General features: G+C 33.6%; 3 protein-coding genes and 1 long non-coding RNA gene across 6 annotated transcripts in view; all 4 read left to right on the top strand.

The window, feature by feature from the left end:
- Positions 1-11,500: 11,500 nt before the first annotated feature.
- On the top strand, positions 11,501-31,226 carry LOC120116730 (PRA1 family protein A1-like). Of its 3 annotated transcripts, none has more exons than XM_039137138.1 (10): positions 11,501-11,512; positions 26,993-27,002; positions 28,615-28,777; positions 28,981-29,021; positions 29,094-29,172; positions 29,334-29,420; positions 29,507-29,595; positions 29,700-29,771; positions 29,849-29,970; positions 31,043-31,226. In XM_039137138.1, exons 3-9 carry the CDS (start codon positions 28,620-28,622, stop codon positions 29,950-29,952), a joined length of 630 nt encoding a protein of 209 aa, XP_038993069.1. In that variant the 5' UTR covers positions 11,501-11,512; positions 26,993-27,002; positions 28,615-28,619; the 3' UTR covers positions 29,953-29,970; positions 31,043-31,226. The 3 variants fall into 3 exon arrangements, with proteins under 3 accessions (XP_038993069.1, XP_038993068.1, XP_038993067.1); XM_039137137.1 differs by having other exon boundaries at positions 30,724-31,113; XM_039137136.1 differs by lacking the exon at positions 31,043-31,226 and adding an exon at positions 30,263-30,403.
- Positions 31,227-48,969: 17,743 nt separating this feature from the next.
- On the top strand, positions 48,970-49,509 carry LOC120116843 (transcription factor EMB1444-like). The gene is made up of 3 exons (XM_039137248.1): positions 48,970-49,116; positions 49,249-49,407; positions 49,485-49,509. The coding sequence occupies exons 1-3, from the start codon at positions 49,019-49,021 to the stop codon at positions 49,507-49,509; spliced, it is 282 nt and encodes a 93-aa protein (XP_038993179.1). The 5' UTR covers positions 48,970-49,018.
- A 15,326-nt stretch (positions 49,510-64,835) lies between these two features.
- On the top strand, positions 64,836-65,320 carry LOC120116731. Its single transcript, XR_005515584.1, has 3 exons — positions 64,836-64,879; positions 65,033-65,096; positions 65,246-65,320. It is a non-coding gene; the product is annotated as an uncharacterized LOC120116731 (long non-coding RNA).
- Positions 65,321-65,326: 6 nt separating this feature from the next.
- Positions 65,327-65,694, top strand: part of LOC120116842 (transcription factor bHLH157-like) — a 1,711-nt gene continuing 1,343 nt past the window's right edge. Inside the window, exon 1 of the mRNA XM_039137247.1 lies at positions 65,327-65,694. This exon is cut by the window's right edge and continues 517 nt beyond it. Within this exon, the coding sequence (XP_038993178.1) occupies positions 65,327-65,694 (368 nt within the window).

Here is a 65,694-nt window from a genome sequence, read left to right as displayed (position 1 = left end):
CCTTATAGGCTTTTATATAGGGTAACATTGGTTACAGGATTCCAAAAGTTGAGATGACCAGTTTTACTGTCAACTAAACCGTTCCATGATTCGAAAAGAGTGGGATATTGGAGCACAGAAGAGACAGTTGTTGTAGCAGTCATTGCAAGAAAATGCACCAACAAAAATCTTCTAGTTCATCCTGATGATGTTTATTTCTTCCAGTAAGGTTGTTACGCTGGATGCCACCGACAACAAGGTCGAATTGACAAATCTACTCATCAATTGCTCCAACCGATCATCATTCAGTTCTTGCACATTTGTTTTCAAAAGTATACTAAGACAGTAGAAGGTAACCTCTGCATCACTGATTCTAGAGAAAGAGACAGGACATTGTTATCACTGGGAGCTTGTCTCTAGCAGCTCCTCATGATAGTTTTAGGGAAACCTAGAAACATTTCACCTCATCAGGTTCAAGTGGAACAACTTTTTCCTTCCAACCCATACCAGATTCCATTTTCAGCACTCATCAAGAACATACTTCTGGACACTCGAAGGTGACTCGTCATAAGCTTCAAGAGCCTTACAGATCCTTTTCTATCAATTTGACACTTCCTGTACATGTTTGTAAACAGTTCAACTTTATCCCATGAAGGCCATCATTTCTTTATCAATGGAAAAGCATCATGTATGGCACACGGAGGAAGCAGAATAAGAGAAAATTTGTTCTCAATTGGCAGATTATGAACATAGCCCATTTCAGTGTAGCAGTATGAAAATACTTTGAATCTACAAGTTTTGGTTTTACAACATCAGTACTGTGACATTCAGTCCAAACATTAACTGGAGCAAGTGCCATGTTCTCGTAGTAGAAATAAAGAGACCCAATAGCATCTCTGGAAGTGTTCTTTGAGTTATCTGATCTGATTTGGTATGAACCCCAAAACCAATCATTGGATTTAAAAGATGAATTTGCTCATAGTAGAAATAAGGGACCCAATAGCATCTTCTGGAAGTGTTCTTTGAGTTATTGAGCTGATTCGGTAGGAACCCCAGAACCGATCATTGGAATTGAAAGATGAACTGCATGATCTTCATTAAGAAGCTTCTTTTCAAGCTTCATCTGCTTCATCCTTTCCACAAATCATAGCCCAAGTTTCGCCTTTGCTTGTAATTGGGTCATTGTATAATGAATTCTACCTTCTACTGAAGAAGTACGTCAGCAGCCTTAGCCATTTGATCAGCACATATAAAATCTATCAACTCTGCAATTGATGAATCTGGACCACATCTCTCCATGGCTATTGAAGCCTCAGCCTCTGAGAATCCCATTTTTGTCAAGTATAACAGTTTATTCTCCTCATCAGAATCAGAATTCAGGATTTCCTCGATATCAGAAGAATATCAATATTGTGAAATCATCCTGAAAGATCGCTTCATAATCAGATGAGTTATTATCAGAATCAACATGTTGCATGAATGTGGATTTTTCAAGAGCCTGTACCACTGTATATGTAGTCTTGCTATTGCATCAGATTACTGTTTGCATAAATGGTTTCTCCCACAGAAAAGTATATTTCAGAGATGGCCTTCACTGAAAGATGATAAGCCACTGTCAGCCTGGAACGGATTACCAAGCTATTTTTACTGCTCTGTCCGACTAAATCCCTCCAGATACAGAAAATAGTCACCTCATTCAGAAGACACATATCTCAGACGTTTCTATTAGAATGATTGAGTACTTCTTAAGTTTATGACAACATAAAGAGAATTTCTCCAGTTACTTGACAACATTGCTGTTCAGTAACACCAGAATGAGAGTATTCAAGATAAACAGATTTGGGGCATGAATAAAGCCACAAATACAACAGTGTATTGTCAAAATTATACCTCGGGATCATGATATTCAAGTCAAGACATTGAGAGTCAACCAGAAGCAGAATATTGAGGCATCTCGAAGCCCATTTCAGACAGAAATGTTTCATGTGGGACATCTTGAGGCCCATTTCAACCAGAAATAGAATATTGGGGCATTTTGAAGGCTCCAACAATATGAATATTTGGGCATTCTTGGAGGCTCATCTCAACAAGAAGTAATGTTGAGCACACTTTTAACATCTGTATCAGCAATTGTTGGGGCATTTTAAAGGTTCCTTCAGACAGATCCATGTGGGGCATTTTGAAGGCTCAGATTAACAAGAAGCAAATGTTGGGGCATGCTGAAACCCTTTTCAATCAGAATCAGAAATGTTGAAATATTTGAATATTATCAGCAAATGCTGGGGCATGCTGAAAACCAATTTCAATCAGAATCAGAAATGTGATGCATTTTGAACACTTGTATTAGCCAATGTTGGGGTATGCTGAAGGCCCACAACATCCTGTGTCAAGATCATTGACTTGAATAAATATTTCCAATGAGACAGAAAGGTGTAAAAATGAAAATGGTGAAACAGTGACAGTCGAGCTGCTATACATAATTGCTTCGTTCATCAGGCAGTTACATTATGATCATGTTGTTGAACAAATGTTTACTCAGCAAGTATGTTTTCAAATACCTAATCTTCTTAACCATGTTACATGATAGTATGTCTTTGTTTGCTACATTACGGTTGCATGAATAAAGATGATCCCCAGGCAGACTACTCGATCCAGGGTTCAGTTCCTCAAGGTCTCAGCTTTGAATTTTGCATTCTCTGTATCAGTGATAATTGAAAATATTTCTTTGAGATTTTGGCAGTTGTTTCAACCATACTGCTGGGATTATGAAGCTGTTTTTCACATCAGTTTTTGCTTAATTGATGACATTGAAGAGAGAAGCTCGACTTAATTATATTACCTTTCCTTATTTACTGGGGTCATCATTACCAGCCAAGATAAACTGATTTTCCATTTTGGGTTTTATCATGAGCGTCTTATCCCCAGCAGCAGAATTTCGTGAACCTCTTTCTGTACATGGATCCTACAGTTGATGTGTTTCTACTTCCTACAAAGATTATAGAAGAAAACGTGATCAGTATCACATTTGTCTTTGCCCAATATGATATCAAGATCAGTTAGTGTCTCCATTCAATTCAACACTAGCATATCTTGAGAAATTGACCAACTTTTGGTCATACCAACATCACACTTGAATCCCCATGGAGTTTTTTTCTCAATGGTCTTGTGACATCATACAAAAGTTTTAAACACTGTGCAATTTTCTTGACCAGTAATCCAAGCAGAAGCCACATGAGATGATGAATGTGTTGTCAAATGTTTTACGAACCAGTGATTATGGTGTTGAACCAGTGTTGTTTTCATATGGTTTTCCTTTATTGATCCAAGATAAAGCATGTCTTCTTCAACCCCAAGGTTATAAATGAGATATGATGAAGATTTCTTTCCACAGAAGGGAAGCAGAAATTTTAACAACAAGAAACTATTGGAGCCAACTAAGATCAAACAATAGGTTGTTGTTAAACATCTTTACATGATATGGTTTGAGTTGCTTTGTTCGAGATCCAATTAGATGTGAAGACATGAAAGGAATTGGAATAAATCCTCCTTGTGATATGTTTCAAGAGTCAAATCAGAACAGACTCTACTCTTAATTAATCCCTGCTGGTCAGGCATATCTACATCTACACTCTTCAAAGATGATAGATTCTCTTTTTAAAGATGACAGATTCTCTTTTCAAAGATGAAACTTTATGGGATTTCTACACAAGTCCAAACAAATAAAGTTGGTTTTATCCAAGACAAAATGGGGCATTAAGGTCATAATTCTGACTACGACCAAGAGTTCCACAAATGAAACAATTCTTCTGAGACTTTCATGAAGCAAAGAATACATAAAGATACAAGTTGATCAGATGGTTCTTCAGAAATGCAAGCTTGATAGCATAAGTTGCTACACTGATATCCAGAGGTGACCCTGGCAATAAATGATGAAGTGGAGGAAAACCGAGTTCACCATTTTGAAGTCAAATGAAGATTGCATCAACATTCATGCATCATATTTAGGTTTTTGCAAAAATAGGTGCATTTTAATTCATTTTCATCCATGTTTAATTTTCATCTGAAGAATTTCAAAGATTTTAGCAAAGATTCAAATCTATCATTTGATGGATCAGCTTTTCCAGAAAAAGTTCATAATGAGAAGAATTTATCTGAAGAAGGAAGAAGAAGTCCATAATGAGAAGAACTCATCTGAAGAAGGAATAAGAAGTTCATAATGAGAAGAATTTGTTCAACCTTTTATTTAAATCATTTGATGGATTAACATTGCCAGGTAGAGTTCATAATGAGAAGAACTCGTCATCTGAAGAAAGAAGAAGAAGTTCATAATGAGAAGAATTTGTTCGACTTTAGTTTAATCAACATCAACTTTTCCAGAGAAAGTTCATAACGAGAAGAATTATCTGAAGAAGGAGAAGAAGTCCAATAATAAGAAGAACTCATCTGAAGAAGGAAGGAGAAATTCATAATGAGAAGAATTTGTTCAACCTTTTGCAAATCCATCACTTGATGGATCAGCTTTTCCAGAAAAGTTCATAATGAGAAAAATCATCTGAAGAAGAAGAAGTTCATAATGAGAAGAACTTGTTCAACTTTTCGCTTGAATTCATCATTCGATGATTCAGTATTACCAGGTAGAGTTCATAATGAGAAGAACTCATCTGAAGAAGGAAGGAGAAATTCATAATGAGAAGAATTTGTTCAACCTTTGCAAATCCATCTTGATGGATCAGCTTTTCCAGAGAAAGTTCATAATGAGAAGAATTTATCTGAAGAAGGAAAAGAAGTTCATAATGAGAAGAGTTTGTTCAATTTACTGACTCTATCACAGAATTAGATAGATCAACATCAAACTTTTCCAGAGAAAGTTCATAATGAGAAGAACTTGTTTAACCTTTTGTTTAACTCTATCACAGAAGTAGATGGATCAACATCAACATTTTCAGAAATGTTCATAATGAGAAGAACTCATCTGAAAGAGAAGAATTTGTTCAACTTTTTTCTAGATTACATCATAGAAGAAGATAAATTGTCATCCCCAGTGGAAAAGTTCATAATGAGAAGAACTAATCCCAAAGAAGAACTTGTTCAATATTTTGAGTGAAGATTAAATGAAAAAAACTTATTGTCTTTTCGTCTTTGCTCTATTCTCGTTAACACAAGAATGAGCAAAGAGGGGCAGCTGAAGACACTAGTTTTTTCATTTGATTCATTTGATTATTATTATTATTATTATTATTTATTATTATTAATATTAATATTATATTATTATTTAATAAATAATTACAAAACCCAGAGCCCAATCAGGCCCATTTTACAAGCCCAACCAGATAGAAACCCTAAAAACATTTAGGGTTTCAATTAGGGTTTTCTAACCCTAGCCCCGTGCGACGCCGCCTCAAGGGTTTCCAGTCGCCTCTGAAGCCATTCCATCTGCCACGCGGTGCTGACACTCCAGTACCACGTCACCTTGCCGCTGAAGCCTCAGGAAGCTCCACTTCCAGAACGCCAGCCGCACACGTCTTCACTCTAGGATGAGTCACCACATAGTTTGGTGACTCATCGAGGTTCACCCCTTTGTGACCGGTCTGAAGCGAACGTCGTGGTGGATAAGCCACCACCGAATCTGCAAAAGAAAGAGGAGGAGAGCCAGGAGGAGGCAACCATAAACAACAAAGAAAGAAGAAAAAAAATCGAGAACAAACGGACAACAACAAACAGAAAAAAAAGAGATACAGAGAAAGAGCTACACCAACGATCCCAGAAAATACAAACCGAAGAAAGAAGAAAAAGAGACTTACCGAGGAAATCGCCGCCGTGAGAGCCTCCACGAGTCATCGGAGAACCGAAACACCAAAGGTGAAAATCGTAGATCTACGATATATTATGGGATTTTAGGTTAAAATAACCTTATATCGGGCATTAGGACGGTTAGATCTATGCTTTGGGGGGTATTTTGTAAATTCCGGCCACCGTTCACGGTGGCCGGCGGCGGTGGCCGGCAACGGAGTACGGTGGCCTATGGCTGCCGGTTTCCCTCCGACGAGGGAAACTAGAGAGAAACCAGAGAGAACTCTGGAAACTAGAGAGAAACCAGAGAAAACCCTTATAGGTCTGTAACTTTGCAATTTAGTCACTAAAATTAACTTTTAATCATTTTAATTTAATGTTTAAATTTTATTTTATTATATTTTAGCCATTAACCGTATTAATATATATTTAGGATAAATATCATATTAGTCCTTTAATTTTAATAATTATTTTTTTAATCCCGAGTATATATTTTAATTTATTTTAATTTGATATATGAATTTTATATAATTTTATTTAGTCACCAAATTAATAAATAAGGAAAATGATATGTTTAATCCCTATAATTTTGATTAATTATGATTTAGGTATTTAATTTTAATTTTATTATAATTTAGTCACTAAGTTAAGTCACTAAGTTAAATATTTTCATTTATTTTACAACTTTTATATATAGAGTTCTAATTGTTTTTTATTGTTTTAATTTTACTTGTTTAAATATTTTTTAAGATTATGTAGTCATAAATATATATAGAAAAATATTTTATATTTTTCAATAAATTATTTTAATATTTATTTTTCAATATCGAAGAAAAGGACAGTCTTAATACAACTGGATGTCCTATTCTGGTATTTTAAAATTAAATATTAATAAAAAAATATTATTTAATTTATTAATATCAAAGAAAAGAGCTGTCTTAAGGCACCTAGAAGTCCTTTTCTGATATTTTTAAATAAATAAATATTTTATATAATTTTGAAATAATGGATTATAAATTAATATATTTTGAATTTTTAAATTTCTAATATAGAGACAATTTATATTAAAAAGTACCAATTTGGCGTTGTAGGGGTGCTAATCCTTCCCTAAACATAACCGACCACGAATCCCTTTTTATTATTAAAAAGAAAGAATTTTTGGTTATAAACGCAGATCAACTCATCTTTTAACTGATGTTTTCTTAAAAACTCTGTTAAAAGATAATTTTTAGGTATTCGACCTACCTGACCCAAAAGGCCGATGACGACTCACAAATTATTTTTAAAACCATTTATTCACATCATTTTTTCCGTCAAGTAATAAATATTTCATGCCCAGACGAAAACCGGTTACGACACCTTGCAAATCCAAAGTCTGCAATCTTTAAAGCTGCACTGTTTTCATTGTTGAGAGAAGAAGATTCTGTTCCAGAAACAACAACATTACAAAGAGAACATATTGAAAGAAGACTTTTCAACATGGAAAAGGCTAGTCTACACCAAAGGATATTTGCGCAACTTCAACACATTCCATGATAAGGTTCAAAAGCAAACCCAATTTAGAGGGGGAAAGGTGTAATCTGTTGCATATAATCCGAAGCTTCACAAACAAATACATGACAAATGGTTTTTAATTTAGTTTCCATTGACAACTGCAAATTTACAATTTTTTCTCAATGATCCTTTAAGCTTCTCCGTCAGTAGTAGTTGTGGAATGAAAGGATAACACAATGAGATTCCATCTCATATTTGGTCTTCCAAACAGCAAGCTCTCCACTTAAGTAAACACATTATATAGATTGACTGAAAATTCCACCATTCGTTAGTTCATTCATTATCTGATTCTATCAACTACATGTATGGCCAAATAACTCATTTTTCAATCAAAAATAGATTCTTCCCTTTTGGAATACCGTATCTTAAAATATCTTCACACACACAAAGATGAATCCGAGTTCTCCGTTCTTTTATCATTGTCCATAAATGAACTTTCACTCAATAACTGCCACCTCAAATTTCAGTCCCTATCATACACCTAAACAGGTCAATTTCTAAAAATAATTTCAAATAGTTCCGTTTCCGCCACTTGTTCCACTACTTTCTGGGCATCCAAACAACTCCTAGAAAACAAATAGCACAACGAACCAATTAAATATAATAATAATAAAAAAACAAGAAGAAACGAACCTCAATAATATCAAGCAGTCGAATAATGTTAGAATGATTAATTGTCTTCAAAATAAAGACCCCGGGACCTCATTTATTAAATCAGTTCGAAATTTATCTAAAGTTCCGCCTCCTCTTCTCTTATAATTATCAAGCACTTACGAGAAATAAATTGGACTCTCAAATGTGTTCCATGCGCATTTGGTTATTTTTTTTTGATTTAAAAATGATATTGTTTTCTCTGATTTTAAAAGTATGACTCTATTATCTGAAATAAGAACATCTTCTCTGATTTCTGCTTTCTAATACAAATATATTTGGATCATAATTTTTTGATATTATTGTTTTACATTTCTGGGTTTGGTATTATTGGAGGAAGTATCTCAAGCTTAGTCTATGACTTGTAAAACCTTACTGCAGACTCCTCTACTTTGCACACAGGGTAAGTCCTTATCGTAAGTCCTTTCGCTATATAAGGTCCTTATCCGGTGTACAAGTGGGTGTATGGTTTAGGGAAACCTACACATTCTGGTGTTCATATAGAGGGCGATCATATTATTTTTAAACTAAAATTTACTATATCTTTAAAACTATGTTTTATTGAATAAATTATTTTAGTCTGGAACTATATATATATATTTTCCGCACTAATGAAACACACTAAACTCGTCAACTCTATCTCTAAGATCCATCTTATTCTAACTCTTCCTACCTATATACTTCCCGAATGTTACTTGAGAATTAATAAAATTCCAAATCTTCTTTGAAGCTTGTGGATATCGACACCAACAAGGAATTTTCATGTATTATTATTTATATGTGTGTCCTTTAGCATCATTCGCTAGTTCTGTATTACTGAGTTTTCCCAAAGCTCACTATATTATTTACCATTTCAGGTTACAAGAATTAATCATGCGTTTTTTATCGACATCAACAATGGGAGTTCTACCGCTGTTACTTGCGGAGTACGGTATAGGTGTACTTAGGGGGAATATAGGTTACAGTTTACTTTGATATTAAAAGTCTGAACTTATTTTTTACAATGTGTATTATCGATTTTTTTAATGACTGAATTTATTATATGTTAGAATTGTTTTACAATTTTAAAATTTTAATGGTTAAAGTTTTTTTCCTGAATTTTCATAGTGGGACGCTCTGGTGGCATTAATGTGACATATTGGATCAGATCAGGTCACCTGTATCATTCTGAGGGTGTTACAAATATGGTGGCACCCAAGAATATCATGGTTCACAAAGAAATTAGGTTGCAATTTGGAACATTAATATTTTTTTATTCATAAAATGGGTTGCGCATAAAATGTTACCAAAATTTAAGTTAATGGAGCCTTATATTTTCCTTACGATAAAAAATAAGTTAAAAACTCAAAATATTACGAATATTTATACTAAATACGGTCGTGCCCAAGAATGCCATGGTTCAATAAGAAAATAGGTTGCGATTCAAATGATAATATTTTTTAAAATTTGAAAGTATCAATACTTTTCCATAAATATATATACTTTCAATTAAAAAAAACATGGAAAATGTGAAGGCTGCAAAATATTGATACTTTTCTACAAGTATCGATACTTTCGAATTTAAAAAATATGAAAAATGAGAAGGCTACAAAGTAGCAATATATTTCCTCAAATATCGATACTTTCGTTTTTTTATAGACATTCATAACATTTTCAGCTTTTAACTTATTTTGTTATGCTGATGATAACGTAATAGGTATTTTTTTACTATCAGTAATTTAAATTATAAGTATGAAACCGTTTATATGATGCAAAAGTAAGACAAAGTAGGTTTCTCATGATAACATAGTATGTAGTGCTTTTTTATATCAATAGTTTAAATTATAAGTATGAAACCGTTTATATTATGCAAAAGTAAGACAAAATAGGTTGCTCATGATAACATACTAGGTAACGTCTTTTTTCAATGTCAATCGTTTAAGTTATAAGTATGAATCGTTTATATTATGAAAAAGTAAGACAAAACAAGTTTTTCCTAATAACTTAGTGGGTAGCTTTTTTTATGTCAACGATTTAAGTTACAAGTATGAAACCATTTATATTATGCAAAAGTAAGACAAAACAGGTTGCTCATGATAACATATTAGATAGTGATTTTTTTAATGTCAATCATTTAAATTATAAGTATTAAACCATTTATATTATATAAAAATAAGACAACATGTTTTTCATGATAATGCAATAGTTAAGCCTTTTTTATGTCAATATTTTAAGTTATAAGTATGAAAACATTTATATTACAAAAAATAAGACAAAATAGGTTTCTCATGATAACATAGTAGGTAGTTTCTTTTTATGTCAGTTTAGTAGTTATAAATACGAAACCTATTATATTATTAAAAAAATAAGACAAAATAGATTGTTCATGATAACGTACTAGGTAACATCTTTTTTTTTTATGTCGTTTAAGTTATAAGTATGAATCATTTATATTATTAAATATTAATACAAATCCGATTTTGCTTGTAAAGTAATAGGTTCAACATTCTTTTTAGCTTAACGGGTTAAGTTAAAAGCTAAAAATGTTATGGATATCTATAAAAAATTTGAAAGTGTCAATATTTGTGAAAAATATTGATATTTTGCAGCCTTCTCATTTTTCCATTTTTTAATTCGAAAGTATTGATATTTATGAAAAACATTGATACTTTTGAATTTTAGAAAAATATTAACATTCTAAATCGCAATCTACTATCTTAGTGAATTATGACATTCTTGGGCGCACCGTATTTATTATAGATATTCATAATATTTTCGGCTTTTAACTTATTTTATTATTGTGGGAAAATTTGAGGCTCCATCAGCTAAAACTCTGGTAACATTTTAGGTGCAACCATTTTATAAATAAAAATATTAACATTCCAGATCGCAACCTACTTTGTTAGTAAACCATGATATTTTTGGATGCAACCATATTTATTATAGATATTCCTAATATTTTTAGCTTTTAACTTATTTTGTTATCTTGGGAAGATCTAAGGCTCTATATCAGTTTAAACTCTGGTAATATTTTAGGCGCAACTCAATTTTTTAATAAAAATATTAACATTCCATATTGAAATCTACTTTCTTAGTGAACCATAATATTCTTGGGCACAACCGTATTTATTATAGATATCCATTACATTTTCAGCTTATAACTTATTTTGTTATTGTGTGAAAATCTAAAGTTCCGTCAGCTTAAACTCTGGTACCATTTTAGATGCAACCTAAAACTTTAATAATATTCATAACATTCATTGTTTATAACTTATTTTCTTACCGTTTATATCATTTTTGGCGTAATCTAAAATGTTAATAATATTTATAACATTTATCACCCATAACTTATTTTCTTATCGTTTATCACATTTTAGGTGCAATATGTTATGTTACTACAATTGATAACTTTTTCAGTTTTTTATTATAACATTTTGTGTTATACTTTTAATCTGTCATCTATGGAGTTTTCTAAGGAAAACACATTATAAGGCTATAAAATGGCGAAATCGAAAATTAAAAAAAATCTTATCAAAATTGATTTAGCGCGACTGAAAAAGTTAATTTATATGTATTATAGTGTTGTAACTATTTTAAAATAACTTAAAATTGTGTAATCGGGAAACCTATCTTACATATTAAAAGCGAAACACAAAATGTTATAAAGTGGAACCGGAAAAGTTATCAATTTAGTAACATAACAAGTTGCGCCTAAAAAGTTTTCCAAAATTTAAGCTGATGGAGCATTGGATTTTCCTAATATAAAAAAATAATTTAAAAGTTGAAAATGTTACGAATATATATAAGAAATACAGTTGCGCCTAAAAGTATCACAGTTCAGTAAGTAATAAGTTACGATCTAGAATGTTAAAAATTTTATTAATAAAATGGGTTGTGCCCAAGAATGTCATGGTTCACTAGAAATATGTTATGATCTGAAATGTTTATATTTTTATTAATAAAATAGATTGTGTCCAAGATTTCATGGTTCACTAAGAAATAAGTTGTGATATGGAATGTTAATATTTTAATGAATAAAATGGGTTGCGCCAAAAAATGGCATGGTTCACTAAGAAATAGATTGCGATCTGGAATGTTAATATTTTTATTAATAAAATGGGTTACACCCGAGAATGTCATAGTTCATTAAGAAATAAGTTATGATATGGGATGTTAATATTTTTATTAATAAAATAAGTTGCGCCTAAGAATGTCATGGTTCACTAAGAAATAAGTTGTGATCTAGAATGTTAATAATTTTATTAATGAAACGAGTTTCGTCCAAAAATGTCATGGTTCACTAAGATAAATGTTGTGATCTGGAATATTAATATTTTTATTAATAAAATGGGTTGCACCCAAGAATGTTATGGTTTACTGAGAAAGTAAGTAGCGATATGAAATGTTAATATTTTTATTACAAAATATTGAAAGTATGGATACTTTTCCACAAGTATCAATACTCTCGAAGTAAAAGAAATGAAAAATAAGATGGCTGCAAAGTATCAATTTTTTTCTTCAAAAGTATCAATACTTTTAAATTCGAAAGTTAAAATATCATTTTTTATATTTTTTTAAATTCAAAAGTATGTATACTTTTTCACAAGTACCGATACTTTCAAACTAAAAAAACATGAAAAATGAGAAGACTTTAAATTATTAATATTTTTCCAAAATATTGATACTTTCGAATTTAAAGAAAACATAGAAAATGAGAAAACTGTAAAGTATCAATATTTTTCTATAAATATCGACACTTTCGAATTTTTTATAAATATTCATAACATTTTAAGCTTTTAATTTATTTTGTTATGCTCATGGTAACATAATAGTCAACGTTTTTTTAATGTCAATATTTTAAGTTATAAGTATAAAACCTTTTATTTAATAGAAAAGTAAGACAAAACATATTTCTCATGATAATGTAGTAAGTAGAACATTTTTTATATCAACCGTTTAAGTTATAAGTATGAAATCATTTAAATTATGTAAAAGTAAGACAAAACATGTTATTCATGATAATGTATTAGCTAGCGCATTTTTTAATGTTAACCTTTTAAGTTATAATTATGAAATCATTTATATTATGCAAAAGTAAGATAAAATAGGTTTTTCATGATAATGTAGTTATAACCCTTTTTGTTATGCAAAGTATCGATTAACATAGATTAAGTAAAGATATTTTATATTTCAAATTGTTTTCTTAAATAATTTTTCTCACGATTCACTCAATAAATATCGATACTTCTCTACAACAATCAATACTTTCGAATTAAAAAACATAGAAAATGAGAAGGCTACAAAGTATTGAACTTTTACACAAATACCAGAACATAAGTATCGATATAAATAAAAAAAAGTATCGAACATCATAACATATGTTTCGATATTTTAACTATCGGTCATATTCATCAACGTGTTCAATATCTAAAAGTATCGAACATCATCGTTTAAGTATCGATATTTTAAATTTTGATCTTTTTATCAACTTTTTCAATTTTTAATAGTACCAATCATTACCGCATAATTATCGATATTTTAACTTTCAATCTTATATTCAACTTTTTCAATATTTAAAAGTATCGATAATAATATATTAAGTATCGATATTTAAAATTTAATTTTTTTGTGTAATCTATTTTATTAATAAGAATATTAACATAACATATCACAACCTATTTCTTAGTGAACCATGACATTCTTGGACGTAACCTATTTTATTAAAAAATATTAACATTACATTACAAATGACAACTTATTTTCTTAGTGAACAATAACAATATTAGGTGTAACCTATTTTATTAATAAAAATATTACATTACAAATCATAACCTATTTCTTAGTGAACTATGACATTATTAGACACAACCGGATTTCTTATATATATATATTCATAACATTTTCAGCCTTTAACTTATTTCTTATCATAGGGAAATCCAAGACTCAATCATCTTACCTTTGATAACATTTTAAGTTTCTTTTAGTGTACCTAAAATGTTAATAGTATTCATAATATTTATATTTTATAATTTATTTTTACCTTATATATTTTAATACAAATTATTATGTTATTCCAACTTATAACTTTTTAATTTCAATTTATGATTTTAAGTAAGTTTTTAACCTATATTCTTTTTACCAATCGCGTCATTCATTAACCTTATTTTTGAAAAGTTTTCCTCGTTTTCTATGTTTGGTTCCTGTAAAACACCTGGTCAACGTAAAACGTTTTACGGTCAATGGAAAAGGGAGAGGAAAACACAATATTTCAACTTACCGTTTGGAAAAGAGTAAGTTGTTTTCTAGCTTTCTCCCGTCCCTTGCTCCACACAGAAAACACGGTCTTGGTTCTCCCGTCCCTTGCTCCACACCGGAAAATCGATCAACTGTTTGGAATCATTCTCACCGGCGAGGCGGGCAATCGTCTTCTCAGGTATCTCTCGTTTCATCTTCCTTGATCTCCTTTTCTTGTTTCATCTTTCCCTCATTTTCCATTTTCAATTTCACGACGAGGCATAAAACAAAGATCTGAAAGCTGAAATTGCTCTTCTTCGTGTTGCTAAAGCCTGTCGGCGGTGCACTGAACAACCTTTCTAAGAGGATATCTCTCTCTCACTGCAGTATTGTTTTTTTTCGTTGATTGGGTTTTATTTTTCATTTGCTTGTTTGTACCTTCTTGATTTGTTTGCGGGGAAGCAACTCCTTAAATTTTTGTTTCCAGTATTAATGGAAACTGAGATATAAACAACTATCTATGGAAGACACCGAAAGAACCAAAGTTGAAGTAAACTTAATTTTCTTCATAATATAGAATGAAATAATAGAAACCCTTTGGGATGAAATCAAAATTTGCTTACTTGATCTGATAATTATTAAATGGAAAACTATAAATGTGAGATATAGCAATCCATGTATGTTGGTTTTGTTCTGATTGCAGTAAATGTGAGATATTTTGAGGATTACCAATATGTGAATGTTTTCATACCCACCTGTATTACATTGAATTTTAAAAAAATACACAATTTCTTTAAAGGGGATTTATTTGAGGTTTCTTCGCAACTTTCTTGTTATCCCTCGTATCTTTACTTGTTTTCACTGGAACTAGCCTACTAGGCGTTGCAATTTCACAATCTATATAAGTGCAAACAATGTTTTATTTATTTCAGTTTTCATGTATTGAAATCTTGCTCGAGCTTAGAAATCCTTTGGGATGAAATCAAAATGTTACTGTCAATGTACAAATCTGCTCATTTATCCTTGTAAATATTATAGAGGAAATAAAATAATATAACAATCCATTCCAACCTAAAAACTGCTACATGTTTCCTCTTCAAACGTACCTCTACTAGAAACTCAGATGCCAATTAGATTTGAATAATTACACTTCCTTAGATAAAAACTGAGCAAAGATGCATTCATGCTATAGTTAAATGCAAAACCAAGACAGTGACAACAACAACAACAACAAAACCCAATTCCCATATGCAATGGGTAAGGGGAGGTAGGTAGTAGGCTGCCCCCAACGCCAGGTTGAGAGTAGCTTCCGTGGAAGACCTCTGGCAGTCAGAAAATTAAAAATATAGATAAAATGCAATGCATGTATAAATAAATACATAGTTGAACAGTATTCATATACAATCATTAATATCATATGCGCGTCTGTACTGGGCAGATATCCCTGCAAAAAAAAAAAATCCATGCGAAAAAATCTCTGTATATAGACAGAAACGTAGACCCGACTAATTTAAAAGTGGAGAGAATGATACACAGAAGTCAAACGATAGCAAGCCCAGTTCTAAGCCTTCATAAATACCAATAACAGAAACGAATAAAAATAGAAGTCATGGAATTACTACAAAGGCATTAAAAAAGACAGAGATGATACACCCTAGAGATGTGACCCACACTACTCGACTATCCTAGTCTTAAGTCTCCATACTTTCCTATCAGAGGTCATGTCCTCGGTAAGGGCTAAATCAATCAAATCAGATCTCAAGCAGTCTTCCCATTTTCGCCTTGGTCGTCCTCTCCTTCTGGCACCGTCGACTGTAATCGACTCTACCCTCCTGACCGCATCAGACGGTAGTCGCCTAAGGACATGCCCAAACCACCGTAGTCTTCCTTCCCTCAATTTTGAGAAACAACCACCACCCTAAGGAATCCTAATAGCAGAGTTTTGTCATATCCCACAGAGTCCTACCGCATGTCCATCGAAGCATTCTCATTTCTGCGGTCTCTATCCTCCTTACATGATCCTTCTTGGTTGCCCAACATTCTGATCCATACAACAGCACTGGTCTTATTGCCATTCTATAAAATTTCCCTTAAGTTTTAGAGGCACCTTCTTGTCATACAAAACTCCAGTAGCGGCCCTCCACTTTAGCCATCCCGCCTTTATACGGTGTGTAACGTCATCATCTACACCCCCATCTTTATGTATCATAGACCCTAGGTACTTGAAACAATCCTTTGAGGGGAGAACGTGACCTTCTATGCATACTTCTACATCTTCTTCGTTTTGGTCCCTACTGAAGTTTGAACATAAATACTCTGTCTTATCAATATTGATCCTTAGACCTTTTTCTTCCAAAGCAGTCTTCCAGGTAGTCAGTCTACTATTCAACTCAGATTTTGTTTCAGCAACTAGGATAATGTCGTCAGCGAAAAGCATACACCATGGTACACCGTCTGGTGTCGCACAATAGATGTCGTCCATAATCAAGGAGAAGATGTAAGGGCTAAGAGCCGACCCCTGGTGGAGTCTGATTTCCACCGGGAATGCCTCGGTGTCGCCAACTGTAGTCCTGACGTATGTAGTAGATCTACAATACATATCACGAATCGCCCAGATATAAATAGTTGGGATCCGTCTTGTTCCCAAAGTCTTCCAGATCGTATCGCGGGGAACGCTATCATAAGCCTTCTCAAGGTCAATGAACGCCATGTGAAGATCTCTAGACTTTTCCCTATATTTCTCCATAAGTCGTCGAAGTATATGAATCGCCTCTGTGGTAGACCTGCCTGGCATAAAGCCAAATCGGTTTTCCGAAACCCTAGTAACTTGTCTCAACCTAACCTCTATCACCCTTTCCCATAGCTTCATGGTATGGTTGAGTAGTTTAATACCTCTGTAGTTACCACAACGTTGGGGATCCTTTATTCTTATAGATTGGTATCACCGTGGACTCTCTCCACTCCTCTGGCATCTTGGCAGTCTCTAAAATAATATTAAAGATGTTTGTCAACCACTTAACTCCCTCTTCTCCTACGGCCAACCACACAGTGTTAGGAATTTGATCAGGACTGACAGCTTTGTCCCTTCCCATCTTTCTAAGAGCCATTTTGACTTCCTCAAACCCAATCCTACTTGTAGGGCAGTCATTGGCCGAAGTATGATGGTCGGATGACCCATCAACGGTACTTTCTCTACAGGGAGAGGCACCGTCATTAAATAAGCCAAAGAAATAATTACCCCAAACCCTCTTAATATCATGATCTTTCGCTATAAAAACACCATTGTTGTCCTTAATAAATCTAATGCTACCTAGATCTTTTTTCCTATTCTCCCTAGATTTTGCAAGCCTGAAGATGTCGTTTTGTCCTTCCTTGGTGTCTAATCTCTTGTACATTTCCTCGTATGCCTTATCCTTTGCTATAGCCACCATTTTCTTGGCTTCTCTCTTTGCCTCCTTGTATCTTTGTTTAGCTCTCGACCTTTCTTTGTCGTCATTGCATTGTAGAAACTCCTTGAAGCAAGTTTGCTTTGTCTTCACCTTAGTTTGGACTTCGTCGTTCCACCACCACGATTCTTTATGTTCCTTGGCCTTCCCTGTCGACAACCCCAGGGTGTTTTTGCCCACCTCTCTGATGGAATTTGCCATATTTTTTCCATAACAAATCTGCATTATTTGAGTTTGTAGTTCCAAAACCTGTATTAGACAAAACCTTACTCCTAAAGGCATCAGCTGTCGCTCCATGTAACTTCTTCCAAAGGATCCTAGGTTTACCCAGTTTAGCCCTCCTATGAGTGTTCCGCCCATGCGGTACGCGGAATACCAAAACCAACAATTTGTGTTGCGATGCACATGCCTCTTTAGGGGACACCTTACAGTCAATGCAAGCCCATCAATCCCGATTTCGAACCAGGATGTAGTCGATTTGGGTACAATGTCCCCCGCTATGAAATGTAATCAAGTTCGCATCTCTCTTATTAAATAAGGAGTTAGTGACCACCAAATTGTGAGCAATAGCAAATTCAAGCAACGTACGCCCCTCATCGTTCCTGCTACCATAACCGAAACCCCCATGAACACCCGTCGGTTGTACTACCTATATGGCCATTGAAGTCTCCCCCTATGAAAACTCTTTGGTCCTCCGGAATGCTCCTAAGTACATCATCTAACTGATCCCAGAAGCAATGTTTCTCCCCCTCCCCTAGGCCAACATGTGGGGCGTACACTGAAAGGACATTCACCACTTCCTCTTCTATAATAACCTTAATCATCATGATCCTATCCCAGTATCTACAAACTTCAACTACATTTTCCTTGAGCCTAGAGGAAACCAAGATACCCACCCCATTTCTAGCGTTATCTACGCCTGAATACCACAACTTGTACCCATTACACTCTCTGGCGCGAGCCCCTTTCCACCTAGTCTCCTGAATACATGTAAAATCTATTTTTCTATTATTAAGTGCGTCGGTCAGCTCCAGAAGCTAGCATTTAATGTGCCTACATTCAATGAGCAAACTCTAAGTCTAGTCTCCTTGTCACCACTCTGTCGAGCCCTCCCCCTATACGCCCCATGGGCTCTAAAAGAATGACATGACCTCAAGAAATCATCTTTAGTCGAAGCTATGAGAAACTATGAAAAATGAATCCAAGGAAGATAGAAGATGCACCAATAAAACGCTAGAGAATTGAGGGGTACTAAAAAGCCTAGTTGGTTACTAAGTAGGATTTTAATTTATTGCTAGTAAGTTTATTAACAATTTTAAGATAAATTGTGTAATTGGGATAATAATAAAAATAAGTAAGTTTATTAACAATTATAAGGTAACTTGCGTAAACAGATGAACGGACGTCAATGGATTGAGAAACGAATTTCAGAAAATATTTGAATAGTCGATGCAAAGTTACCCTAGAAATGAAAAATAGGAAGCCAGTCGATGCAGAGTTACCTAGCAGCCACAAAAAATCTAGTCAAAACCAGCTAAAGCAAAAGCAGAGAACAGTAAAACTAATCACAATTTGTGATGGTTTTAACGCCAAACCGATGATCAAACCAAAAATAAATGCAAATATTGTACAGTAGAGAAGAAGAAGAAGCTCACCAGGTGAAGAACTTGAAAGGAAAGTGAATAAAAACAAGAATTTTGGGAAAGATGGAAACTTTAAGGAAATGAGGGGTCGAAGAAGGTAAGACAATCCGATTTTCCCCCTTTTTCCCCCAGAGGTTTATACGTGATTTTAGAATTTGTTGAATTTGAAAACAAGTGAACAACAAAACAGAAACCAGATCGTTAAATGATATTTACAGAAATTAGAAAAGAATGAGAAATGGGATACCGGTCTAGATCTCTCGCTATGCTAATGCTTGCTTGAGGAGTGATGTTGATTTCCTGATTGGTGAGGGACAATGAAATGGAAGTACAGAAGCAGTAAAAATTGCCTAACCGTTCCAGGAACAGACTTAGCAGAAGATTCTAAAATTTGTTAATTTCTCAAATCTCAAAGAAAAATAACCAACTTTTCAAGGGATAAGGAACACAAAACCATCTACGTGAACTTATCAATCTCAAAAACAAAAAAAAATCCAAAAACATATAATTAAAACAGATCAAACAAAAAGAAACTAAAACAGCAAACAAAAGAAATTCAATCAATCAAAACTAGAACACCTGATTCGGAGATAGATTTGGGCTTAAAGGAGGAGAGCAAGCCTGGATCTGGTGAGAAGAGGAACACCGGTCTGAGTACAGGAAATGCAGAACGAAAAAGCGGTGACGGAAAATGTCCCAAGACAGTGAATTAGAACTAAAAGAAAACTAAAGTTTATATAAATTATCACACAAAACCATAGTCTATATAGGAGTAAAATCTTTCATTTTGGTTTATACAAACTTTCCTTTACATCTCCTGATTCAGGTGGTGCTGAAATGACTTGAGTCAACTGGTTTATACAAACTCTCTTGATTCCTTTACATCTCTTAGGATTAATAATACTAATAAGCATGTTACTGCTACTCAAAAGTGTTGTCTCATTGCTGCATATTCTATTCTTAATTCTGTTTTTTTAGAAATCTGGCATAATAAACTTAGGAACCCTTCTGAAGTGCCCTTATGATTCTTTGAAAAGTTGTAACATTTCTTTTCTCGTAATAAAAATTATAGTCTTTGTGAAGAATGTCAATTTAGAAAAATGCATAAGTTTCCTTTTTCTATGTCAATGGATTCATTGTTTATGCTAAGCATGTTGTGAGATTGATTTGGGGAAATTGGGTACCTAACAAAGCAGCTGAAGGATCATTAGATGCACAAATAAAGGAAACATTAGAAGAACCAAGTTAGATTAATCCATATAGGTTCAAAGCATGCTATACCCATTAAAGGAAACATTAAACGATAAGAATCAAGGAAGCATGCTATTATATTAAGCAAATCACCTGGAAATCTTTGGGTATGTTTAAGCATTTCTTCATGATCCATTACAATTATATATGGCTTTATTGAAGAATGACAATACATTTCTCAACTATCTTTTGACAAATATATGCTGGAAACATTATACAGCTGAAATACATACGATATAATTTTGCAACATTCAATCTACAGAAAAATCCATTTTCGATCTAGTCAACACGTCTAAGAACATTACAATAGTATTAGTCCATCTTCGAATATATTTCCAAATTCGGCACTCCCATTGTATATGGCTTACTTCATTGTCATGGAACACACATTAACAGGAAACACTTCATTTCATGCTCAATAGTATTGGTACTCCCAATAGAGTACCGATACTTCCCTTCTATGGTATCGGTACCGAGGTATCGATACCCCCTTCGGTACCGATACCATTTTGACATTATGTAAATTTATATATTGGAAATGGTATTGACACTATACTCTTGGAATCGATACTACCAATTCAGTATAGATATCACCTCAACTAGTACCGATACTACTCTTCGAATTTAATTGCTTTTGCCTTGAAGTATTTGTACTATTCTTCCAGTACCAATACTCCATGCCTAGAAGTGCCATTTTCATTTCAAAATTTAACCAAAAACTAATCTCCTACTTTTACCTCCTTTATCTTACATTATAGTCACTGGCCCGATGATTTGGATGTTACAATGAATGTAGATTGTCCATAATTTACTGATTAGTATTTATTTTACAGTTCAAGTATTCATAAATTATTACGATCATTTCTTTGTAGATGAAACATAATCCTATTCATAAAACAATAGTGGGAGTTGCTGCTTTAGCATTGGCTTTTGGGGTTTGGATTCATAAAATAAAATCTAGAAAATAAATAAGTCGTCAATGTCTTAATTGTATCGACATAATATGAATGCGATCACTTGCGTTCTTTAATTTGTGTGACATCCTTACTAGGAACAATTTTTTACAGTCGACAAGATCGGTGAATGTTAAGGAGCAAGATATCATATTTTTATATATAATTGGTCATAATGTAAGATTTTGAGTGAATGGATCAAGATATTATAGATCAATTAAGACAATTCACCGCTACTTTAGGATTGTGCTGAGGGCTATTTTGAAGCTATATAAATTAGCTATTAGGTTACCCGATAAGTCAACTCCTCCTGAAATAATAAACAATTTAAGGTTTCCACCTAACATTCAAGGAAGATTTCGTAGTCGTAAAGGGGGAAGGACACAGAATGTATTAGCTATCATTACGTTTGACTTGAAATTTTTGTATGTTCTAGCTGGTTGGGAAGACAGTGCGCATGATTCTCGTATTTTAACTGATGCACTTACACACCCAAGAGGATTTAATATTCCAGAAGGTAATAATTAGCTTTAATAATATAAATTAATTAATTTCAACTCATAATATATTAAAGTAATAACAACATTTTGTTAAATTGTATGTAAATATTGTCACATCCTGAAATTCAGGGTTAGTGACTAAATTGCAAGTTTTAAAAACTATGTGCTTGATTTTGAAATAAGTTAAAAGTTCATGGATTTAATTGAAGATATTTGATGTTGGATTTAATAGTAAAGTTGGAAAGTAACAAGGGTATTATGGTATTTTCTAAGAGAAGATTTTTATTATCTCTTATTAAGGAATATAAAAATGTGGGAAATGAGGAAAATCTATCCAAAGTCTTCTTCTTCAGCTTCTTCTTCTCCTCGTAAGTCTCAGTTAAAGGTGAGTTTAATTTCAGTTGTTTAATTCTTAGATTTATAAGTTGATTTTGATCCTTTGAGTATTATATAAGCTTAAGGAAAGCTTATATAAGCTTTAAACATCAAGAATAGAGAATTAAAAAGGAAATTATATGAAGGGTGTAGAAATGAGCTTTTTTTATAAAAAGGTTTTTGAAGTTCTAAAGATGAATTTGACTTGTCAAATGGTTAATTAAGAAGTTAGAGGTGATATAATTGAATTTAGAACACATGGAAAATTTGATGAAATTCTTTGATTCAAGAATTATGGTGAATTATGAGATATGTTGAAGTGTTATAGTATTATAAGAAGGTTTAAATATGTATAGATAAGTTTTAAGGTATAAGGAAGGATTAATAAGTAGAATTTGGGGTCAAAACAAGACATTTTCGTGCTTAAAATGTAATTCTGAGTAGTGTGCATCGATGCATCTTCAATGTGTATCTATGTACTCTCAAATAAATGAATATCGAATGCAATTAGTGCATCGATGCATAAGGAGTGCATCGATGCACCCCCTTAAAATGAAAACATCGAAGGTGATTTGTGTATCGATGCATGGGTAGTGCATCGATGCACATGTTAAAGAATACATCGATGCACTGTAAAATGTATCGATGCACTTCAAAGGGGAAATATAAATAAACCTTTCTTTTGGTCTAAGAAATGATAGATTAGAGTATATCAATTGGATATTGATATGTATCAATGTGTGATTATGTAGATATCGAACATGAACAAGTTCCAGAATGATTATCAAGTTAAGATTTGATCGAAAGAGAGGAAATCGTAAGTGGCTTGGAATGTAGTGAGGCCAAGGTGAGTGCATTTTATGTTTATAAGATTATATGGAAATTGGACTTGTGATAAGTCTATTTTCTATAGTAATAGCTCATTAAGTCTTGATCATAAGTATGTTAACAACATGAAGTGTATGTATGTTTGATTATATGAATTGATATGTTTTTGTATGTGCTATGTGGTTTACGTAAAAACACTATTAAGAGTTAATGAGAGAATATAAAATAAGTTATGAAATTATAGGAATATAGAAGATAAGTCAAGTGATATATGGAAATGGAAATAGATGTCTATGAAGAGTTATATGAGAACAAATATAATTCATATGATAATGAAATATAAGACTATGTAAATACATGGTTATGAGATAAAATATGTAATAATAGGAAAATATGATGAAAGTGAGTTCATGAGAAGTAATAGGAACTAGGTAAACATGTGTAACAATATATGCTTAATAGAAACATGAGTTGGACAAGTACATAGTGGTATGATCTATTATGAGAATTAGTATAATAGAGCTTTTTGATTTAATGAGAGTTAAGGGAACTAAATAAGATTGAATTATAGAATGAAATGGGAATAGTATATTAATTGGGAAACTTGAATATAAAAAGGATGATACGAATATATAAGATAAGTTATATGCTAAAGATTTATGGAGCTATATGAAAATGTTATAATGAATATATGAAATTGAATTAAGTAAATAGATTAAACTAATATATAAATAAAATACTATTAAACGATATATGTTTAGAAATACGACATAGTTTATGTAATCTAAGGGAATACAAAGAAGTGAAGCATAAAGTAGATGATATGACATAAGTTATTATATACATATATGATATATGTTGTCAAGTAATATGAAAGGACTCTGAAAATTTATATAAGCTAAGTGGAAGTGTTCTAAGTGTTTCTATGTATTATATGAAGTATATATGATTATATGTGAACAAGATATGATATTTAGGTTTACATGAACATCTAAGAAATGATCTACGTGATTATATGCAATTTTGATATATGTTATATGCCATGGATCTATGTGACTACGTGAGAAAGAATAGAAGCTATATGATATGCTATAAGAAATAATCCATGTGAATACATGAACTTATGTGAATTGGTAATGTGAATGTATATGTGAATATAAGTAATATGAGCTATGTACTTATGAGATATGAATATGGAACATGAGCTATGTGAAATAAGTTAAGTAATTACATGTGCAAATGGAAATGTTATGTGAAAAGCTATGTGGCTATGTGAATATGTGTAATGGTATAAAAGATAATGCCCATGTTATGTGATATGAGAGCTAGGGGTATAGTTGGCATGCCAAGAGTCGAGGGATTATCAGTGGTCCTTCGGGATAAACAGTGGTCCTTCAAAACAATCAGTGGTCCTTCGGGACATAGTGGTCCTTCGGGACAAATATTCAGTGCCCATTGAGGGAATTATACGAGTTATGGTGATAGCATAGTGCACAACCTCTATGTACTCGCATATATTTAGTTCTCACATGTATACATGGGCTAATAAAGAGATAATATAAATGAACTTGATATGATAATGTGTTTGTTTCCTTGTGAAATGTTATGTGTGATATATGATTGTATAAATGGTAATTATAAGATCATATGATAAAAGGAATCTATGATAGTGATAAAAATGAATATGATGATATAGTTGCTTGATTGTATATGTTATATGATATAAGTGAGTACCTGTTAAGATATATGATATGAACATGAGAGATTATATGAATAAGAGAATAAAAGATATGAATGATAATGATATATATATGTATGTATGTATGTATGTATGTATGTATGTATGTATGTATGTATGTATGTATGTATGTATGTATGTATGTATGTATGTATGTATGTATGTATGTATGTATGTATGTATGTATGTATGTATGTATGTATGTATGTATGTATGTATGTATGTATGTATGTATGTATGTATGTATGTATGTATGTATGTATGTATGTATGTATGTATGTATGTATGTATGTATGTATGTATGTATGTATGTATGTATGTATGTATGTATGTATGTATGTATGTATGTATGTATGTATGTATGTATGTATGTATGTATGTATGTATGTATGTATGTATGTATGTATGTATGTATGTATGTATGTATGTATGTATGTATGTATGTATGTATGTATGTATGTATGTATGTATGTATGTATGTATTATATGTATGTATGTATGTATGATGTATGTATGTATGTATATGTATGTATGCATGCATGCATGCATGTATGCATGCATGCATGTATGTATGTATGTATGTATGTATGTATGTATGTATGTATGTATGTATGTATGTATGTATGTATGTATGTATTATGTATGTATGTTGTATGTATGTATGTATATGTATGTATGTATATATGTATATATGTATGTATATATATATATATGTATGTATGTATGTATGTATGTATGTATGTATGTATGTATGTATGTAATGTATTTGTTACATAAATAAGGATATGAGTGGTATGATATAATATTAGTAATTATTATGCATGATTACAAGTTATAGTTTACATTATATATTTATTTGACTCACTAAGTCATCGACTTAGCGTGTGAGTGTTTCACATGTAGGTTCTGAAAAGCGAGAGGAGAAGTGAAGAGGAGCAAGACAGGTCAGACTCTCCTTTTCACAGATCAGATCAGAATTGTAGTTAAGTGTAGATATTTGGTTGTATATAGTGTGTTGGCATGTAACAAAATTGTGAATTGCTAATGCTCTGATTAATTTTGTTTATTTTGGTCCAACTTGTGTGGATTAACATCTTTTATTTTAATGAAAGTTTAAAATTTTCATGATTTTCTTTAAGAGTCAAAGTTTGAAAAGTCAATGTGACATCTCGGACTCGGATCTGGATCTAATACGGGTTGGGGGTGTTACAAATATTATCTTGCTGATGTTGGATATGGTATCCGAAATGGAATTATCTCTACATATCGTGGTGTTCGATATCATTTAAAAGAGTTCAGTAATCATCGTCCAGAAAATGCAAAGGAACTTTTTAATCTTCGTCATTTATCATTACGAACAATTGTTGAGCGAATGTTTGAAATTTTAAAGAAACATTTTCGTGTGTTAGATGTTGAACCATTTGGGATTTTCAAACACAAATAGACATAGTATTGGCTTGTACTATTATTCATAACCATATAATGGGAGTTGATCCTAATGATATAATTAATGAAAGATTGTATGAGGAACCTGAGCCTTATTCGATAACATCAATGCTTACATAACGAGAAGAGAGAGAAGAAGCTAGATAATGGGCTACTAAAAGAGATGAAATTGCAGAAGCTATGTGGAGTTATTATATAATTAGAAATATGTAATTTTGTTGAATTTTTTTTAGTATTTGTATGTTACGTATGATAGATATTGTTGTTTTTAGTTTGTTGGATATTGAACTTGCTACTGATTTAAGTTCGTATAACATTGAAATTTAATTTTATGGACGTTGACATTTTTATTTTTAAATTGTTGGTATTATAAATGTTAAGTTTTAAGTTTGTTGGACTATGAAATTGTTAATGTTATGTTTCCAGTTATGTTTGAAATTAATCATTATTATTGTAAGTTTTAAAATTTTGCGTTTCATTGTCTAATTGCTTTTTATTTATATGATTATTAGCAATGAGCACATAAAAAAATTTAGGTGGACAAAACTAATGAAACGTCATTTCCTCAAAATACTTGCAGAGGAGGTGCAAAAAGGTAATAAACCATCTAATACCTTTAAATCAGTTTCTATAAAGTGAGTTGCAACATCTATTTTCAAAAAATTTGAAGTCCAATGTGACGCTAAACAAATAGAAAATCATTTGAGGACTGTAAAAAATACATGGAAAACAATATGTACAATTCGTGAAAAAAGTGGATTAGGATGGGACGACAACATGAAAATGATAACCTTTGACGGAGTGACATATGACGCTATAGTGACGATAATTTCTATATACTATTTTTTACTTGAAAGTTAAATTTTACTTTCTATTCTAATTGTGTATAATATTTAATAGGCACACCTGAAATATGATCAATTTTTGAACAAAAAAATTGATTCTTATGACGAGATGACTCTTGTTGTTAGTCAAGAGCTTTTGCTAAAACTTTTGTCAATATAGACTTGGATGATATTAATGAAGGATCAATGTCGTTAAATTTCGACACTCAACATGTAGATGAGGAAAAAACAAATGTATCTTCATATGGTTCATCAAAACGTAAAATGAAGAATGTTCAAGAAAACGTCGAGGATCATTATATTCAGTTTGTAGGTGAGAAACTTGGTGAAATTGCTGAAGCACTCAAAAAATTTACCGATGATAAAACATCTTATCTTTACGAAGAAGTTATGTAAATGGAGAAAGATTAATTTGGTGACAACTTTCTTTATGAGGTCTTCGATTTTCTAGCCAAGAATGAGCTTGAGGCCAAAGCTTTCTTGGCTAAAAAAATAAAGCATAGGAAAATTTGATTTCAAAAGTTTACCTAAAGTTAAGATGTGAAATTTAATATGATGTACTATTATTTATGGCTTAGACAATGTTTTAGTTCTAATGTGTTGTAGTACTAAATATAGACTTCAATATTTGTATTATTGATTTGATGTGTTGTGGCACTAATTATGAATTAGACTATGTATTATTACGGTTGGATATTATTGTTGTTTTAATGTGATAAACCCTTTAATTATATATTTTGACACTATTATTATTATTACATGTTATGTACTATTGTTGTTTTAATTTAGTGTACTATCAATTAAACATTCTTAGGATTCATAAACTTTTATAATATATTTTTAATCAATTATTTATATTATCTAAAGTGCATATTTTTATAAAATATAATTATATATAAAAAATAAACCTTTAAAAATAATAAATAATAAAATATATCCAATATGTATAACTTATTTATTAAAAACATATTTTAAAAATTGTTTTCAGATAATGTACTATTTAAATATTAAAAAATATTTTTTAAAAAATAATTTATATTTCTATAAAATATTTTTCAGATTTTATTTTTTGAAAACTGTTTTGAATCTTACCTTTAGACGTCTCTCGTGAGACCATAGTCATCTGTCTAATGGGTCGTACCCTTAATTAACCTTAGTTTACTTTTTTACGCGCCTCACGGGAGAACTCCCCTTCCCCAACCCGCATATATTTGTGCTCCGAAACTTCTTGGTTCCGGACAATTTTCACTAGGAATCCAAAACAATCAATAGGCTCCCAACAAGAACACTTCACTTCATCAACCTCGATATCACTTGCATGCTAAATTCCATTTCGGTACCATTTTCATTTCAAAATTATTGCTTTACATCGACTGAAATAAACAGAATCAAACATTATCAGATTCAATGGATTGGGGAAAAGTAACCGCCGAGGATCTGATCGATGCATTTCGTGAAGTTGACTGGTCATCACCGCCACGACCTCTCTCCGAATTCTTCTCCCGGTTCACCGTCCCTCGATCATCGGCCAAATGGCACAGCCGTTTTAAATGCAATCTCTACTAGTAATTTTTCTCTTTTTTTTCTTAGAATTTGAGTCAGGTTGAATATTGATCGGTACTGTTTAGTCACCGAGAAAACAAATGAAATTGTTCCAAAAACAAGAAAATTCTTTGATTTTTGATCTTGAGTGTGTTCTGCGAATCGTAGATCAAATGCTATTTTCTTTCAGTTTCTCACTTGATTTTTCTGCTTTTCTATCTTGCAGTTATCGAACCAATTATTTCATTCTGATTGTTCTCGTTGTTGGTAAGTACACAGGCTCGAATTTATTTTACTAGATACATTTTCTTTTTCCTTCTAATTTCTTTGATTTTGCAGGTTTGGGATTCTTGAGGAGGCCGGTTTCCATTTTAGCTGCGATTTTAACAGTGTTAAGCATAGCTTTTCTGAACGATAGGTAATCTACGTTACAAGTATCTGAATTTCAAGTAACTGCGGTTGTTGTTTTGAATGTTACCTTTGAATGGATGGATGAACTCTAATGCTCTAGTATTGAAGGTTGCTATGCTTAGATTTAGTTTTCACATTTATAGTTGCTAATAATTGTTTGTCATATAGTTTTGCTGGTACTTTTAGTGAGAAGGTGACTAGAACTGTGAGGCAATTCTATCCACATTTAGCAGCTAAGATGAGGCCTCCCCTTACGTAAGTTTTATTTACTTCTGACAATGTCTGCAGAGTATATATTCTTGATTTTGGTTCTTAGGTATTAACTTTTCCATTATTGCTAGGTCTGTTATTCGTGGACGTCCATCAACTAAAAGAATAGTTCACATATGTGGTCGGCCTCGTTGGGTTTTTGTCATCATATTTTCTTCTGGTATCAATATGTTTGAGAAATGTTCTTGTACTTATTACAGCAGAGTTAATTAATTTGCAGATGAATGGAGTATAAGACGACTTATTTTACCATTCTTGTTACAGTAAGTTTCATCCTCTGGTATGTATCCTGTGGTCTCTTGACTGTGCTATGGGCACTTGCCGTTGCACTTCTCGGTAAGTCACCCTCGTGTCTTTCTTCCTCATCTCCACCATAAGCTTGTCGTTAAATCTAAAACTCTTTCTCTTTTCAGCCATTCTTCTTCATGCAAGTTTTAGAACACCGAACCTGAAGGCTCGTCTTAACACTTTCCATGAGGAGTTTCGTGCAGTTTGGCGCAATTACAGTGAGCTATGAGCTCACAGTCTATATCATGTGAGTTTGCATCCAATTTTTTATGTTGATTTGCTTTCATTTTTTGTTTATCTAGGGTTTCATTTGATTAAGAGTTTAGTGCTGTTACTCTGGTTTTACTTCTATACTTTCAGCTTTTAACCTGTTGTTCATGTTCACCTCTTTTAATGATTATGGAACATTGTTTATGTTCATGTTACATGCTACTCGTATATTCCATTATAATAGACATTTTAGTTCGCTAACATGATATGCATATGGTGCATTAAGATTTTCTCTTATGTTGTCTCATTATTTGTGTTCTCTTGTCCAGACATGCCTGATGTTATGACACCTTCTCTAAATAATGCTCTACTTGTTGCTGATTCTCTTTAAGTATCATTTAGTGCTTGATTTCCATCGGAGTAGTAATTCTGCTATTGAAATGGAACTTATTATTCTAGGGTTAAATACTAGTTGGTAAGTGCTTTCTTGATTATTGGAGTAGGGTTACTCAAATGATTTGTCTTTAGCTATTGCTGATACATTTGGTCGCTTCCTTGAAGAAAATATGGCTCTAGCAACTCCCATTCCTGTCCCATGGTAAAAAATGAGGAAAACATTGAATTGAATAGAGATACAAATGAGTTATCTTTAGCAGTTCCTGAATATTTTGGTTGTCACGGCCGTTGGGGTCCTACAAGACAATAATACTAGGTATTTTTTTTTATGTCATATGCAACAAGGAAAACAGTTACTTCTCTAATATAATATCACAAGGTGGTCTTGGATTAGGTAAAACAATTTTTATGGACTAGATTCATGTTTATCCCCCTGGTTTACACCGGGTCTAGTCAACTGACCAGGCCCTTCTAAGTTTAACCACTCTCTTGAATCATTGTAGTAGTAAAACTTGGGAGAACTACTTGTCCCAAAATTTGTTGTCACTATCATTTCTGAACCTGATGCATTTCTTCTCTTATAACTTCTATCTTCTACAGCACTTCTTTTATTCATTTGTATTCTGCTTCTGGTACGTGAGTGGTATGGCTTAAACATCAGTACTTGTTGTGGAGTTCATTTTACGACCCTGATTGCCGATATTCGGTTTCAGGCTGCTGTCTATGTTTTTTTCGGAATAATTTCTTTAGCTGGATCAAGGTGAAGAAGGGTGCTGATCTTTTCGTAAACAGAGAAGTTGTAAATTGTCAGGACCTCTCTTTGCCTCTGTAAATCTGTTTTCATTCCTTTTCGGAGAGACCACGGAGGAATTTTACCGGTAGCCTCCTTCAACGAAGGGAAAAACACAGTTCGGATTCCGTTGTAACTGCTGATATTTCTTTTAGCTGTACTTGATTCTTAGTTACTTCTAGTAGTTTAAAGCTGAGAATAGTCGTATAAATATAATAAATTAATATTAATTACATTCAATGGCTTAATTTAATTAATTTTTAATTTGAAATTAAATTATTAAAAAATAAAATATCACAACAAAAAGTATGTCTAATTGTTGTTTCAATCCCTCTAGTATGATGGAATTTAGAATTCAATATTCCTACTTCTGTTCGACTTTATTTGGTCTTTTATGATAGAAATTGATAATACCATTAGTTGTCATTAGAGTGGTGTGAAAATTTATTTACATAACGTTAAGCATTATATTGATATGTAAATTTACTCGTAGTTAATCATGTTGTCACTATAACAAAAAGTAATGATGTTATAACAATAATAAGTAACTGGCATATCAATTTAGAATAAGTATATTATACCGTAACTATAAAACAAAATTGAAAAAAAAACATTTTATCGACTTGAACACTGGACGGGTGCAAACTAATACAAGCCATCGGCTGATACAAAACCAGTAATTTCCTTTCGAGAAAATAATTTCAGTGACCGAAAATGCATTATAATATATGATTTTAATCAATTTTTTTTAGATTTGTGAAAATGACCAACAAATTCGCAACGCGAACTCCAATTTCGCAACACAGGTTCCAAAATCGCAACGCGATTTTTCAAATTCGCAACGCGATTTTCTAAATTCGCAACGCGATTTTCTAAATTCGCAACGCGATTTTCTAAATTCGCAACGCGAATTTGTAAATCGTAACATAGAAGTCAAATTCGCAACACGGAATTTCAAATTCGCAACGCAAATTTATTTTTCATAACACAAGTTTCCTTTTCGCAACAAGATTTTCTAAATCGCAACACAAATTTTGATTTCGCAACTCGATTTTTGAATTCGCAACACGAATTTTAATTTCGCAACAACTTTTATTTTCGCAACACAAATGTTTTGGGTATATAAACTACGCAGCAACAACAACTCATAACCTAAATCCCTAAATCGCAACTCATTCCATCTCCATCTATCACTCTCTCCAGCGACATCCGTTCCAATATCCAACGACATCCTTCCCCATCTCTAATTTTTTTTTACATAATTTTATTTCTATATAATTTTTCAATGATTCTCTCCCAAATTATCAACTATCAACTTAATAAAGGTATGTTTTTCTCGAAGTTAGTGATGATATCTAGTTTATAGCTCGTTTGTTTAGTAAATTAATTTACAATTTGTAGAATGAAATCACCTAATGTTGATCATGTTTGGATAGATTTGTGTTTTGGAGGGTCATGGGAGAATGTTCATGGTGTTTTACAATATATGTCTTTACCCATGAATCTTCAACTAAAACTGTCATTAAAAAAAGTTAACTTATGAAACTCTTTTGTTACGTGTTGCAAAGAAATTGAATTTAGAGCCTCTAAGTGGATTTAGGCTATCTTATCAGAGAAAAGGTAAAGTTTATTTGTTGACCGACAATGAAGATGTTGTACGATTCATTGCTTACATTAGTGTTTCGCAAGATGATGTTACATTGTATGTTGTTGAATCTAGAAGTAGTGAAGTTGGGTCACTAGCGGGTAGTAATCAACTAAGTGCTTCAACCCCAGTTTATGGTGCTCACAATGTACAACGTTGTTATCAACCTCAAAATTTAATGGTTCTACCACAATTTCATCACCAAGAAAATTTTGTTTCACCACATTTCTAATACCAAACACAATATCAAACACAATCTCAAAACCCACAACCTTTCCCTAATCCAAATCTCAATCAACTTTCAACACCAAATTCCGGTTTTCGTATTGACCAGTTAGACGATGATGAGCCAATAGAAAAAATTGTGAGTACTAGTCAGTATTCAAAATTTGATCTTGGTCAATACCCGGACTTTGATCTTGGTCAATACTCTGATTTTGATGACGTTTTAGAAGAAGAAACAGACCCTGCGTGTAATGATTTTGATATTGGTCAATACCCGAATTTTGATGATGAAACAATCGCTGCCTCCGAAGATGTTGTTGATGATAATGAGGAGGAAGTTACGACTGTGAATGAACATGTTGAACATCCATTATGTAATTCATATAACCCTGAAGAAGAAAAAGAACAAGAAGTCCCTGGAGAAAATAAAAAGAAGAAAATGCCACGGGAGTATAGCTGGAATATGCCAGAATTACTTCAGACACCAGAAGAAGAGTCGGTAAAGATAGCAGTTGATTGTTACATAAAAGTTATTCGTATCAAGAAAGATGATTGTTTTGATACAAAGGAAGACTTGAAGATAGCTTTGTATACGAAATGTGTGGAAGATGGCTATCAACTAAAAGTTAACAAATCAAACAAAGATCATTTAGAAACAAAGTGTATGATTGACAAAAACTGTACGTGGCGTATGATTGCAAAGAGGATAAGAGATTGCGAAATGTTTCAAGTTAGGACTTTTATTGATAAATATATATGTTCAAGAACCCAAGTTTTTCCTCACCATAGACAGACAAACAAAAAGGTGTTGGGTGCTTTTATGGCTGAGTTAATGTTTTTGAATGACATGGTATATCGGAGACATGAAATTATAACTGACATGAATGCTCGGTTCAATATTAGTATCTCATATTCTCAAGCTTGGAGAGCCAAATGTTATGCCTTGGAATTGTTGAGGGGGTCGCCAGAAGCATCGTTTGCCCAACTGCTGGCTTATTGTCACAATTTAAAGCTGAAAAATCCTAGGTCGGTAACTCATATCAAAACAGATAGAGATGGACGCTTTGAGTTGCTGTTTATCGCCATTGGTGTTGCGGTTAGTAAATCAATATAATTTTGTTGACTCATTTTTGTTAGTTACATGCATTTCACATTTAAATGATTATATTTCTTGTGTATATTATTTTTTTAGATTCGTTCGTTTATTACTTGCATGTGCCCAGTTATTATAGTTGACGGAGCACATTTGAAAGGTCGATACCTTGGAGTAAACTTATTAGCAGTAGCCATGGATGCTAACAATGGGATACTGCCAATAGCTTACGGGGTTGGCAAATCTGAAACCTCTGATTCATGGACTTGGTTTATGGGACATCTTAGGGATTGCATAGGTTTTATTAGCAATCTGATAATCATATCCGATAGGGTAAACTCAATTGACAACATTATTAGAAGGTGTTTCCCAGATGCTTTTCATGGGCTTTGTGGTGTTCATTTGTATATAAATCTAAAATCAAGGTCTGCTGGTATAAAAAAATCATAAATGGACATACTGGAAGGCTGTAAAAGCTTATCTGGAAGTGTATTTTAATAAACATATAAATTGTTTAAGACGTGTTTTACCTCAATATGCTCAAACACTAGAAGATGTCGGGTTTGAAAGATGGTCAAGAGTACATCAACTTGGAGCAAGGTATAGTTTCATGACGTCTAATAGTGCAGAATCAATCAACGCTCTAAGTCGTCATTCCCGAAAATGACCCATTACTATGTTAATGGAGTTTTTTCGAGCCTCTATTCAACAGTGGTACTACAAGAAAAGAAACCATCAAGGTATTATTTCTTTAAATTCGTAACTTATCATATTAATTTTAAATATTTTACTAAGTATTATTTATTTAAATTTATAGGAACATTGGAACGTCGTGTTACACCATGGACTGAAAAAAAGATAATGAAACGTGCTATGAATTCAACGTCATGGAGAGTTAAACCATGTTCAAACACTTTGTTTGAAGTATTGGATAATAACTTAAATGGTCTTGTCGATCTAAATGCAAAGACGTGTAGTTGTATGAAATGGAAAACATCTGGTTATCTGTGTGGCCATGTTATAAAAGTTGCTCTTCATCTAAACCAAGATGATTCAAGCGCATACGCTATGGATTGCTACATTACAGAAGTATATCGACATACTTATGTCGAGATTGTCTACCCTCTTCCACATCCTTCTAAGTGGGACATACCAGATGACTTACAAACAGCTTTGCCACCAGTCATGGACAGCAGGCTACCTGGCTGACCAAAAAATCACGATCGTATACCGTCTAAGGGTGAAGAGAAGAGGATATCAACATATAGTCGGGGCAAGGAAAGTGATCATACAAGGTTGACCTGTGGATCACCAGTGCCATCACAATCATCTTTTCCTCTAGCAAAATATGTATCATCATCAAAATCCAAAGCTCAAATGGTGTCATACAAAAGGAAATCAAAATCACAATCAAAATCAAAATCAAAATCCCAGTCACAACCGACTTCACCTTTTGGGACTTATTAACTTAGGTGATTTTTAAATGCAAACGTTGTATTATGTGTATTTTATGTGTGAATGCATACATTTTCAGTTAGACATTCATTAGTAACTTGAGTTTGAACATTGCTATGATCTGTTCAGTTGTTATCACTTATCAGATTGTTGTCTGTTATCTTTTTGAAGGTGTTTTCCTTGACTTCGCAACGAGAAAGTCAAATTTGCGAAGGTGTTTAATTGATTTGTTGTTTAATTTCACTCTGCATTATGTTGAAGGCAAAAATGACTAGAAGGTACACTTTCGCAACGCGAAAATCAAAATTGCAACGTGAAAGTCAAAATCGCAACGCGAAAATTAAATTCGCAACAAGAAAGTCAAAATCGCAACGTGAAAGTCAAAATTACAACGCGAAAGTGTACCTTCTTGTCTTTTTTGCCTTCAACATAATGCAGAGTGAAATTAAACAACAAATCAATTAAACAGAAAAACAATTTTTATTTACACTTATCAGATTGTTGTTTGTTATCTTTTTGAAGGTGTTTTCCTTGAATTCGCAACGCGAAAATCAAATTCGTGTTGTGATTGTTGCGAAAGACAAATTCGCAACACGAAAGCCAAATTCACAACGCGAAAGTCAAAATCGCAACGAGAATTTGATTTTCGCGTTGCGATAGTGTACCTTCTGGTCTTTTTTGCCTTCAAAATAATGCAGAGTAAAATTAAACAAAAAAAACAATTCTTATTTACACTTATCAGATTGTTGTATGTTATCTTTTTGAAGGTGTTTTTCTTGAATTCGCAACGCGAAAATCAAATTCGCGTTGCGATTTTCGTGTTGCGATTGTTGCGAAAGTGTACCTTCAACATGTCTTTTTTTGCCTTCAACATAATGCATATTGAAATTTTTTTAAACAACAAATCAACTTTTACAAATCAATTAAACAAGCAAAAAAAGTTCTTATTTACACATCTAAAAAAACAAATCAATAACACATTTAACCCCAGACAACTGGTTGTTTATGCACAAATACATCAATTTCATGCAACTCACTTCAGGATCAGGATTAACCTGCAGAAACCAAACATTTGGTCAAACAACACTTTCTACACATCTAAAACCCAACAAACAGTTTGAATTCTAGGTACTTAACCAAACATTTTCAAACCAACAAAGAGTATATATGTTAACAACACTTGCTCAAACTTACCATTGTTTATGCACACTTTTAGCAGGCGGATGCAGGTAGGCAACGTCTCATATATATCGCTCTAGCCATAAAATGCCGAAACCATAACCCTACTGCACCTCTATCTTTATCTGTGGGAGGTAGAAACTGTTTACTTCCTGTCGTCAAATGTTCCAAGCACATGCATATAAGAGGACCACAATCCCTTATGGCTCCCTCCATTTATTGTGGCGCTGTCTCGTCTCTGATCATTGTAGCTTTGAACTTTTTTGGCTTATTGTTTCCAGATTTAGTCTGATAATCAATCGCATTCAAGTATTTAGCCAAATGAGCGCTCCATCCCTTACAAATAATATCTCTCAAATCAGACAATGGTATGTAATTCAACATGCTGTCATATACAATTGTCTTCAGGGATGGGAGCTGAAGCTCGACGAGAAGCCAATGACGACGTTCCATAACAGGGATAAACACCTGCAATCATAAATAATAATTCAATTGCGCACATCAAATAAAATTTATGAACACCTTTAAAATATTCAAAGATAAATTTAACTTTATCGACCTCCCACCACGCAAGATAAAGTTTAGCTTTTCCATTACCCAAAACATATGAAGCGTCTCTCTGATCCTTCAAGTGAGCTACGTAAAAAGACGAAGGCATAATAGTCCATCGCATATTTTTTTATTTTCTTCAATTTCCTTATTATCAGAAGACGTGACACCCATGCATCAATATGTTGTTTTATAAAAAAATACATATATTAGTGAATTTAATAAATAAATTAAAAAAAATTAATCAAAATACAATATAAGAAGAATATAAGACTTACCCCCCATTCAAAATAGCCATTGTCTTCAACCCCTAATAACACACCCCACCAAGATCGATCAAGAAACAAATGCATATCATCGTCGAGTTTGCATATGTCAGCGTAACACCCCTGGCTCCGCTCATGTAGATAAAAATAAACTGCGATCTTAGCCCAAAGGGTATTATCTAGAATTGTGTCTGATAGTGTTCTCCTCTCCACTTCAGATACTGGAATGGTACTGACCGGTAACTCATACGAAAGCCAACTCTCATCCATCATGTCGGGCACATGAGGGGTTTATCAATATGTCGACATATTATGCCATGTGAATCGGGCTCTTGAACGGTGGGAGGGACCTCTTGAACGATGACAGGGGCCTCTTGAACGGTGGGAGAGGCCTCTTGAAGGATGATAGTGGCCTCTTGAATGATAGGAGAGGCCTCTTGAACGATGACAGGTGAATCGGGATTTTTCTTATGGAGTCTTGGCACTATTGGGGTGAACGGAGACGTAATGACACGTGCACGAAGTCTGATGCGTGAACCCTGTCGTGCAAGAAAAACCCAACGTAAAGCATCTACCTTATCGGGCCGCTAAAAATAAATTAATACATAAATCAGTAAATAAACAAATAAATAATGCTGAAAAAAGGTTATTTGCATTTTTAGTATAGTATTAAACAAACTTACCTCATTGCGTAGAGTATAAACCTCATTCTGCAACAATGAAACAATCTCACGTAGAGCGGCTACCTCACCACGTAAAGTAGATACCTCACCACGTAAAGCACCATTGTCATCACGTAAAACCTCTACCTCACCACGTAAAGACCGTACCTCATCACGCCATGCACCATTGTCATCACGTAAAGTACCGACCTCCTCACGTAAAGCATTGACCTCATCACGTAACTCCCCTAACTCATCCCTTGGAGGTGGAGAACAGGGAGATAAATATCATGGCATCTTTTTCGGTCGCCTATCATGAGGTGATGGTGGAAAAGAGGCTCGATGATGTGATGGAATAGGTGATGGCTCTCATTGTGGAGGTGATGGCTCTGGGTGTCGAGCTGTAGAATCGGCTCGATCAGGTAATGGCTCTCGAAGTGGGGGGTGCTCATCATCCGTGCCATCAAAAAACACTTACTAGCTTGCCACCAATCAGTGGCAAGCTCAGCCTCTGTAATGGATAGTTGGCCTCCTAACAATATAAAAGCTCAAACAAAGTTAAACGTCTACTAGTAATAAGTTGTTTATATATGGTAGTATTTGTGTTAATTTACATCATTTATCGTCGTATATGGTAGTAACTCTTCCCAATCCAACAGTCGGATCCTCATCCAGGAAATAGCCCTAGGAATATCATTTGAATTTTTGATTGCATATGTCTGCATGTTGGGAAAAGCCTCAAATATCCAAATCTACAAACAATATAATACACAAACATTAGTAATTGTTAAATAATTAATTATAATTTTGGAAACATTATATAGAAATTCTTACCTTAAAGGCTCAAATAAAGCCTGCCAAAGTGTATTTGGAACCATGGCCACGCAAACATTTTCGGTCCTCAAAGACAGACGACAACTTTTTTATAGGTAGCTTTCCATAGATATAAACCCCACGAAAATACGTTCTATGCATTTAGGTCCTCTACCAATAATATTAGGTCTTCAGAAATAGGTTGTCTGGCCTCTTTGCCTAAAAATCCGGCATGCAAAAGTAATAAAAGGCATACTCGGATAACATTGAGGTCATCCATCCATGTAAAACTATCTTTAAGAAGTAATCTTTTCAAGTCGTCGACGTGTAAACTAGGCTTCGCCTTTGTCAGCTTAGGAAAAACCTGAGATAACCATGATGGGCAGGCGATATGACTAGTGTACCAACCTACTTCATCGTGTCCGAAGCATAGACCAGTGATTAAGCAAACTTCTCCCGCCCAAAACAAGTATACGCTGGTGGAAAATGAAACCATATCTCTTCATCACTACGTTGTATCCTCTCGGGTAGATCGTTAGTCATAGTCTGAAGAAACAAATTGGTCAACATAGCATCTCAACCTGGATGTTGTACTTTCAGCCATGGCCCGAAGCAAGTATCCTCAAACAATTTTCTTTGTACATGTGTAAGTGTCGATGTAATTGTAGTGGCTAGGCTTAATTTATTCCTTAGAGTCAATGAAGCCGAAAAAAATTTCTAACAAAAACAATAAACATACCAAGTTAGATATACCAAAAACTACAAATTATACACTATAAACAGACATGATATTAAACAGTGAAAACAAAGCCAAATATGTTTCAAACTAGCACGGTATTCACCCAAGTCATTATTCTATCATAGTGATTAAAATGCATCAGATAACATTCCAGAAGTAAGCACTTATATAAACATTTAAAAGGACAACATATAGGTTTAGTGCAGGTTCAAGGACAACATAAAGAGTAGTAGTTTATTCTTGAAATTTAAATTCGCAACATTGTGAAGTTAGTATTTATCTTTGTTTTTTGGTTGAAGTAATGCAATTCATTTAAGTTTCAATTTGCAGAAGAAGAGTAGTTTCTGAAACTTAAAATCGCAACGCGAAATGAAAATCGCAACGCAAATTTCATTTTCGCAACGTTGCGATTTTCATTTTCGTGTTGCGAATTTAAGTTTCAAAAACTATTCTTCTGCAAATTGAAACTTGAATGAATTGCATTACTTCAACCAAAAGACAAAACAAAGGCAAATACTAACTTCACAGGGTTAAAGACAAAACAAAGACAAAAACCGAATGAATTTACTAAGCAATCTAAGTGAAATGGTTAATCTATTATTGAAATTACCAGTAAATTTATCATCAATTTAAATATGAAAAATCTAATAATAATACAAAAATTTCAAAATAAAAATAATTAAAAAAACTAACCCTCGGTGGTTGATTTTCTATTTGTGGCCGTGAATGGTTATAAGGGTGGCTCTAAGAGATGGAGATAGAGGGGGGTCGCCGGATATGTGGACAGATTTTGCCAGAGATGGGGATGGATGTCGCCGTAGAGAGTGAGAGATGGAAATGGGACTGAGTTGTGATTTAGAGTTTTATGTTATGATTTGTGATTATACTGTTTACATTTGTGTTACGAAATTAATATTGTGTTTCGAATTCGAAAATAAAATCGCGTTGCGAAAATAAACACGCTTTGCGAATTTGACTTCTGTGTTGCGAATTTGACTTCTGTGTTGTGATTTACAAATTCGCGTTGCGATTTACATATTCGCGTTGCGATTTTGGAACCTATGTTGCAAAATTGGAGTTCACGTTGTGAATTTGTTGGTCATTTTTGCAAATCCAAAAAAAGTTGGTTAAAATCGTATATTATAAGGCATTTTCGGTCACTGAAATTATTTTCTCTTTCCTTTCTGTGATCTAACAACATAGACAAAAAAAGTATTAAAAGATGTTAGATGCAATGACAACGACGAATACAACTCAAATTTGTTTGAACTTTACAACGGAAATCATAAATTTTAAATATAAATAATAAAATGAATATATTTTCATGTCAAAATTAATAAATTTAGCTTACAACTTTGGATGAAATTTTTTTATAATATTGAGAGTGAAATTGAAGATGATCTAATTGCAATAAAATATGAGGGAAAAGGTAAAGAATATTGCAATGTGATGGTAGCTAATTTAACTTCACTTATATAATAACAAATTACAATAATTTAATAATTAAAGTTAGACTAAAATTATGGTAGGTGGCCATTGTCCATCTATCATCATTTTGTATAAGATATGGAAATTAAGTATGTGGGTATTATTTCATTCTGTTTAAGAAAAATGTCAACTTAGTGTTCATATTAAATTTCTTTATCTATAATTAAAAGTTATCCTTTAAACTTGACATGCTTTGGAAGAAGCAATAATTTGAAGGGCGATTATGACAATTATTTTTTTCATAATAATTGAGAATAATTTTAATTTAACTCATTTTTACCTTCATGTAATATGTAAGAGTTTATTGCACTGAAATTATGATTTTTATTTTAAAATGATACTCAATTTTTTAAAATATGTTAATTTCACCTTAAAATTATGATCCTCATTCTAAGGTGGTTCATTTATTTTTTAACATTCCAAGTTCATCCTAAACTATGGCACTCATTCTAAATAAATCTTCAGACTTCTAAATATTCTAATTTCATAACAATTTTATTAACAAGGGACATGGTTGACATATATTGATCTATATATAAAAAAATCATTTTAGTCCAATTTTTTATAAATTCAAAATTTGTTTTAATTATTTCATACAATCATCCTTTGTAAATAACAGACAGCAACATATTTTTGTCATAATCCTTGTAATATATACGATGGAGTCTCAATCTTTCAAACGAAAGCAGCTTCATTTGATTGATTCACAAACTAAAATATTGCATGTACTAATATATGATTCGATATTAATCATCCACAACGATATTAGATTAAATATTAATCAACTTGTTAATTATTTTATTACTCTATGGCAAAGAGAATGTCAAAATTGTCGGTCCAATAATGTTTGTTTATTAATTAACAAAACTAATATTTATCAAATCATTGAGGAAAAAAAATCAGTTCATCTCCTCAATATTTTTATAATGCATGATTTATTATAATCGAATGAATCGAATGTTTGGTGAATATATTTAGTTTAAGTTTAGAAAAATAAAATTTGTGTTAATATTACATTGATTTTATGTATTACTCATTTACGTTAAATTTTATAATAAAAATGTTGAATTAGAATAATAATAAGTTTATTATTGTAGGTGAAAAATAATATTTTATGTAAAATGTTATTAAAAATTATCAATAGATAACCGTTTTCTCTTGATAGCAGGCCTATCATTCTCGGTTTCGAGTTGGTAATTTTTTTTCCGTTTAGATTAACGCATTCCACTTTGATTAGGGTTTTGGGATGGATTGAGTGGAGTGGTGATGGCTACTGTCGATTGGAAAAGTTTATTTTCGGGCACTGAGGAGCAAGCCCTAGATTCCCCCCCCCCAAATTGCAGCGAAGGATTGTTGAAGGTGATTCCTCCAAAAGTTGTGTTTAATGAGGGTGTTTCAGAATGGAAGCACCCATTGGTGCAACTCTGAACTTCGACTCCATACAGAAGTTAGTGGATCTGATTTGGAGAAAATTTGATGGTGAAGGTTAGTCTTGCAGGTTTAAACTTATATGTATTTTCGTTTGTGAATGGTACTGCAAGGAATTGGGTCCTGGAGAATGGCCCATGACACATTCAACATAAACAACTTGTTCTGAGGAAGTGAGAGCCTAATCTGGGATGGCTTGAATTCAATTTGGCGAAGATGCATGTCTAGGTGCACTTATTCAATGTGCCTTTGGAATTGTATTCTAAGAAAGGGTTGAGCTATGTCTCGAGTACTTTAGGAAAGCCTTTGTATATGGATTCGATCACTGCAACCAAGGAACGACTTGAGTATACTAAAGTTTGTGTGGAGGTGAAGGCTTGTGTTTGATTGCCTAGAAAGATCCCTATATAGAATGGTGATGGTTCTATTGTTACAGTAAAGGTGGTGATATCTTGGTTTCCTTCTTGCTTTTCTAGATACACTATATTTGGACACTCAGATAAATTTTGTATTGAGGGAAATGGTGAAGGGAAAAAAGAATTGTGAGTAAAGAATGATAGGGCTTCTGTGGAGCCTAGTTCTGATGAGAAGACTGGGGATCAGTTAGAGAGAATTAAGCTTGTGGAACATAGTTCTATCATTCTTGAGGGTGATGTGGATGTGGAGGTTGTGAATGGCCTTAGGGAGGGTGATATTACTGTTGACCAGCTGAATCATGACAATACTAGGATGGATGGGGATTCAAGAGTTGAATTTCCCCTCTTGATTCTCAATCCCAAAAGAAAAAGGGGGGAGAGAAGAAAGAGGAAAAGGGAAAAGCAAGTTTTGCTTGTTCTTCAAACAAGTTTGAGGTGCTTAGTATTGTTAATGAGGAGGGAGATAGAGTAGGCAGGAAAACAAGGCTTCCCTCGCAGGGAATGACCAGTATTTTACAAGAAATGAAGTGCAAGAAGAAGGATCACCTTTACAAATTGAAGAAATCCTTGGATATTGGTTCTACAATAGGAGGTTTATATTCTTCACCTTTGTTATGACTATGATCTTTTGGAATGTTATGGGATTTAACCATCCCATAAAACATAGTAAAGTAATACATAAGGTTGAAAAGCTTAATGTAGAGGTTCTATGATTGTTTGAAACTAGGATTAGAGAACATAATGTTGCTTATATTATTGCAAATTATGTTGATGACTGGAATTACTGTTGGAATTATTCTGTTGTAGGGAATAGTAAGATTTGGGTATTGTGGAAGAAGGATCTTAGTTTTTTTGTAATGCATGTTGTTGATCAATCTATTTATTTAGTTGGTAGGATTGGGGGTAAGGATGTTATCATTTATGTTGTCTATGGCAGTAATGATGGATTGGTTAGAAAGGGTTTATGGCAACAATTGTAGATGGTTGGTTCTTTAGTTGGGGACTCCTATTGGATTATAGGGGGGATTTTAATATCATTGCTAGTATTAATGAGAGATCTAATGATGAGAAAGGTAGACTTCATATTACTCTTCAAATAGAGGATATGTAGAATTTTTGGGGAGATTTAGGGGTTGTAGATCATCCCTTCTTTGGTCCCTTTTATACTTGGTCTAGCAAGCATGAGGTGGGTTTTCTTGCTAGGAAACTTGACTGAGTTCTTTTCAACCCTAGTTGGTGTGACAGATTCCTTGAGTCCTCTGTTGAATTTCAGGCTCTAGGGGTTTATGATCACTGTCTTACTGTGGTGGAGTTTGATAAAAAATAATTTGGCTTCTAGCCCTAAGTCTTTTAAGTATTTCAACTTCTGAGCTCTGTACTCTAAGTTTAAAGTAGTTAGGAGATCTTGGGATGTTCCAGTGAGAGGGCATCCTATGCAAGTGCTTTTCTGTAAACTTAGAATATTAAAGGTTGTGTTAAGGGCTTTTAATAAAGTGCATTATACTGCCCTTTCACGGAAAGTGAGTGAGAAGACAGAGTAATTGAAAAAGTAACAAATTTTGAACTTGTCTAATACTGATGAAAATGGCTTTAATGATGAGAAAAATATGATGGTGGAGCAAACTGATGGTAGAGTTAGCTAATTTGGAGAAGACTAAGGGTATGCTCTACTAACAGAAGGATAAGGTGGCATGGCTTAAAGATGGGGATCAATTGCACCAAGTTTTTTCACTCTCAAGTGGTAGTGAAGAGGAAGAGAAACACTATTAGGAGTTTGCATAGTGAGGAGGGTAATAAGCTGGAAACTTTTGAGATTATTTCTGTTGAGTTGATAAGGTTTTTCAAAGAGAAAATAGGGAAAGTGGATGATAAGGTAAAAGGGTGTGAGGTAGAGATTCTGAGGGGTATACTTAATTGCTCCCTGCTAGTTGAAGCTAGAGTGAATCTGGTTAGAGAGGTTTCTGAGAGGAAATAAAGGTTGCCATATTTAGTCAAGGGAAGGATAAGGCCCCTAGGCCTGATGGATTCACTTCAGGGTTTTTTCAAGCTGCATGGACATTGTGAGATAGGATTTTACTGCTGCAGTGAGGCATTTTTTGCTGAATATGATATTCTTCTTGCTTTCAATGTTATTGCCATCACTCTTGTTCCTAAAATTCCCAACCCTCGTAAGACTAAATATTTTAGGCCTATAGTCTGTTGCTTTGTAGTTTATAAGGCCATAATTAAGATTTTAGTAGCTCAACTTGCTCTTTATTTTTCTGCGTTGGTCTCCCCAAATTAGTCTACCTTTGTGAAGGGGAAAACCTTGTAGATAATACACTCTTAGCTTTTTGTAGGGGGATATGGAAGGAAAACTCTGTCCCCTAAGTGTGCAATCAAGGTTAATCTCTAGAAAGCTTTTGATTCACTCAATTGGGGTTTTATTCTTAATATAATGAGAGGTTTGAGATTGCCTGATAAGTTCATTAAATGGATTGAAGTTTGAGTTACTGGTGCTAGGTTTTCTATATCTTTTAATGACACCTTGGTGGGGTATTTTAGGGGTGGGAAAGGTGTTAGACAAGGGATCTATTATCCCCCAATATCTTTGTTCTTTCTATGAATGCTCTATCTTATTTATTAGATGTTACTGTGCGAAAAGAGATATTTAGTTTACATCCTAAGCGCAAGAAGGTTGGTATCACTCATATGTGTTTTACAGATTACTTACTTATCTTCTGTAAGGGGATTGTGGAGTCTATTTGGGGGTTATGAGTGTGCTAGAACAATTTTATGAGCTTTCAGGGCGTAGGTTGAATGCTACCAAAATTGAGATTTTTGTTTCTGGAATGCCTGATGATACTCTGACCCTTGAGAATGAGGTCACTAGTTTTAAGGTGGGATATCTGCCAATAAGGTATTTAGGGATTCCTCTTGTTCCCAAAAAATTGTCTAAAAAGGATTATGTCTACTTGGCAGAGAGGATTAGGGCCAAGCTTGGGTTGTGGTCTAGTCGTTTACTCAGTTATGTAAGAAGACTTCAATCGGTTAAGAATGTTCTCTTGATGAGAGTTTACTATTACATATTTTTATTATTATTTACCTCTCATTTACCACTTTGATACTATTGATTTATATTTATTTTGAGTTTATTTTGGATAGGAACTTCATTGGATTAATTAGCCTAAAAACTAGTAGATTTCAACAGTCAATTTAGCTTCTTATAGAAGACAAGCATAACTTCCTTTAATATTTAATTTGGAATTTACATGGGACAAGGTTATCCAGAAGATGAAGAAGAATTCAACTATAAGACTTAAATATTTATCTTTTGTGATAAACCTTTTTAATTTAGGATTTTTTGTTTGATTATTTTATTATTGTTTTATTAAAAATTTAGTTATTTTATTAGAACTCTTATTAGGATTTTTAGTTTGATTCTTTTAGGAATGAGTTATTTTATTTGCTTAGAACTCTCGGGTTATAAATACCCCTTAGGTTCAACAGTTGAAAATGAGATTGAAATTTATTTTCCTTGGTTATTTATTGAAGTTCTACTTTTCTTTCATCTCCAGTTTTCTTTCTTTATTTTCTTTCATCATTTTCTTTTCATAATGATAAGCATGATCCAATCCATGCTTGGCTAAACTTCTACTTAGCCAAAGTTTTTTGCGAAACTCAATTCAATTCGTGAGAATTGAATCTTGATCTTCATACCTTCAGATCGTATTCTTGATTTTCTGGAAATTGGGAGTGGCAACCGGTCATTCTTTTAAAAGTTATTACATCTTCAACTCAAAAGATGCACGTTGAATTGATTCCTATTATGCTTGAAGTTTGGAAGTCGGATCGGTTGGTCATAATTCAGCTTCCCGTGAACAAACTTAGCGGTGGTCTATTAAGGGGAATCAAGATCGAGTTCGATTCTCGCTAAGATTCTATAACTCAAGTAGGGCTTTTTAAGAATTTAAAGTTATTTTGGATCTAACGGTGATAGACGTGGCTAGACCAACAAAGATCAGATTTTGGAGATAGACTTGGAAATTTCGATTAACCAGAGAGAAGAGTTAGCTGCAAGGGTTGGGTTTTTGTTGACTGTAACTGCATACACCACGAAGAGAAAATTTTATTTCGATGATCGATCGAAATTAAGGCTAAGCAAAACCTGAGGCTATATCATCTTTATTGAATTCTTCTACTTTATTTATTTCCTCATTATTTTTTTTATTTTATTCATTTATTTTCATTAATTTTAAATCTCTCTTTTTTATTTTCTTATAGTTGATTCAATCCGAGAAACAACATTATCAAATTTCCTTAGTCCCTGTGGATCGACCCTACTTCTCTATATTACTTTATTTATTTATTCATTTATTTATTTGAGAATTAGGAATTATTTTTATTTGGCAAATTCGACACTTGTCATCTCTTCAGCATTGCTAATTTTTTGTGCAAACAATTGGTCTTGCCCTTTACAAGTGATAAAGAGTGTGGAGCAGCTATGTGCTAGGTTCTTTTGGAAAGGTGAGATACCCTTGCTAAGGGGATAGGAATAAATGGGAGAGAATTTGTTATCCTAAGGCTGAAGAAGGTCTGGAAGTGAAAGATTTAACATCTTGGAATAGAGCTTTTGTGATGAAGCTTGCCAAGTCCTTCCTTGTTACTGAAGGATCTCTATGGGTTGTCTGGGTGAAGATGTATATATTTAAAGGCTTTGATTTCTCGTAGGTGGAATGTAGGCCTAACTTTAGCTGGGGGTTAAGGAAAATTCTTCAGTTGAGGGAGGAAGTTAGGCAAATTTTTGGCAAAGCTGATGGAGGTAAGATTTTTACTCGATGGATTTGGAATGAGATGATGGAGAAACTTGAGATGGTTAGTTGGTAGAAGATATTGTGGTTTTCGATGAATGTGCCCAAGCACTTTGTCATTGCTTCAATGGTTGTGATTAATAGGCTTCCTACTGCTGATCGGCTTAATAAAATGTGAATTGCTATGGAGAGGGGCTATAGGATTTGCATGAGTGGTTGTCAAGACACTCGGGATCACATCTTTTTTTAATGTTATTTTTCGAGAGAAATGTGGAATGTTGTGCTTGGATTGTGTAGGGGTGCATAGAGAGGTGGGAAGTTGGGAGGACGAACTTAGATGGGCGACTGCTCATCTAAAGGGTAAGTCTCTATTAATTTACATTTTGAAAATAACTTCGTGTCCTTATATCTACTGAATTTGGGAAGAAAGGAATTGTAGGCAGTTTAGAAGAAATAACAAAACTGTTGATAACGTTGTTGATAAAATCAAGGATGTTGTTAAAATTAAAGTGTATAGAAAAAGCATGGGGCATGATGATATTAATCAGAGCTTGTGTATAGCTTGGGGATTTTCTTCCTCTTAGCCTGAGGAATTTTTTGTAATATGTTCTTTGTAGCAACATGTTGGGCTGCTTCGTAGATAAATAAAAGAAAGAATTTATCCAAAAATATATATCAATAAATAAACACAAATGATGAAAAAGATTTGTATATGTAAATTAATTATTTTTTGTTTGATTTTGGTTATTAATTATTTTATTTAAATATTATATAAAAGTATAAAAAATAAAAATATCATATTTAATAATATTTCAAACATTTAGTTGATATCAAGTTTATCACATCAAATTGGATGACTTATTTAATAATATTATTAATTAATATCAATAAAGTCAAAGGAATCCGAGTATGCAACAAAATAAGACACAATGCCAAGTTTTGTCTACTAAATTATAAGAAAAATAATGAACGTTTTTAATTATTGGGTTGATTTAAATCGACGAACGTAAGAAATGAAAAAGGAAATGAAGCTTTTGGTCATGTTGCTTAAAAAGCCATTGAGAAACTAGAGCTTGAATTTTATTCATATTTAACATCTCTTCCATCTTTAAGTCTTGAAGCTCCAACTTTGCCTTTGAAAGTCGAGGAAAATGACGACTACTGTTCTAAAGCAGTTGTTGAAGAGTTTTTGCACCAATTCACCTTGGACATACGCTATGCTTTGGAAGCTCAGGCACTCGAGCCCCATGTAAGTTTCATCTCTTGTACCTTACCGGTAAACATGAATAGACGTAGTATTTTATATCGGGAGGTACAAACTTGAGAAGTTATACGTACTTAAAATATATAAGGATTTGAAATTTACTATGTTGATTTTCAGGGGGTTGACCTGGGAGGATGAGTACTGTGTTTATCCAATACCAACAGAGATTCTCCCATCACAGTTTGAAACGAGCATCGATGACTGTTATTTTTTAGGGTTCCCAATTGGCCTAGTGGTGCCAAATATATTGAATCTTAAGTATGCATGGGGAGAGGGGTAAAATCTTCTGATACAATAAGGTTTTTTAGATGCTTAAATAGCCACCTGTAACGTTGGATCTCTCCATTTTTCAGGGTTGTTGGTATAGTGGTGTCGTAATCGATTTTCGTTCGGGCACGAATTTTTTTACTTGGTGGGAAAAGTGATGTGAATAAATGGTTTTTAAAATAATTTGGGAGTCGCCATCGGCCTTTTGGGTCAGGTAGGTCGAATACCTAAAAATTATCTTTTAAAAGAGTTTTTAAGAAAACATCAGTTAAAAGATGAACTGATCTGCGTTTATAACCAAAAATTCTTTATTTTTAATAATAAAAAGGGATTCGTGGTCGGTTACGTTTAGGGAAGGATTAGCACCCCTACAACGCCCAAAATTGGTACTTTTTAATTATACATTGTCTCTATTATTAGAAATTTAAGAATTCAAATATATTTAATTCATAATTATGTTATTTCAAATAATTTTAAGAAAATATATTAATATGTATAAATAAGATATTTATTTATTTAGAAATATCAGAAAAGAGCTTCTAGGTGCTTTAAGACAGCTCTTTTCTTCAATATTAAAAAATAAATAAATACCTAAATCATTTTCTTAATAAAATAAAATTAAACATATATAGTTCATAAATAGGATTTTTATTTTATAGAAAACAAAGAAAATAAATAAAAATATTATTATTATATTTATATGACTAAGATAATAAAAAAAAATAATTAAAGTAATCATTTAAACATATTGGATTTGAAATGATAATAATACAAATTAAATTGTAATTAAATAGGGACTAAAACATATTAAAATAAATAAAAATATTAAAAATTAAAATTTACAGCCCTTATTTATACTATTATAAAAATATAATTACTAATGATGTAATTAACCCTAAATATTAATAGGTGATTAAAATAATGATCATTAAAATTAAAGGTTCTAAATCGAATGATAAAAGATCTAAGTACTAATATAATTTAGCCTTATTTAATTAATTCAGGTTAAAATGATATTTACTAAACTGTAAAGGACTAAATTAGGTATTTACCCTAAATAAATATATATGCAGATAAGGACTAAAATAAAATAAAATAAAATATAAAGACTAAATTTTAAATAATTAGAAGTTGATTGTAGTGACTAATTTGTAAATAATACAAACTCGAAGTGACCGCGGACGAGGTTTTCCCGTGAAGGAAATTACGCACATACCCTCGTCAAAACGGTGTCGTTTTGATGAGGGTATATAAACCCTATAATCGGCCCCTAAGGGCCAAAGCTTCTCATTTGCCTCTTTCCTTTCTCTCTCTAAAATGAGAGAACCAGAGTTCTCTCTGGCTTATCTCTAGTTTCCCTCGCCGGAGGGAAACCGGCAGCCATAGGCCACCGTACTCCGGTGCCGATCACCGCCGCCGGCCACCGTGAACGGTGGTCGAAATTTACAAAATACCCCCAAAGCGTAGATCTAAACGTCCTAAGGTCCGATCTAAGGTTATTTTAACCTAAAACCCCATAATATATCGTAAATCTACGATTTTCACCTTCGGCGTTTTGATTTTCCGGCGACGTTTAGGGCTCTCCGATGATAGAGTAAGTTCCTCTCTTCTCTTCTCTTTTATTTTTTTTACTGGTTTGTTGTTGTTGATTGGGATCGTTGGTAGCTTTCTGTTTTCCTCGGTTTCTTCCTCTCTATTTGGTTTCTGGTCTCCGTTGCTTGCTGTTCGGGCTTTCTCCTTTTTTTTGCTCTCTGTCTCTTTTTTTTGTTTTGCAGGATCTGGTTGCTTTTATAGCCACCACCGAGCCATGCTCGGACCGGACTAGAGGGGGAAGTTCGGTGAGTCACCGAGCTATGTGGTGACTCACCCCATAGCCGTGATATGTGGGGAGCAGCTGGCCTTCTGGAGACTTCTGGCGAGGGCAGCGGCAGCTGGAACGTCTGGAAGCAACGGCGGCTGCCACGTGGTTGTTCTGGAATCTTGGAGGCGGCTAGGGATCATTGGAAGTAACGGCTGGGAGCTAGGGTTTGAAAACCCTAGTTGAAACCCCAAATGTTTAGAGTTTCTAGTTGGTCTGGGCCGGTTCTGTTTTGTTTGTAACTGGGCCGGTCCAGTTTTGTTAGTAACTGTTTGTAAATAATAATTATAATATAATAATAATATTTAATAATAATAATAATAATTTTAATAATAATAATAATAATAAAAAATGGAAAAAAAATTAGTGTTTACAGCTGCCCCTCTTTGCTTATTCTTGTGTTAACAAGAATAGAGCAAAGACGGAAAAACAATAATTTTTTTCATTTTTCTTCTTTTGAGTAAGACTGAAATGTTGAAAACATCATTCCAGAGGTCTTAAAAACATCATGCACTGCAGGACTTACAGATGACCCTAAGGTTTTGAAAACATCAAAAAGCTCCCGAAGGCTTTTTGGAAACATCATGCACTGTAGGACTTACAGATGACCCGAAGGTTTGAAAACATCAAAAAGCTCCCGAAGGCTTTTTGGAAACATCCTGCACTACAGGGCTTACGGATGACCCGAAGGCTTTGAAAACATCATGCACTGAAGGTCTTACAGATGACCCGAAGGCTTTGAAAACATCAAAAAGCTCCCGAAGGCTTTTTGAAAACAGCATGCACTGAAGGGCTTACAGATGACCCTAAGGCTTTGAAAACATCAAAAAGCTCCTGAAGGCTTTTTGGAAACATCATGCACTGTAGGACTTACAGATGACCCTAAGGCTTTGAAAACATCAAAAAGCTCCCGAAGGCTTTTTGGAAACATCATGCACTGTAGGACTTACAGATGACCCGAAGGTTTGAAAACATCAAAAAACTCCCGAAGGCTTTTTGGAAACATCATGCACTGTAGGACTTACAGATGACCCTAAGGCTTTGAAAACATCAAAAAGCTCCCGAAGGCTTTTTGGAAACATCATGCACTGTAGGACTTACAGATGACCCTAAGGCTTTGAAAGCATCAAAAAGCTCCTGAAGGCTTTTTGGAAACATCATGCACTGTAGGACTTACAGATGTGGGAAATAGTTTACTAAGTAAAAAACTAAGGAAATCGTTTTCTTACTTTTCAACAATTTCATTTTTAGAAAAGATTGAATGAGAAACTATGGAAATCGTTTTCTCATTATTTTTCAAAATAACATGTTGATTGGGTAAAATGCCCCAATCTCAAGATAATTCTCATTTTTGTGGATTGCATCCATCTTTTCTTCAGATGTTTGCATGATTCCTGTATTTGCGGTTTTGAATACCTTCTTCTTATAAGGTATTTCTTACCATGAATTTTCTTGTTCTTTCGAAGATCTGTAAAACTTCATGTTTGAATGCACTCACTCAATTGTATCAATGTAATGCATTGTCTATTGTGTAAATGATATTCTTATGAATGCATGAATGTTGATGCAATCTTCATTTGATTTCAAAGTGGTGAACTTGGTCTTCCTTCACTTCGTCATTTATTGCCAGGGTTATCTCTGGATATCAGTGTAGAAACTTATGCTATCAAGCTTTCATTTCTGCAGAATCATCTGATCAACTTGTATCTTGGCGTCTTCTTTGTTTCATGAAAGTCTCAGAAGAAATGTTTAATTTGTGGAACTCTTGCTGTAGTCAAAATTATGACCCTGATGCCCCATTTTGTCTTGGATAAAACCAACTTTATTTGCTTGGACTTGTGTGTAAATCCCATAAAGCTTTCATCTTTGAAAATAGAATCTATCATCTTTAAAAAGAGAATCTATCATCTTTGAAGAGTGTAGATGTAGATATGCCTGACTCAGCAGGGATTAATTAGGAGAGTAGAGTCTGCTCTAATTTAACTCTTGAAACATCACAAGGAAGATTTATTCCAATTCCTTTCATGTCTCCACATATAATCAAATCTTGAATAAGGCAACTTGGACCAATATCATGTCAAGATGCTTAACAACAACCTGTAGTTCAACCTTAGTTGACCCCATTAGTTTCTTGTTTAAAATTTCAACTTTCCTTGAAAAGAAATCTTCATTATATCTCACTTCTAATCTTGGGGTTGAAGAAGACAAACTTCATCTTGGATCAATAAATGGAAACCATATGATTGCAACATTGGTTCAGCACCATAATCACTGGTTCGTAAAACATTTGACAATACATTCATCTTTTCCTATGGTTTCTACTCGGATTATTGGTCAATGAAGCATTTGACAACACATTTATCCTTTTCTGTGGCTTCTGCTCGGATTATTGGTCAAGGAAGCATTTGACACATTCATCCTTTTCTGTGACTTCTGCCAAGATTTCTCAATCATTGAAGCTCTTTGCCTAGTGTTCAAAGCTTTTGTATGATGTCACAAGACCATTTGAGAACAAAACTCAATGGGGATACAAGTGATATGTTGGTATGACCAAAAAGTTGGTCAAATTCACAAAATGTGCTGGTGTTGAATTGAAAAGGAAATACCAACTGATCTTGATATCATCTCTGGCAAAGGCAAATGTAATACTGATTATGTTTTCTTCTATAACTGAGTGTTATAGAAAGTAGAAACACTTCAGCTATAGGATCCATGTACAGAACTATATCCGTAGAATTCTTGTTGATGGTGATGAAACGTACATGATAAAACCCCAAAATAGATAAAAATTCAGTTCAACCTGGCTTGAAAATGATAACCCTAGTAACAACGGGAATGGGTAATATGTGTAAGTCGAGCTTCTCTCTTCAATGTCATCAAGTAAACAAAAACTGATGTGAAAAACAGCTTCATAACCTCAATAGTATGGTTGAAACTAACTGCCAGGAACCTCAAAGAAATATTTTCAATTATCACTGATACAGAGAATGCAAAATTCAAAGCTGAGATCTTGAGGAACTGAACCCTGGATCGAGTAGTCTCTTGGGGATCATTTTTATTCATGCAACTGTGATGTAGCTTAACAAAGGCCGCACTATCATGTGACACATGGTTAAGAAGATTGGGTATTTGAAAACATACTTGCTGAGTAAAAATTTTTGTTCAACAATATGATCATAATGTAACTGCCTGATGAACGAAGCAATTATGTATAGTCAGCTCGACTATCACTGTTTCACCATTTTCATTCTTCATACCTTTTTGTCTCATTGGAAATATTTGTTCAAATCAATGATCTTGACATAGGATGTTGTGGGCCTTCAGCATGCCCCAATATTTGCTGATATGAGCGTTCAAAATACATCAACATTCTTCATTCTGATTGAAAGGGGCTTTCAGCATGCCCTAGCATTTTGCTGATATAAACATTCAGGATTCATCAACATTCCTGATTCTGATTGACAAGGGTTTTCAGCATGCCCCAACATTTGTTTCTTGTTAATCTGAGCCTTCAAAATGCCCCACATGGATCTGTCTGACTTGGACTTTCAAAATGCCACCAACATTTTAATTCTGGTTTATTTTCAATGTCTGTTTGACTTGAATCTCATGATCCCTATGAGGTCCAATTTTGACAATGCATTGTGTGGATTTATTTGTGCCCCAAATCTGTTTATCTTGAATGCTCTCATTATGGTGTCACTAAACATCACTGTTGTTAAGTAACTGGAGGAATTCTCTTCACGTTGTCACAAACTTAAGAAGTACTCAATCATTCTGATAAAAACGTCTGAGATATGTGTCTTTTGAATGAGGTGACCATTTTCTGTATCTGGAGGGGTCTAGTCAGATAGAGCAGTAAAAATAGCTTGGTAATCCGTTCCAGGCTGACACAGTGGCTTATCATCTTTCAGTGAAAGCCATTTCTGAAATATACTTTTCTGTGGGAGAGAAACCAATTTATGCGAACAGTAATCTGATACAATAGCAAGACTACATATACAGTGGTACAGGCTTTTGAAAAATCTACACCCATACAACATGTTGATTCTGATAACAACTCATCTGATTATGAACCAATATTTCAGGATGATTTCACAGATATTGATAGTTCTTCTGATATTGAGGAAATCCTAAATTCTGATTCTAATGAGGAGAGTAAACTGTTATACTTGACAAAAATGGGATTCTCAGAGGCTGAGGCTTCAATAGCCATGGAGAGATGTGGTCCAGATTTATCAATTGCAGAGTTGACAGATTTTATATGTGCTGATCAAATGGATAAGGCTGCTGACATACTTCTTCCAGTAAAAGATAGGAAGCCATTATGCAATGATCCCAATTACAAGAAAAGGCGAAACTTGGGCTATGATTTTTGGGAAAGAAATAAGTAGAAGAAGCTTGAAAAGAAGCTTCTTAATGAAGACGATCATGCAGTTCAACTTTTAATTCCAATGATTGGTTCTGTGGTTCCTCCCAAACCAGATCAGATAACTCAAAGAACACTTCCAGAAGATGCTATTGGGTCTTCTTATTTCTACTATGATCACATTCATCTTTCAAATTCAATGGTTGGTTCTGTGGTTTCATACCAAACCAGATCAGATAACTCAAAGAACACTTCCAGAAGATACTATGAGCACATTCATCTTTTAAATTCAATGATTGGTTCTGTCGGGGTTCATACTAAACCAGATCAGATAACTCAAAGAACACTTACAGAAGATGCTATTGGGTCTCTTTATTTGTACTATAAGCACATTCATCTTTCAAATTCAATGATTGGTTCTTCGGGGTTCATACCAAACCAGATCAGATAACTCAAAGAACACTTCCATAAGATGCTATGAGCACTTTCATCTTTCAAATCCAATGATGGGGTTTTGGGGTTCATACCAAACCAGATCAGATAACTCAAAGAACACTTCCAGAAGATGCTATGAGCACACTTATCTTGTTCCACTTGAATCTGATGAGGTGGAAATGCTTCTAGGTTTCCCTAAAAAACCATATACAAGGATCTGTATAGAGACATGTTCCATGGTGGTATCAAAGTCCTGTCTCTTTTCTCTGGGATTAATGATGCAGAGGTTGCCTTTTACTGTCTTGGCATACTTTTGAAAATAGATGTGCAAGAACTGAATGATGATTGCTTGGAGCAATTGATGAGTAGTTTTAACGGACTCGACCTTGTTATCGGTGGCATCCAGCATAACAACCTTACTGGAAAAAATAAACATCATTCATGGGCTTGAAGATTTTTGTTGGTGCATTTACTTGCAATGATTGCTACAACAAACTGTCTCTTCTGCTGCTCCAATATATCCCACTCTTTTCGAATCATGGAACGATTTAGTTGACAGTAAAACTGGTCATCTTCAACTTTTGGAATCCTGTAACCAATGTTACCCTATATAAAAGGCCTATAAGGGTAGATTCTGTTCCAATGTCTTATTCTGTGCCATAAGTCCTCAAATTCAAATTCAGCAATTTTCTGAAGGACATAATAGATATCATCTTGACAAAGAAAATGATCGGCATAGAAGAAGTAGCAATAATGTATCAAGACTTGAGCCAACATCACGATATAACCAGAGTGCAGGTAGTGACTTGTTCATGGCTCTATGATGTAATCTTCTAGAGAACATGAATTGATGGTTGGGGAAAATAATTTGTCTGGTGATGCTTATCGCCCTCAGCATGAGATAAACAATAATCTTTCTTGATGACCTCAAATAATGTCATAGGGGAGTCTCACAATTTCAATTCTGCAGACTTTCTGGCTTCTCAGACCACTTGCCTTCAAAAATGTGAAGTGCTTCATTATTCTGGCCTCGTTCATTCTTTTTCTACAACAGAGGTAGAATAAGCAATAATTGCTTCAAGGACCTTCTCCATTTGAGACTGTCCTGTTTGAAAATGTTTTTCCTCCTTTCTTTATCGAAGAATGAAAGAATTTTGTAGAATGTTGCCTATCATAGGTTCACAATAAAATCAAATCATAAGCATGAATTCAAAGAATATCAAAAGAATCAACAACTCTGTAATGTTTGAGAATTATAATTCTTTGACAAGTATCAAGATTTGGTTTGGTTTCAGGATGGCCTTCCTATTTTCTATGATTACATCTATTTAAGATGTCACTCATCTCTCGCTCTTTATGAACTTTGTCACATGTCTCACTTTGAGGATTTGGTATTTTAACCGGATGTGTACAAAATGACGCAACTAGGATTGCCAATCACTAGACCTTCTAGAGTCTTTCCATTTCAATTCTCTGGAATCTTTCATTTAGACTCATCTAATCAAAGTAGTGCAAAAATATCGGTCTAAAATGAAATTTCTGAGTGCTTGTGTGAAGTTGACTATAACAGGTGTTTCACAACTCCCTTAGTCCATTTGTTAACACATTTGCCATTTTGGCTAGCTGAATTCAGCTTTATTGTATATAATAATATAATCACCTTTATCAGGTTAATTGAAACTTATCCATAAAGCCAGGGTTATTAACCAATTGCTCTAGAGGGACAGTTTTATTACATATAATAGTATAATAGGTTGGTTGAATATTATCCATAAAGCCAAGGCGATTAACCAATTGCTCTAGAGGGACAACTCAAGCTTTATTATATAATAATATAACATGGGTATCCAAATCCAATTTCTTAAGCTTGTTAAGAAGAACCTGTTATAGTCTAGGTGTTTTGGTGGAATTCAGAAAATCTCTTCGTTAGAGTTCAATTCCAAAGCAACTGACTTAAACTAGATTTACCTATGTGTAAAAATTATGTTCATCATCGAACGTCATTAATAGAAAAATACTCTAGTCGGTTTTGTAATGTAATACACCAATGATGCCCCACGTTGTACGCTCCTATATATAAATACCAAGCCTTTTTGTAATTCCTTTCAATAGGAGTAGGCTATCTCATATTTGTAATAGGATAGCATTTGGGTGTATTTCTTCTGAGGTAAGGTCAATGGTCCTTGTTTTTCTGGTTTTCAATCCTGATATTCTGTCAAAGATTATAACTCTAATCATGTAGAATTTTTAATCCAGTTGATATTCAAAGAACTGCAAGATTGCAACATTGACTGAATGCTCATAACCTTAATAAGCAACACAAATTTATTTATTGCACAAAAGGCGGAGAAAGGAACAAAAAACAAGTTTAAACAGGATGCTGAAAATAGAAAAGTACTATAGTGGTAGATAACACTTCCACTTGTTTATGCATCATGCCTCATTATTCCTATAATGTTGGGTATGTAATAGGATCAAGGTTTTTTTCTTCATTTGCCCCCCATTTCTTGATCATTTCTTGTGTCAAAACCCCTTTGTCAACAAGCATCTCAATTTCTTTTAACAGTGGCCTACAATTGCCTGTAGAATGCCCCTTTACGCCTAAGTGGAAATTACAAACATTATGTTGATCATAGCTATGAGCAGAAGGGTTTGATGTCACTTTAGTTGGTCTTGGTGTGATGTATTGACCTACCTTTAACCAAATGAGGATACAAGTCTGAAATGGAAGTTTGGAACACTTCCAAAGTTTTTCTTGATCGCATGACTTTCTTTGGTCGATCCGAACAGTTACTTGCTCTTTTTCTTTTGCAATTGTGAGGACTCTGGATGCGACACTCATTTACATCATCCGCTTTCGCTTTTTGATCCGTCGGGTTCTTGGATGTGACTTTTGAGTTTTCTTCATTGATTACATTCTCAATTAAATCTCAACTTGTCACAAGATTCTCGAATTCCTTTGTCGGATTTGCCTGCATTAACTCGAAGAAAGGCGCTGGAAGGGAATCACGAAACATACGTGATATCTCTTCTTCTAACATGGGAGGTTGAACTTGTGCTGCCACTCCTCTCCATCTTAAGGCATATTCTTGAAATCTTTCATTAGTTTTCTTCTTTACTCTTCGAAGATCCATACGTGTTGGAGCTAAGCCTTTAACATACTGATATTGTCCCAAAAATGCATCAACTAGATCTACCCATCTCTTGATCTGTTCTTGGGTCAACTGATTGTACCAGACTACTGTTGGGCCAACAAGACTATCATGGAAAGAGTGAATTAATAGATCATCAGAACTCAAATATCCTTCCATTTTTCTGCAAAACATTCTCAAATGGATTAAGGGACAACTGGTGCCATCATATTTCTCAAAATCAGGCATTTTGAATTCATGGGGAATAATCAAATCTGGAACCAAACTGAGTTCTCTTGCTTCTAGTTCTTTGTGGGAAGTATCAACACATTTCATATTTTTGATTGCTTCATCCATCCTCTTAAATCTTTCCTCATATTGTGAATAATGAACGAGGCTATTCTTTGGGTTCAAGTGGGATGCCCCAGAGTATATCCTTCTTGACTCTTCATTCTGATGGCATGGTTGCTCTTTAGCAGTTATCTTTTCTTTATCAGATGCCACACACTGAATAATTTGATTTGATCCATCTGGTACTGAATCTGATGTTTCTTTCCTTATATCCTGAGGTAACCCTGTCAATTGTTCTAGCCACTGATCTTGTAGTCCCTCATAAGATTGCTCCATTGTTTTCATGATGATGGTAAAGTAAAATGAATGAATGACCTTGGTTTTACTGTTACAAAACCTTTCATTAATTATTAACATGTTTTTATAATTAATGTATATAACAATACAAAAAAAATGTAATGTAAATGCGAAAATGCATAAATGCATAAATGCAAAAATAAGAATGCAAACTGTGTAATGCAAAGATGAAAAAGTAAGAATACAAAATGGAAATGCAAAGATACAAAATGTAAATGCATGTATGAAAAGGTGTTACTCAAGAGTGATCATCTTAGAACAGATTTCATTGAACACAAAAGCTTCAGTACATCAAACAAAACTTTTACATGTAGGGAATAGCTTTCACTCCTAATTTCTCTATTTCACTTAAAAGCCAAACTAATTTCCACTCATACTCAGGTGTGGAATTATCTATCTGCTTTAATTCTCTCGTGAAGCCAGCTAAGTCCACCAGTTTATGAGCCACATTGTTTGTTTGAACAACAGCTTCATTCATGATATTGTCTTTTTCCTTTATCCTTCGTGTCGATTCTCGGAGTTGTAAACAATGTTGTTCATTTTTTCTTGTGAGAAAATCTTTATGTTCAAGAAGTTGTCGTACAAGATTCCCATAATCATCTAAGCATTTCTTAAATGTCTTGTTCTTGTCTATATTAGCTTTTAATTCAGTATCAATCTCATGCTGATAGATCTGATATGATGCTTCCATGTTAGTCATAGCACTATTCAACCTTTGATTTTCGACTTGACATCTTTTCAATTCACTGACAGACGTATTGCGTATTTCTTCTGCAACTCGTAAATCATGATAAAACTTCTTTGCTCGACCTTCATGTATGTTACAATTCTTTTTCAGTTTGGTGACCCCTTTGATCCACTCTTCTGGGGTGTTTCCTATGCCAGCATTTTGAAAGGTTTGACTGACCTTCTGGAAATCTTCCTGCATGGTTTTCATTTTGGTGCTCAATTCTTTGTTTTGATCCTTCAAATGACGTATTTGAACTTCGAATCTAAGCAAATATTTTTCCTTTTGGACGCACCTACTGATGCTCTTACCTTTGAATACATTTGGTGTTGATCTGGCAGGATCTTCAGTTACCAAACTAGGTTGATCATTTACCATAAATTGTAAGGTTCCCTGATTCAAAAGACTTTGAACTCGACGTTCGAAAGCAAGGCAATTCTCAATGGTATGTCCTTGAGCTCCGGCATGATATTCACAATAAGCGTTGATGTCATATCAATTTGGATACGGAGGTTGGAATGGTTTTATGTAGTAGGGAGCCACTTCTCGTGCTTCAAGTAGCTTCTCGTATAACTCTTTATATGATATAGGGATAGCATCAAAATGAGAAACACCTTTTGTTTTGGATTGAACCTGAGTTTTAGATGTCGGGAGCAGACTAAACTTCAACGATTTCAGATTACATGATTTCTTCTCATCTTTATGAGCTTTTATAGTGGTCACCATTTCTTTGGTATCTCCAGACGATTTTTGAATACGAATGATGATTGTCTGTAATTTCTCAAATTGGTTAGGATCAGAAGTCCCTTGCATATCTGAAATTGCAGGATTATCTTCATTAAGCTTTCTCTCTTTCTGTGCAGGAATCTCTTCTCTTTTGGCCAAAACAGATATTCTATCCATCATCTTGGACATCTGCTCTCTTATTTCTCGTATCTCCTTTTGCTCTTTAATGGGCATACGATCTTTGGGTGCATAGCTCTTCTCTATCTTCAGAGTTCCCTCAGGATGTCTTTTCTTGGCCGCATCATATTTTGTTTGATCATAGAACCTTTTGTCCATTTATGATTTCTTTCCAATATGATGAACAGTCTTTCAAGTAAACACCTTCTGGTTATACCATGATAATGCAATGTAAACAAAAGAAATCAATATGAACAGATTAGAGCAATGTAACATGCTTGAAAAAAATAAGAAAAAATAGAATAGTTAGTACCAACTAATGGAAAAAAATCTATCTATCAAGGTATAAATCTTAACCTCATGCTTTCTAGTTCCATGCTTTGTTTGGAAAAAATTAACCTAACCGCATGATTTCTAGTTCACATGCATTTATTCAGGAAAAAGAAAAGGAAATAAAATAAATTAAAAGCTAGAGATTATTTCTCCTTTGTGTACACCTATGAACAGAGGTTCAGTACTGTCTTAGATCAGGTGAATTTCTAGGGTTTATTATATGCAGAGTTTCAGTTCTAGGAGTAAAGGTACTCGAATTGTCCTTGTTAGTGCTCCCTTAGGCTGCCAACCCTCAATCCTAGTCCACTATAGACTAAAATCGATTGAGTTCAATTCGAGGGGATACATTTCTCTATGACTAACACGGAGAATAAATTCTCACGAAGACGTAGAGTATATGAACCCCAAAAGTTACTTACTAGGTCTGACACGGAGAATAAATTCTCACGAAGATGTCGCTTTCACTCCCACTTAAAAGGGACAAACTCAATTATAGAGCTTTATGTTATGCAAGTGTTGTGTGTGAGGAGAAATGTTAAAACCTCTAACAAACAAATAAAATAATTAATACCTGAATAAAAAAAATATTAATATAAAAATAATAAGTAATAAAAAAATTGAAAGAAAAGAATTAAAAATTAAATAAATGAAGTTTTAATTTCTAATTAATAGAGACAATTTATAATTAATTTTAAAGTTTGACAGATCCCCAGCGGAGTCGCCAAGCTGTCGTAACCGATTTTCGTCCGGGCATGAATTTTTTTACTTGGTGGGAAAAGTGATGTGAATAAATGGTTTTTAAAATAATTTGGGAGTCGTCATTAGCCTTTTGGGTCAGGTAGGTCGAATACCTAAAAATTATCTTTTAAAAGAGTTTTTAAGAAAACATCAGTTAAAAGATGAACTGATCTGCGTTTATAACCAAAAATTCTTTCTTTTTAATAATAAAAAGGGATTCGTGGTCGGTTACGTTTAGGGAAGGATTAGCACCCCTACAACGCCCAAAATTGGTACTTTTTAATTATACATTGTCTCTAATATTAGAAATTTAAGAATTCAAATATATTTAATTCATAATTATGTTATTTCAAATAATTTTAAGAAAATATATTAATATGTATAAATAAGATATTTATTTATTTAGAAATATCATAAAAGAGCTTCTAGGTGCTTTAAGACAGCTCTTTTCTTCAATATTAAAAAATAAATAAATACCTAAATCATTTTCTTAATAAAATAAAATTAAACATATATAGTTCATAAATAGGATTTTTATTTTATAGAAAACAAAGAAAATAAATAAATAAATATTATTTATATTATATTTATATGACTAAGATAATAATAAAATAATAATTAAAGTAATCATTTAAACATATTGGATTTGAAATGATAATAATACAAATTAAATTGTAATTAAATAGGGACTAAAATATATTAAAATAAATAAAAATATTAAAAATTAAAATTTACAGCCCTTATTTATAATATTATAAAAATATAATTACTAATGATGTAATTAACCCTAATTATTAATAGGTGATTAAAATAATGATAATTAAAATTAAAGGTTCTAAATCGAATGATAAAAAGATCTAAGTACTAATAATATAATTTAGCCTTATTTAATTAATTCAGGTTAAAATGATATTTACTAAACTGTAAAGGACTAAATTAGGTATTTACCCTAAATAAATATATATGCAGATAAGGACTAAAATAAAATAAAATAAAATGTAAAGACTAAATTTTAAATAATTAGAAGTTGATTGTAGTGACTAATTTGTAAATAATACAAACTCGAAGTGACCGCGGACGAGGTTTTCCCGTGAAGGAAATTACGCACATACCCTCATCAAAACGGTGTCGTTTTGTTGAGGGTATATAAACCCTATAACCGGCCCCTAAGGGCCAAAGCTTCTCATTTGTCTCTTTCCTTTCTCTCTCTAAAATGAGAGAACCAGAGTTCTCTCTGGCTTATCTCTAGTTTCCCTCGCCGGAGGGAAACCGGCAGCCATAGGCCACCGTACTCCGGTGCCGATCACTGTCGTCGGTCACCGTGAACGGTGGCCGGAATTTACAAAATACCCCTAAAGCGTAGATCTAAACGTCCTAAGGTCCGATCTAAGGTTATTTTAACCTAAAACCCCATAATATATCATAAATCTACGATTTTCACCTTCGGCGTTTTGATTTTCCGGCGACATTTAGGGCTCTCCGATGATAGAGTAAGTTCCTCTCTTCTCTTCTCTTTTATTTTTTTTACTGGTTTGTTGTTGTTGATTGGGATCGTTGGTAGCTTTCTGTTTTCCTCGGTTTCTTCCTCTCTATTTGGTTTCTGGTCTCCGTTGCTTGCTGTTCGGGCTTTCTCCTTTTTTTTTGCTCTCTGTCTCTTTTTTTTGTTTTGCAGGATCCGGTGGCTTTTATAGCCACCACCGAGCCATGCTCGGACCGGACTAGAGGGGGAAGTTCGGTGAGTCACCGAGCTATGTGGTGACTCACCCCATAGCCGTGACATGTGGGGAGCAGCTGGCCTTCTGGAGACTTCTGGCGAGGGCAGCGGCAGCTGGAACGTCTGGAAGCAACGGCGGCTGCCACGTGGTTGTTCTGGAATCTTGGAGGCGGCTGGGGATCACTGGAAGTAGCGGCTGGGAGCTAGGGTTTGAAAACCCTAGTTGAAACCCCAAATGTTTTGGGTTTCTGGTTGGTCTGGGCCGGTTCTATTTTGTTTGTAACTGGGCCGGTCCAGTTTTGTTTGTAACTGTTTGTAAATAATAATTATAATATAATAATAATATTTAATAATAATAATAATTTTAATAATAATAATAAAAACAAAAAATGGAAAAAAAAATTAGTGTTTACAAGTGGCATGTACTGGGAAGCATTGCTGGGTTTCTTGTGACGATATTCTCACCGGTGAAACTAACTCGAATTCGTTTTCACAGGTGAGTTTCTACTAATGACAAGTGATACACCTAAGATGGATGACATACACTTAAAGCTCAAGAGTGTTATTGTTTTTCAATTGCCAGTGTCCAGAGGAATGGATATTTCAGTTTGCATCAGGATTCAAGGTAATATGATCTGCTACCACGCCTTTAATATCAAGTCCATCGATATATTCGAGCTATTCGATGTACATGCTTCCATGTGCACATCGTATGCACGTTAGCATGTCTTCGATTGGTGCTAGATGATAAAGTTGATTATTTCCGATGCTACTGCAGAGTATTGTGCTGGTACCTGTGCTTCCACATGGAGTTCTTCAACTTGGTTCACCGGAGATGGTATGTATTTGGTCTAAATTTTTCTTATGGATTATAGTAGAATTGCAGATGTTTTGTGAAAATGCAGTATCCATACCAACAGTCGGTGCATCAATTAATTGTGCCTAGTAATGGATCTTATGTTCTTCCGTTTATATCTCCACACATCAACAGGTCAATGAAGATTTGTCCATTCTTGCATATATCAAAGATAGATTTGCCTACATTCATGCACACTTTCCTCCACCGTTGCTAATGTCAAGATTTTCGGAGAAGTTAGAAGTGTCTGAAGATTCAAATGCTGTTGACAGTGTCGAGCTCGATAAATTGTTTAGTATTCAGAATGCATTTAAGGTGCCTGGAATGGATCTGCCTGAAATTCTTGAAAGTGAAATAAAAAATAATAGTCTCCCACCAGTTAGCCTCAGTGTAGTGTCATCACCACTAAGCCAATCTCTAAGTTCCAGCCAGTTAGCAACGCAGGAGACCATACTATATGGCTTGTCTCGTCTTAAGGATGAATCGCATGTGTTTCCTCCGGTACCTCCTTTTGGAAACTACTATGCTGATGATGCTGGTTTCCTTAGCTTCCCCGAAGATTGCGAATTGCACAAAGCACTTGG

The sequence above is a fragment of the Hibiscus syriacus genome, unplaced genomic scaffold (genome assembly GCF_006381635.1).
Source record: "Hibiscus syriacus cultivar Baekdansim isolate YM2019G1 unplaced genomic scaffold, ASM638163v2 tig00110303_pilon, whole genome shotgun sequence".
In the NCBI taxonomy this organism is placed as follows: Eukaryota; Viridiplantae; Streptophyta; class Magnoliopsida; order Malvales; family Malvaceae; genus Hibiscus; species Hibiscus syriacus.
This window is presented reverse-complemented; position numbering and strand designations above follow the sequence as displayed.

Excerpts from the sequence above, each read along its gene's own strand:
- LOC120116730 (XM_039137138.1), top strand. The coding sequence starts at position 28,620 with ATGGATTGGGGAAAAGTAACCGCCGAGGATCTGATCGATGCATTTCGT. Across the intron at positions 29,173-29,333 it reads ATAGCTTTTCTGAACGATAG|TTTTGCTGGTACTTTTAGTG; the intron begins GTAATCTACGTT and ends TTTGTCATATAG. Across the intron at positions 29,772-29,848 it reads ACTTGCCGTTGCACTTCTCG|CCATTCTTCTTCATGCAAGT; the intron begins GTAAGTCACCCT and ends TTCTCTTTTCAG.
- LOC120116843 (XM_039137248.1), top strand. The coding sequence starts at position 49,019 with ATGACGACTACTGTTCTAAAGCAGTTGTTGAAGAGTTTTTGCACCAAT. Across the intron at positions 49,117-49,248 it reads CTCAGGCACTCGAGCCCCAT|GGGGTTGACCTGGGAGGATG; the intron begins GTAAGTTTCATC and ends GTTGATTTTCAG. Across the intron at positions 49,408-49,484 it reads AAGTATGCATGGGGAGAGGG|GGTTGTTGGTATAGTGGTGT; the intron begins GTAAAATCTTCT and ends TCCATTTTTCAG.